At 51.0% G+C, this 70,734-nt stretch overlaps 1 protein-coding gene and 1 pseudogene across 4 annotated transcripts; both read right to left on the minus strand.

The window, feature by feature from the left end:
* Positions 1–1,040: 1,040 nt before the first annotated feature.
* On the minus strand, positions 1,041–15,215 carry FCGR2A (Fc gamma receptor IIa). 3 transcript variants are annotated; one of them, XM_082406811.1, is made up of 5 exons: positions 12,983–15,215; positions 11,719–11,739; positions 10,349–10,606; positions 5,242–5,496; positions 1,041–4,028 (listed from the first exon to the last, which is right to left on the minus strand). In XM_082406811.1, the coding sequence occupies exons 1-5, from the start codon at positions 13,236–13,238 to the stop codon at positions 3,958–3,960; spliced, it is 861 nt and encodes a 286-aa protein (XP_082262937.1). In that variant the 5' UTR covers positions 13,239–15,215; the 3' UTR covers positions 1,041–3,957. The 3 variants fall into 3 exon arrangements, with proteins under 3 accessions (XP_082262937.1, XP_082262935.1, XP_082262936.1); XM_082406809.1 differs by having other exon boundaries at positions 1,041–4,132; XM_082406810.1 differs by lacking the exon at positions 11,719–11,739 and having other exon boundaries at positions 1,041–4,132.
* LOC309606842 (polyhomeotic-like protein 1 pseudogene) lies at positions 6,587–10,242 on the minus strand (annotated as a pseudogene). Its single transcript has 2 exons — positions 10,237–10,242; positions 6,587–9,168 (listed from the first exon to the last, which is right to left on the minus strand). The product of its transcript is annotated as a polyhomeotic-like protein 1 pseudogene (transcript).
* Positions 15,216–70,734: the final 55,519 nt, after the last annotated feature.

The following is a 70,734-nucleotide window of genomic DNA, read 5'->3' on the forward strand; positions in this document are numbered from 1 at the left end:
CTGAGGCCTGGATGGGTTCCCAGCTGGAGCCCAGGACACAGGTGGGGAGTAAATTCCTGGAGGCTGCAGTCCATCCTATGCCCTGAAGGCCAGGGGAGGAGATGAGTTCACTGGTCAGTAAAGCCACATTTGTTCCCCTCAGTGCTATGGCCTTGCAAAGTGAGTCTTTGCCATGTCTCACTTTCCTTAATCCAGAATATCCCATTTGAATTTTTTGGTGTTTCTATTTGGCGTGGACTCCCAAAAAGCCAACAGAAGGAGACTTTTTGGAGACGTGAGGATGGAAATGGAGGAAAGAGAAGCAAATGTTCTCTATAATCTCCCCATGGGGGAAGGAACTCTGATTTCCTGCATGACAGACAGGGATAGTCACCGCTATACTAAGAGCACAGTACCCAGGGGAACATGATACATTCTAATGTTAAACTCTAGTAGCTTCAACTATTACATAATATATTATTATTCACCCGATTCAAAGGCAACTCCTAATTTTTAAAAAGAGGAATGAAAAACCTTCGCTCTGTAAGTGGGTCTTTTCTCCTCAGATGGCTCAGAACCCTTTGGAATGCTTCAGGGCCTTTGAAGACGGAGGAGGGAGTCAGGATGCAGCTGTCAGTCCCACTTCTGCACTGGAAAAAAGGGAATGTTTGAAGACGTATGCAATGGGTGACTTCCATGGTGGAAAATCAAATCATCCTCAAAAGGAAGGAACCTGTTTTATAACCCAGGAGGGAGAGAAGCTGTCGGCTTTAAATTCATTCACTTTCAGTATTTAGGCTGCCCAGGCCTGTGTGTAAAAGTTAGGACATTTTAGGCAAGGGCCTGCAAGAAAAGGGTGCTCACTTCAGAAAGGAAAAGGTGGCCTGGCCTGGGGTCTGTGCCCTGGACTGTTCAGGGACTGCTTTGTCCAAGCTACTCTGACCTTCTCTCCCAGCGCTCAGCAGCCTCAAAACCCCACCTGCACATCTACCCCCAAGAGTTCCAGGTATAGCCCTAAAGCAAGCACCTCTGTACCTAGACACAGCATCACACAGGCATGCTTCCAATGTCATTCACTTTATTTTTTAATTCATAATAGAGAAGCTTATTATGCAATGCAAATTTTATACATACACTTAAACATATCCACTTATGTTTAGTAACTTAGATTGAGTGTCTTTAAAAGTGGAATAGGGACTTCCTTGGTGGCGCAGTGGTTGAGAATCTGCCTGTAAATGCAAGGGACACGGGTTCGATCCTAAGCCTGTGTGCCATAATTACTGAAGCCTATGCGCCTACAGCCTGATCTCTGCAACAAGAGAAGCCACTGCAGTGAGAAACCCACACACCACAACGAAGACCCAATGCGGACAAAAATAAATAAATAAATAAATTTATTAAAAAAAAAAAGTAGAAGAGACATTCAAGTGATGACTTAAAAGGTCATTGTGGAGGGATGCTCTTGACCCAAAACTGAGCACAAAAAGCAAGTTGTAGAACAAAATGTATAGTGTGATCCAAAACTATATATAAAGACCTGTGATACCAACTATCTGTACATCCTTGAACAAGTCATTTCAACCATCTGGGCTATACCTTTCTCAATTTTAAGATGACAAGATTGAATTTCATCATTTCTGACACTTTCTAGCTTTAAAAATCTCTGATTTCATCCAGGAGCAAAAGAGGATTCCTGTTTCCCCTAAACTATGTACCTGCTCTATACCCAAATAAATCCTGCTTCCGTTAATAAGAAAAAGAGAAGTGATCTGCTATGTCTATCAGATAGTGCCATATATGCTTTATTCATTTTTACCCCTCAGAGTGGTACAGTAAGGAATGTTAGTGTGATAGACATTGATGATGCTCACCAATGTTTGTGATTCTCCTCCTTCTAGCCTCAGAAAGGGATTGCAATTCCATGCCTCTTGAGATCAGGTCATATGACTTGTTTTGATCAATGAAATTTAAGTATGTGTGATATGTTACTTCCGGGCAGAGGGCATTTAATTACCATCCTAATTGCCACTGTTCTCTTTGGCTTCCTTGGCAATGTGTGGTAGCTGGTGTTGAAATGGAAGTGTAAACCTGAGCCATCCCATGAAAGACAGCTTCCTGAGGAGTCTTCCAGGAAGACTGGAAGCAGAAAATGAATGAGAAATAAACCTTTGATGTTTTATGCCACTGAGATTGTATTTTTACAGCATCTGAGCTTAATATACTGGCTACAGCTGGTCAAATGGGATTATCCCCATTTTTTTTTTTTTCTGATGTGACTAGCCACAAAAATGTAACTCACTCAGTTCTACCTTCTAGGCCACCCCTACTCCAACTTAGACCTTCTTACCTTTTTTTTCAGTTACTATAGTAAAAGCAATCTTATCTATTTAAGGAGAAAGTGCCAGCCAAATAGTGTGCTCCAAAGACATCAGATTCCATGAGCATTTATTAAACGCCGATTATGTTCCAAAGACATTATGCTTCCATATATGTTGTTACACTTTAACCTCACATGATATCCCTGGGGAGGGAGATACAGATATTACCATTTTACAGAAGAAGAATCTAATTCATAAAGTAGTTAAATGAATTCTTCAAGACAAACCAGCTAGCAAATGTAGAAATGAAACACAAATCCAGGTTGTTTGGCTCTCTTTTCAGTATGCTTTTCACAATGCTACGCTGCAGGCTTAGGAAGTCAATTCAATTAAAGGGAAGTAGGTCCAACTGATATACTACTTTAAAAGATGTGATGGGTGAAAGTAAATAATACTGAGTTTAGGCAAATATATTCAAAGCTGAAATGCATGTACTAGTGGTATATATTGGGTAGTATCTAATAGGGTGTTCAATAGTATTGAATTGGACCTCTGCTTCTGGGAAGATGGAGTAGATGTACCTAAAAAAAGTCTCTAATTTCAAATGCTAAAGAATTTACTCATTCCACAAATAGGTATTGAGTGCTTTATCAAGTGCCAGACATTGACCTTGACTCTAAGTATATAGTAGTGAACAAAACAGACAAAGGCCCTGCTCTCCTGGAGCATATTCTAATGGGAGAGGGGGTAGTCAGTTGGTGATACATACAATAGGGAAAAAATACAGCAGTAAACAATTAAACAAGTGAACATATGGTACTCCAGTTGGTGATGAGTACAATGGGGAAAATAAAGCAGGAGAGCGGGATTAGGAGATGGTGGAGGAGTGGGGTTATACCAAATGATCAAGGAGACCTCACTGATAAGGTGGTATTTGAGTAAAGACCATGATGAAGCATGATGTAGATATCTGTAAGAATGAACATTTCAGAAACAGTAAATAACATATAAACCTGTAGCAGAAGTATAACTGAAGAGTTCAAGGAAGCAAAGGAGAGCAGTAGATGAGGTTAGAGAGGCACTGAGGAGCAAGATCATGTAGTGCCTTGTAGAACATTACAAAGGCTTTAGCTATTACTTTAAATGCAAGAGGGAAGCGATTGCATGGCTTCAAGAAAAGAAGTGACAGATACAACACACTTCGGCTGTTATGGTGAGAATGGACTGTCGGGTGTCATGGGTGGGTGCAGGGAGAGCAGTCAGGAGGCTGCTGCAGTAATTCAAGTGAGAGGATGGTGGCATGGACCAAGATGCTAGTAGTAGAGTACTGAGAAGTGTTCAGATTGTTGGATTTATTTTGAAAGTAGAAGCAGGATTTCCTGAGGTTTCATACATTTGAGGAACCTCTGTCAAGGATCTGTGAAAACACATTTGCTCTGAGTCCTTGTAGAGCTGGGTGGGCTGTGACTGTGCCTTGGCCTTAGGGAAATCAGTGACGGTAGGGCCTATTAGGATTTTAGCTCTGGAGATCACAGGCCTTTTCTTTCCCTGGAAGCTCCTGAGCCCACGTTGCTGTCAAGGTGGGGCCAGGGGAAGAGGAAAGTTATGGCCTGAAGAGATGCTGCTGCCACTGCTGTTACACCGTGGGATGAGGGGTCATTTATCCTGAGGGCCTTGGCTCCATCTGACTTTGCAGTTCTTCCAGTCTCCCACTGAGCTTTGAAGGTCTCTCTGCACAGAAAAATACAGCTCTGTATCCACTGCAAAAAGGATCCCCATCACCAGGCAGAAAGTGATTTGATACCAAGGTGGAACGATGAATAGAATTGCCGGACCTAATAGGAGAGGCAGAGGGATGGGAAAAATGACAGCTGTTAAGACAGAAATTTGGAATAAACGTTCAGGTCCCCAGTGAGGAGCCTTTGTGAAGTCACCGAAGCCAAAGGCTTAGGCGAAGGCCCAGAGCAGACAGCTAGCCCCGGAAGGCTTCAGAGGATCTATCCTTCATCTCTCTGCCTTTCCAAAGAAAGCACTGGATCAGCATTTCCCAAAGGATGACCTCAGGCACATCTGTTCTGCAGGACATTAATAGAAGTTATAAAGGAAAAATATTTTGTGGTTACTTGGGTTTAGCAAATGCCTTATGAAACTTAGTTTAAAAGTTCCGTTTAAGACAGGACTTCTTGAAGCCTTTAATATGAATTATGAATATAAAAGGAGAGGAACAGAGTATATAGTGTGTTCTGCATTAATTTGATCACAGAACCCTTCGTTCTGAAAGGCCTCTCAAGGAGTTATGTGATTGGGGAACAGCCTTTGGGAAACATTGAACTAAGGAATCCACAGACCACATCAACAGATCTTCACTCACCACCTCCTCTGAGCCCAGGACTGGGTATTCACTAACCAACATTAGTCTGGCATAAATAGCTTGTGATGCTCTCTGAAAGGGTATGATATGGATTCCACAATGTACAATTCCTCAAGAACAGGCAGAAGCCTCTTTCTTTGTACGTAGAGAGAGAGTCTCGTGCCAACGTGGCCACTTTGAGCTAAGATTTGATCCTAGGCTGAGAGGTTCAGTAGGGAGACACAAGCAAGCATTAGACACCTAGAGGGACATATGATAAAGTGGTTTGAATAAGGTGGAAAAGAGGGAGAGCGGCAATGTCTGGTGGATGGATATGGAGGATGAAAAGGTGGCTTCTGTCCCCTAAGAGTTAAAACTCCAAATGAATGACACCCATTTCTATAATCCCTGAGAAATGGGCTGGAACAGAGCTGCAAATTCACACAGCAATTAGGTCAAGGTAGAACTTTCCCGTTGATGTCAAACAGGCATACTCGTGAGAACAAAGGTTCTGAAGTACAAAAAAAGATCAGGAATCCTCTCACTACCTATCTTTCCAAGGTATAAAGCTCCTTGAGCAGCATTGGTTCCCACCTTGGACAGTGATGGTCACAGGCTGTGATGAGACCAGTGCCCGCCCGATAAATCCCGTGCAGTGGTACTCGCCACTGTGACTGAGGTTTGCTTGTGGGATAGAGAAGTTGGAACGCAGATAGGAAAACGTCTTGGATTTTCCATTCTGGAAGAATACGACCTTATTCAGAGGGCTGTTTTTCCAGCTGTGGCACCTCAGCACGATGGGCTCCCCTTCCTGGAACACGAGGCTAGGGGTCTGGAGCAGCAGCCAGTCTGAAAGACACAAAGGGACCACAGGACTCAGGCGGTCTTGACTCAAATCCGAGACCCAGACCATCCTTACTGGTGGGCCGCTGTGTGTGGAGGGAAGAGCTTAAGTTTGGAATCAGACACCCCTGGTCTCTAATTCTGGCTCCATCACGTATGAGCTCTGTGATCTTGGGCGAATAATTTAAGTCTTCTGGGCCTCCGTTTCCTCGTATGTGAAAATAGTCACAATAATCCCATTAGCTATCTACAGTAGTTCCTGGCACATAGGAGGTGCTCAGGATATGCCTGTCTTCCCATTCCTGTCCTGCCCAACAGGCCTCTGCAGGAAGGATACAGGAGACCCAATAGTACACTCCCTTCCCTGAGGGAGGGAGGGAGGGAAGGATCCAGTCTGACATAGGAGACAACATGTGAGGGGGACACAACAGAGTCAAGTGTATTTGGGGAAAGTCACGGACATCTAACAAATATTAGCTTATTTGGTGCATGTTAGTAAATGTGGAATTTCACTTCAGCGGGGACTTTGTCTAAAGGCAGCAGTGACATGGGTGGGCCATTAGCCTGCTATGTACTCTTTTCCTCCGATTTTCATCCTTTTACTGAGGAAAGAGATATTTAATTTCTTTGTCGTATAGGGAATAGAGGCTAAGGTGGGTACTTATAATCTGACCTCAGCCCACTCACTCCTTTTTCCTAAAGCCATAGGACACAGTAGAGTTGGAATTGGAAAGAAAGGGTAGAAAACAATAGATACGTTGGAAGGGAGCCGGGACATGAGAAAGAAATGACAACAGCCACACATGTGCTAGTCAACCACGCTTAGCCCCTTCAGCAGATCGTAATGATGCCAAAAAAGTCTCTACACTGGCTGCTGAGCCTGCCACAAATGCAGGTGAAAATGTTCAATACTGAGGGAGGGAGTGACAATGAAGAGAAAACTCTGGGCCACGGCTACAGTGGGACAATCTAGAGGGAAGGTGGGGAGCACCCGATCTTGCGACTTGGGTCACACAAGCTAGAAAACCCCACCTCTCCCACTGGGGAGGCACCCTCTGCGTTCCACCCATTTCCTCCCATGCCATCCTGTGTATTCCTCCTCTTGAGGAACTCAGGCCCTGGCTAGACATTCCACTCCAGGATTAGGTGAGCAGTCCTGGTTCCCTAGACTGCCTCTTTTATAACGGTTGGATTGGGGTAGGTGGGAATGCTGAGAATTGTGAAGATTTTTTTAAATGAAGTAGAACCCAGAGAAAATGTCAAAGCTGCTTCCATGTAGCACCAGCAACCAATTCTTGCACTTCTCCTCCCTGTCTGGGTAATCCCCTCTACTGAAGGTGCACATCATATGAACAGCACTTTCTTCTCGGCAAAGTCTCTACTGGTACCAGGTTGTAACCTGGACAGTGGAAGTGTCAGCCTTAGGCTGCTTTGTGCAAGAGGGCCACCTTAGGTCTCCTCGAGGACAATTTCTTGGTGCCGATCTTGAGGGCAGGGCCCAGCTTCATGTTCACGGCACTCACAAGGTGTTCTTTAAGTCAAAAAAGGGCCCTTCCATCCATCTCCTGGGAACAAAACTCCTCTGCAATCTCCTGGAAGCCTAGTAGAGAAGCAATAAACTCATATACCTCCTCTGCACTCCAGTGGCTAAGATTACTGGACAGGAACACAAGGTTGATGCCATGAATCCTGGTGTAGGCACAGCTGTATGGAGGTTCCCTGGGTCACATTCCCCATGTCCAGCTCTCACCGATAAAGGCCCAGGGACATTGGAGAGAGTCCTTTACCATGACTGGAATTCTCTGAACCCCAGCTAGAGTCCTCTTGACCCCTGTAGCACTTGCCCTGGATCTTAGCATGGGTGATGGCAGAGGAGCTGCAGCTGGGTCCGCACTGGTGAACACAAGCATAGTGGGCTTCCTGAAACTCTTTCATGTTTCTCCTCTTCAACCAGAACTGGCAGCTACAGTTCACACTCTACCTTTTAGTACAAGTCATGGAGCAGAAACTCGTGGAGTCACAGAACTGTTCTCCAGGACTGTACTTCCCACAGTGTTGGAACTTCAGGAGATTTGTCTTCTTGACTACTCAGCAGATGGGCTGTCCCCTCCCCAGGGGCCACCTGACTGATTCTCATTCAGCCCTGTCAGGAGGCCAGTCTGTAGTGGCTTTTCAGTAATGGAGAACACCACACCGGGACAGGTTCTGCTCCGTCCTGGATACCAAAGCCCTCAATCACGTGGGTGAGCATCTGGGGCTTCACAATGGCTTGCGGAGGTTTGTTTGAGTCACCATTTATCTGGACCCCATGGCTAGTGTAGGAGGAGGTGCTGATGGGCAGGGGCCACGGCTGCTAATTCACTGCTTGGTGAATTAGCATTCCCACTGGTCACTAGTTCAGCTTCTTCTCCAAGCCTGCTCTCCTCCTCCGTGGCCTTGGGGCTCTCTGCTACTGGAGAAGCCCTGGCAGGAGCACGGAACCCAATGTGGACACATCATCGCCCTCCTCTTTGCATTTGGCAGCCAACGCCTGGGTTTGCCCGGCAGGTGCACGGACTGCATGCAGAAGACAACAGGGACCTGGACTGTGGTGGCTCAGGGGCAGTGAGACTTGTGGCTGCTGCTGGACCAGCTGGAGAGGTGTAGCTGTGGGGAGGGGTACCGGGGCTGACGGTGCTGGAGCTGTTGCCAGTGGTAGATAACAATCTGCTGCCTCATCACCACCTGTTTCTCCAAGAGCTGGATCTGTTGCTGTTGCTAAATCAGTGAATGGGGCTGGATCTGTGTGTGGTGACTGAGCTAATGAGGGTCTGGCTGGGAGCAGGTGCAGCTGTCCCGTCTTGCTGACCACTCCCACCTGCTTCTGTCTTCTTGGCCACTGCACTAGCTGCCCTGGATCAGTCACTGTTTGGGATGCAGGCAAGGGCTCCACCACTGCTGTGCCTTTCCTGGGATAGCTCCAAGCACCACCTATTCCTGAGGAGGGCTACTGACCCAAAGGCCCAGGTGGGTGGCCACTTCCGCCTGGACCCATGTACCTTAGAATGCTATTCCCACTGCCCCCACCAGCTGCACTAAGGCTAAAGAACTGGCCTGAGGCCCTAGAGGGAGCCTGAGCCACAGCTAGGGCCTGGCTAGAGGCCTAGGGGAGGCTAGAGAAACAGGGGAATAGCGTTCTGGGTGGAGCTTCGGGCTGAGCCTGTTGTCCCTCAGTGCCAAGTTCTTTACCTGAACTGCATCTACGTGGACTCCAGCAGCCTGAGCAGACAGCCCCTCCTGCTGGATGACTGCCACTGCCCTAATAGGCATCAGGATGCGTTGAGAAGCTAGAGGCACATGCTGGGCCAAGGTCTGGTTTACCTGGAATAGGTTTCCCAGCTGTGGTCTTAGATGCATCTGGGCCCGGGACAGGTTGAGGGGGAGGAGGTGGCGTTCCCCAGTAGCACAGATTGGGTCACAGTGGTAACACTGGGAGAGCTCACTCGGGATTGGCTGGTGAGCTGGGAGGCTGATGCAGTGGCCAGATTGACTGAGGCCGGGGTGGCGCTCAGCTGCTGCGTTGTGCTGGTGTCTGGGGGAGCTGGCCTGCTGACTAGCAGCAGTTGCGGCCACTAGATGGCAGCCAGGCTGTGCAGCTGGGCCTGCTGAGCTGCTGCTGGACACGAACTGGTGGAGATACTGAGGCCCACGGAGCTGCCCCGCAGTGCCTGCTCTGCCTGCTGTTCAGACCGTGGCCCTGAGCTGTCTGGGAACGAGCGCCACCACCTGAGTGGGGACTCCCATCGGTGCAGTCGGCGTTCTGTTGACTCTAGTCTCCATGACAGTGGCTCAGGGCCCCCATGGCTGGTGCTCTGGCTCCAGGCCTTCACATCTAGCTCTTCACCTAGGTCCTTCAGGGCGGTGTCCACCTCATGGGCCAGGGCTCCTTGTCAACGCACCTGCTCAGTCTCGGGGGAGGGATCCCTCACCTCCACCCCTTCCTAGAGAGGCAGGAGCACTGAGGTTGAGGCCCTGCCAGGCCTCTGGGGCTTCCCTCCAGGACTGTCTTTTCCTGCTGAGCACAGAGGGTAGAGATTGCAGGCCTGGAGCTGCAGGCCCACCGGGCCTAGATACCTTTGAGGAGAATTTGAGAATTGGGTGAGGGAAGGGGACTAAGTGAAGAATAGCAATGACAATATTCATCATAATCACACTGCAGCTTTTCTCTGTGGAGAACGTATTTCTTGCCAGGAGCTTTGCAGGATCATTGATCGGTTCAGCAAACATTTATTAAGCCCTGTCCTGTGCCTGGGGCTGGACATAAAAGGTGGTTAAGACACAACTTTCACCTCAAGTTGCACAGAGGGCAGGGGGCCAGGGAAATGCTGATTCTCACCGGAACCTGATGGGGGAGGCAGTAGTATCTCCACTGAGCAGATGAGGAAACTGAAGCTCAAAGGTAAATGAAATCATCATGTTTACATGGCTAGCAATTTCCAGGGCTAGGATTCAGTTGTGGTCTGTCTGTGCATTCGACTCTGCCATAAAAATGGAAGGATTTCTGTGAATTAGGGATTTCCTTCTGCTTCTCTCATACCCAGCTGCCTGTCAGTGGCCTTGTCACCTTCTTGCTCAATCAGCCCCGAGACAAAAGAGCCCAACATATTCTGAGAAATCTCTTAGGAACTTCCACCTCACCATAAATACTAAGCAATGGGGTGCGTGAAAAGGGAAATGAGTGGACAAAAGCCCCTTCAAACAACTCACAGCCATGCTTCCCAGTAAGCAGGCAATTCCCCTTTCTGAAAAACCTCTGCCATATAAGCAGATTCCTTCTATCCTTGTTGTCCCAAACTCTCCCAGGCCTTCCTCCACTGACCGGAAATCACATCCAGATGCACAGGGTCGCTGAGGCTGGTCTGCTCTCTCTGACACCTGTAGTCTCCGCTGTCATTGCTGCTGGCCTTAAAGCTATAGCTGGGCTGGTTCTGGCTCTGGATGGAGCTCCCATTATGGAACCACAGGGTGAGGTTGCCTTCATACAAGTTGGTCCCCTGACACATCAGCGTCACGTCATCCTCCTTGAGCACATTGATCCACGCAGGCTGAATGTTCACCACAGCCTTCGGGAGACCTGCTGAGGGGCAGAGAGAGAAGGCAGCATGAGGAAAGGGACCCCAAGGGCCTAAGCAGACCCCAAATCGCAGATGATGGAAAACTGTGGCCACGCTGGAGACATCAAGAGAGGAACCCAACGCAGAACTGTTCTGCAACTAAAGGCAATTCCTGCAACTCATGCAGCCCACACAGGGGCCCCCAGGAACCCAGGTTCTCTCAGGGAGCTTGGCTCCTACTCAGGGGAGAGGACAAGAGGTAGGGGAATGGGAGAGGGGGCAAACACACATACACACACGCACACACATACATCGTTTGGGGAATCACTTTCCTCCCCTGTAAGCTGAGGCATTTGGACACTAGTGGATAAACTCTCTCCACAGCTGGAAGAAGACAAATGGGGACATCTGATGGAAGTGCCAGGCTGAGAGTCAGACATCACGTTTCTGTTCTAACTTCTTCCATTCTGTTTTTTTTTAAGATGTATTTATTTCTAAATAAAAAGAAATAAATACATTAAAAAAAAAAAGGAATGGAAGAAGTCAGAACAACAAAAAAGTTGTATTTATTTGTTTATTTTTTGGCTGTGTCGGGTCTTAGTTGCGGCATGAGGGATCTTCATTGCGGTGTCCAGGGAACAGGCCCTGAAGCCTTCAGATACATGAAAAGTAAAAGATTTATCAATGCAGACATAAAGTGAGGAAAATACAATAGCAGCAGAGCAAATTAACTAACGTGTCAGATATGTTATGGGGATAACATAAGCAGATCATGTGATTTTGTATGCAACTGAAACTAAAATGGCCTGGGCTTGTGATTTAGTTTGGAAAGAGGAAGGCGACTGTGACAGAGGACAGTTATATTCTGTGACAGAATCTGTGAGGCCTCACCATAACAGAAGCATAAGGGCTGAGGCACCTGTGCCCCATGGCTATCCATCCCTGGCTTCCCTGGGAGGAAGGAAAGGGGAGGACACAGCAGGGGGTGGGGCAGGGCATCTTGTGGGAACAATTACTCTTTCCTGGCTCTACCTCGGTCCTGGGTTGCTGGTGCACCCAGAGCACCTCCAGACAGGGTGCAGGGAGCAGAGACAGAGGGTAGCTGGGGGAGGGAGAGGATGTGGTGAGCAGTTACCAGGTTTCCCAACAACAGGAGCTGTAAAAGAGAAAGCAAAGATCAGGCTGGCGTTTAGATATGATGATTCATCATTATAAATAATCACCTCCTTGCAAATCCCCTTAACTCTCTTGACGGTCTCTGTCTGCATTATGTTCACCTGGGTTTCCATGTCTTTACTTGTTCAGCTGTGTGTTAACGAAATTACCACACAGGGGCCAGATCGGTATCTCTATAAATTTACTGTCTCCATATTCAGAAAGACTAAATTGCCATTCTGACACTTTAGTAAATTTGCTCTGCTGCGCTTGGTCTTTTCTTCACTTCTGTCTGCAGTGCAAGGAGGCATGCATGATTCCTCTGGTCCCACAACTGATTCTAGAATTGCCTGGCTTATATATTCTCTGATCCCCTTTCCCTGGATAACCCAGATCCTCCTGTGCTTTTTCCCAGGGGAATCTCCTTTCACATAAAGAGAATACGCTTCTGCTGCCTGAAGTGGTTTCAGGGGCACAGAGAACAGCCACTGCCCCCAACCATGTGTTTTATTGCTTCCCCCCACCTCCTATTGGCCTAAGACAGCATTAGCCCTCCCACCTAAGATATGGTCCCAGTGAAACACACATTTCTAAGGAAGGTAAGCACCTTGGCCACTCATTAGTCCTTCAAGTCTAGGTCACTGGACTTTCCTCACAGCTGGCTCCACTCTGGGGGGTGGCAGAGCACCAGGGACCTCGGTGCCCAGTGAAATTGGGCAAAAGACTTTAAAAAAATGAATTCTTCTGGGCTTCCCTGGTGGCGTAGCGGATAAGGATCCACCTGCCAATGCAGGGGACACGGGTTCGAGCCCTGGTCCGGGAAGATCCCACATGTCGCGGAGCAACTAAGCCCGTGCGCCACAACTACTGAGCCCGCGCGCCTAGAGCCCATGCTCTGCAACAAGAGAAGCCACCGCAATGAGAAGCCTATGTACCACAACGAAGAGTAGCCCCCACTCTCCACAACTAGAGAAAGCCCGCGTGCAGCAAGAAAGATCCAACTCAGCCAAAAAAAAAAAAAAAAAAACCTCTGCCAATTTCATAATTTGCCAAGACCAGCAAGGTTGTCAGAATCTGATTTTCATCAGCCTGCCTTCACCCTCCTGACTTTCCTGACGTGCTTCCCGTGCCAGCCCTCATCCTTGCCCAAAGCTCAGCCCCAACCGAGGTGACAGCAGCTGAGTTAGAAAAGCATGCCTGCTTCTGTCCCTGCTCCACTGTCCCTCCTGGGGACCCTGTCTCACCCAGGAATAGCAGAGCCGTCCACAGTAGCATGTGGCCCAAAGGATGGCAGGATGTGCAGTCAGCTCGGTCACTCCTGGCAGCAGGGAGGGCTAGGAATGAGGGGATCCCCATCACCTCCTGGAGAGAGCAGGTTGGCTCTGACAGCCCAGCACGGCAGACACAGACTTCTCTCGAGGCTTGACAGATTCCACCCCAGAGAACAGACAAATTCTGGAGTCCAAAAGAGGAAGTGAAAAGAAGTGTTGTTTTTGTCATTGGCCCCTTTGCTGGGGCCTCTCTCCCAAAAGCTCTCTCAGGAAGCAAGCTGTAATATTCAAGGGAATGACATTGTGAAACCTGTTCTTACACTTTGTGGTCTTCAGAAACCTCAACAGCCCCACTCCTTTGGCCAAGGCTTTTCTATTGGCCCCGTTCTACCCCACCTCCCACCCCCAACCTACCTCCAGCCCTTATCTGATTTTTAGGTGAAAAAATTTCTTTAACCACTAAAAAGACTTCAGTGAGCTGACATCAACACTTTAAAGGTTAATTTATATAATGGGACCCACACATTGCAGCCACCCCAGTGGACCAGACCACGTCACAAATCCAAACCTAAGTCAACCTGCACTTAACAGGAAAAACCTGTCCAGGGATGTAACATACACCAATCACAGTCCTCCAACTCAGCTCTACCTAGCTTACTTTACTCTAGAAATCAGGACCTGTTAGTCTTATAAGGAAATTCCCAACCTCCTAGCCAGTCATGCCCTGTCTCCACATTGCCTCTTCTAAAGCTCTATAAAACTTGGTCTTGCCCAAATCCCTTGGGAAGAGTTCTCCACTGCTTATGAGGAACTGTGCTACCTCAATCCATGGCTTGTTTTCCCTTGAATAAAGGATATCAATCTTGTAACTAAATTGTTTTAGTTTTGTCATTGGACAGGTCAGGCATATCTTATTTTATTGTGCTAACTTAACTGCGCTTTGCAGATACTGCATTTTTCACAAATTGAAGGTTTGTGGCAACCCTTGTTGAATAAGTCTATTGGTACCATTTTTCCCAACTGCTTTTGGCTCACTGTGTCTCTGTGTCACAAAGTGACACATTGGTAATTCTCATAATATTTTGAACTTTTTCATTATTATTATATCTGTTATAGTGATCTGTGATCAGTGATCTTTGATGTTACTATTTAAATTGTTTTGGTATTTTCAGCAATAAGATCATCGTAAATTAAGGTGTGTATATTGTTTTATAGACATGGTGCTGTTGCACCCTTCATAGACTGTGGTATAGTGTAAACATAGCTTTTCATACGTGCTGGGAAACCGAAAAATTTGTGTGACTCGTTTTATTGCAATATTGGCTTTATTGCAGTGGTCTGGAAGCAAACCTGCAATCTCTCCAAGGTATAGCCTGTATTGCCAATGAGGTGTGATGTGAAAACAGCCACTGAAGATTCCCGGGTTGGCTCCTAGATGAAGGTAAAGGTTCCTACAGAGCCACTTTAGTTTGCTACCTCTCCAGCTGCTCTCCAGTATCTCTGGTAATTTCTCTTAGATCAAGCTCCACCTAGTTCCCATTTGGAGTTCAAGTTTGTTTGTTCTAATCCTTTTGGGTGGAAATTTGGGGTGTGAGAGACTTCAGATATTTCATGGTGAGATCTAGTAGGCCACAACATTTGAGTTTATGCCCAATCTCAGCTACAGTGTAAACACCTTCAGGAGGTACTGACAGATCTCAGGAACAGTGCTCAAGCTGTCAGAAACAGTAAGTCTGGTTGAACTAGGGAGAATTATTTAAGCGAGGGAAAATAATAGGTGCCCCTGAAGCAAAAGAAAGCATGATGGCAGCCATTAGGAAACTCACAAAGCTTGAGGTAAATCCACAGCATAAACTGCTGGGGGACTTGGGAAATTGAATTAAGACAATAAATTTGGACTATTTTGACCAAAAGCACATCAAAATCTATGTAAGCATATCAAACTATTGAAAGACATTACAGCATCTGCCACTATAAAGAGATATTCTCGTTAAAGGAATAAAGATCTACTACTGTGGGAATCTTGAAAACCAAAGCAGCAAAATTGGTGGCCACAGATCAAACACTTAAATGCTGTCAGAGGGCTCACCACCTCACTCTCTCAGACTCCTGGGGTAGGATAAGTTGGTCAAGGAATGGTTTAGATCAACAGTAGGTCACATGCCAACCTCATGAAAATTTCCATGTAACAAGGTACACTTTTTGTTTTTAATTAATTAATTAATTTGTTGGCTGCGTCGTGTCTTAGTTGTGGCACACAGGATCTTTCGTTGCAGTGACCAGGCTCTTCATTGCGGCACGCAGACTTCTTTGTAGCTGTGGTGAGGGGGCTCCGGAGTGCACGGGCTCAGTAGTTGGAGTACGTGTGCTTAGTTGCCCCACGGCACGTGGGCTCTTAGTTCCCCGAACAGGGATCGAACCCAAGTCCTCTGCATTGGAAGGCAGATTCTTTATCACCGGACCAACAGGGAAGTCCCCAAGGTACACTCTTAAACACCACATTCCCTGGGACTTCCCTGGTGGTGCAATGGTTAAGAATCTGCCTGCCAATGCAGGGGACATGGGTTCGAGCCCTGGTCGGGAAAGATCCCACAGGCTGTGGAGCAACTAAGCCCTCAAGCCACAACTACTGAAGGCCATGCGCCTAGAGCCTGTGCTCCGCAACAAGAGAAGCCACCACAATGAGAAGCCCATGCACCACAATGAAGAGGAGCCCCCGCTCGCTGCAGCTAGAGAAAGCACACATGCTGCAACGAAGACCCAACACAGCCAAAAAAAATAAACAAAAAAACAAACGAAAGAAAACACCACATAATCCCCAACCTGGTGGCACATCCCTATTAAGCATTAATTTGGCTCTAAGAGATCCAAGGCTTAGCTACAGAAGTGGGACACTCAAATATCAAAGAATTAAGCTTGCCACCTTCTGGCACACCTGCCTATTTTATGTCTGATAAATGCGGTCCAAGAAGCTATAGATATCTACAAAAATGGCAACATCTTACTAAGACAACCTAGAATGACAACGGCCATTATAGGGAATCTTCCAGTTAGACAAGATGGCTCATTTAAGAGTGCACTTGAAAGTAAGAGCCCTCAAATCAAACAAACAGAATGGGATACCTATTTTAATTGGTATGCCTCCAAAAGGCTTCAAGAGTCCCAGAGAGCTTCATTGAAAGATTCATTGCAAAAGGGGAATGAAAAAGTAAAGACACAAGAGGTACCTAAAACAAAAGACTACAAGCCTGATGTGACTCCTACTACTCCCCTCTGTCCTCCTTTACCTGAGTACCCACACTCTGCTAATCCTCTATCTGAATTGCCTTTCCACTCTGAAGAGACTATAGAACTGTAAACAAAAGTCTGCCAAGTTAGTGGCCTTACAGATATCCCGTATCTACCCTCAAAGGAAGGTCACCAAATGGCCCCTCTCAGGGTTGGTGAGACTCTGAGGGCGTCTCTGGTAAACTGCTACCAATTATTCCCTTAAACAGCCAAGGGGACACTAAAACTAAGATTAATGGAAACCCTTGTTAAATTCTGAGAGATACCAGAGCTACACTCTAAATACCTCATGCTCCAGAGCCTCCAGAAGGGATCCTGGAAAAACTGGCAGAAGCTGGTGAAGGATGAGAATTCTTACCACAGTCAGGTCTCCCAGATCTCTGTAGTGCCTGGTCAAGAGAGGAAAATTAAATTTCATATTGTCCTTTCTTTTCCAAATTCAGGCTTTTTTGATTTTGGTTTTGAGGTACCTATTGGTTGTCAATTCTTCTCTCCCAGGGACAGCTATTTTCTTCTGTTTGTCTCATTTTGTGTTGAGAACTTGACTTGGCAACCATCAGGTTGGGGCCCCCAAAATATGGCCAGGCAGAAATATGGGTTTGTAGTGTAAGCCCTGACAGTTTTCTTCTTTTTTGCAATACAAGTGGCTGACTTAAGCTTTGATTGCCAAGGCATCCATTTCAAGGGGTAGCCCTTTCAAAGAAGGCTATCTCAGCTAAACACAGTACCAACCACACAAGTAGATAAAGAGCCAGGCCACTTCCACTTGCTGAGGCTCCTTTGTTTTAGAGATTTTGGTAGATTTAAATCACTGACCAATTGGTCTACATGGTTTTTGGTTTTTTCCATCCTGTCCTTTAAATTCCTGCTCTTATGTTTTAAATTCACCAATAAAGAGTGAGCCCCCAAAACCCTAGGACCCACCCTCAGCCCCAATAAAAGCAGAACCCCAGGCCCACGTGCACTCTGTCTCCCCATGACCTTGCTGTGTGGCCCCAGGTGTGCTGTGTAATTTCCAGGTGTTATAAGTAATGAGCCTCTGTTTTTTTCAAAGTTTCCTGATGGTTATTGCTGAAGGGCATCTTGCAATCATTATAAGAACCCCAAGAGCTGGTCCAACCACAACACTGGTTGTTGATAGGCTGAGACTAGCACAAAACAAGGGTGCATCCCATTTATAGCTGTGGTCCTACTGACGGTTGCCAGCTCTCAGGAGAATTATCTAAGTCTTTGTTTTGGCGACTTTTTGTGAGTGGCTCTGGATCTTGGGAGAGCTATTATGTTTACATCCTATTTTTTAAGGCCTTCTCCCCTAAGCTAAATAACACTATGTACCCAGGGGGAAGAAAAACGTTCCAAAGAGAAACAGCTATATATATAGAACATAGGATACTTTTTTTTTAAAGTTGAGCAACTCCATCTTCTTTTATATATTTTTATTTATTTTTATTGAAGTATAGTTGATTTACTGACATTTTCTTTTAAGTTCTATTTAGTTGAAGATTTTCTCCTGATATAAAGAAGCAAATTGAAGATAATGCAGTTGGAGGGGTGTGTTGACTGACTTAAAAAAAACTGCACAATATGAGAGCTGCGAGTTAAGTTTTATGGGGGGCAGAATGAGGACTGCAGACTGGGAGACAGCGTTTCAGATAGCTCTGAGAAACTGCTCTGAGGAGGCGAGAGGAGGAGCCAGGATATATAGGAGTTCTGCAACAGAGAGCAGGTAGTCGGAACGTCAAAAGATTATTGTTAATTAAAGAAAACCAGATATCTCAAGTTAAGGAAGTTAGTGCTTTTCTACGTATGGGAAGATGCAAGAGTCTGGGCTCACTGAAATCATTCCTTTGATATGCACCTCAGCTATCTGGGGCCAGTATCCTGTGTTTTCACATCCTGAGTTTTCTCGGGGCTCACCATAGGGAGTGGCTGCAGTCTGATGGCTGCTAGATGGCAGGTATTCTTTTCAGCCCTGAGTTTCCCCAGGGCTCATCGGCTCATTGGCTCACATTGGAGGGCTGCAATCATTGATGACTGTGACATCCTTTGTTTACTGATATGGCAGGAAATATTCCATTTATCTGGTGGGTCAGCCCTTTGAGGTATTCAGGTTGCAGTGCATTTCTTTGAGGAATTAAAAACAACTGTTCTTATAAGAACTGTATGTAGCTCAAGAAACAATTTAAAGCCCGCTCACGCTGTTTACCAATTCCAAAACCTTCCCATTCATCTCAAAAGCTTGTAAGTATTATAGAATTCTGGATTTAGAAAATAAAATTCCTTGTTGGAGGAACTTGCTTTCTTTCCTTGGTCTTTGAGATGTAAATGTATTACCCAGTCTTCTCTAGGAACTCTTATCTAGCCCATAGCTTTGAAATGCAAATGTCAGTGAGGTAATTCTTATCAGAAAAAGGAAAAGCTATTTGGAAACTAGGTAGATGAAAAATCTTCAGAGTCATCACAAATATTAGTAAAAAGTTATGCCATCTGAGCAGGTAACCTTAACTTATTCCATCTGTCAGAAACACTATTTGGATCCAATTGTTCTTTTTTATAAACTAAAAAGGTGAGTTTTTATAAACTAAAAGTGAGTTTTGCATTATCATAACCCAGCAGGACCCAATGGAGCCTTTCCCGGGACAGGCCCTACCCCCATATCCTCTGCTTTAGCTCCTCTCTGAAGTACCTAGATAACAGTATTTGATGCACATTTCCTAAGTTGTTAGGGGAACCACTGACCAAAACTGCCTGCCCTGGCCAGGCCTGATAGTAACCACTCGCATGAGTTATCTTACAACAGGAGGGCCTGGTAAGGAACTCGGAACTAACAAGCTACCACCAACTGGAAGAATTCAGGAAAGGTCAAAAGGAGAGAGGAGACACCGGTCCACATGTCCTACCAACCTCCCAGAATCTTTCTTGCTGGAGTCCATCTTGGCTGAGCTATGCACGTGTCACCAGGAAGGACCCTGGTTCAGAATGATTGGCCAGAGACAACCCAGAAACTAATCCCATCACCATAAAACCCGAGACTGTGAGCCACATGGCATAGCAGTCCTCCTGGGTTCCCTTACACTGCTGCTCTCTGCCCTGGCGCTCCTTTCCAATAGTCTCCTGCATTGTCAGCATGTGTGTCTCCTCAGACAATTCATTTCCAAGTGTTAAATAAGAGCCCACTCTCGGGCCCTGGAAGGGATCCCCCTTCCTGCAACAGTTTGATTAAAACAGGCACATCTTTAGAGGTATCAGCATTAAATATAATACTTTTGTAACTGAGCAGGACCCTATGGGGCCTTCTTGGGACAGACCCCTCCCCCATATCCTCTGCTTTTAGCTCCTTCCTGAAGTGCCTAGATAATAGTATCTGATGCACATTTCCTGAGTTGTTTTACAGGTGCCAAAACCACCCCCAAATGGAAGAAATTAGCTACTTGATGATCATGAGCAGTAGCTTCCAGACCTACTGGCATCTAAAGATTGATAATGTTAACCCCTGTGACACTGTCCTGTTACCTCACCATCGCCAATTAGAGAATTGTGCACAAGCTGATCACATACCCTGCGACTCTACTCCCTCACCTTGCCTTTAAAAATGCTTTGCTGAAACCAATTGAGGACTGTGGGCTTTTTGAGCACTAGCTATCCTGAACTTCTTGCTTGCCGCCCTGCAATAAACGCTGCACTTTGCCACAACCCGGTGTCAGTAGTAGATATGAGGCAGGAGATAGATGGGCTCCAGGCTAGACATTTACAACTGGCCTCCTGTTCACACGTCCTGGGGTGAGAAGAAGATGGGCTCCAGGCCAGACATTCATTACCAGCCTCCTGTTTATATTTCCTGAAGCAAGAGACAGACGAGCTCCAGGACTACATATTTATGGCTCCTGTCTATATTTAGAGATCTGCACCTTGATATAAAAACCAGCAACAGAAACAGGGTAAATAACTGGACATTGGACATCTTTATGGCAGGGACAGAGTGGGACTAAACCCTGTTAAAAGATCAAGAGGTCATACATTTCCTATCCTGGGGGCAAGGGAAACATTGCACATGCGCAGAAAGGCTTCTTGGGGGTCAAAAAGGAGGGGGCACCACCCCATAATATGTGATGCTAAGGCTGTTCCACAGGACTCTGGGCTGAAATCCATCTTGGAAAAAAGTTGCACACGCATGTTGGGGAGGGTCCTAGGGCAGGGCAGGTGTGGAAAAAGAAACCAGATAATTGGCCAGAGGTAAACAAAGACCCGGAAGAACTGCCCTATATAAACGACCTAACTGCCTCTTTACTGCACTCTTTCTCATTAAGGAGGATGCCCACATCCTTTCTCTCCAGGTGTGCATCTCTGCCTTGCTTCTATCATAACTAAACAAACTGTTTCTCTGTGTGCTCTCCCACTTGTTGTTGTGCTATGTCTCTAATAATAAACTTTGTACCTGTTTTTACAGTTTTGCCTCCGTGAGAAATGCATTTTTCACTGGGCGCAAGAGACAGGGGGTGTGGTGGCTAGGATTCCTGGTTTTCATCCAGCCTACCCAGGTTCAATTCCTGGGCAGGGAATTAAGCTCTCACTTCACACCACCACTCACTGCTGCCTCTCCAAGATCAGACTGGCATTACTGCACCTGAGCTAGCAGACCCACGTTTGGTTCAGTAACACTTTTATTCTACCTAGGTTTACTAAAAGTCAAATAAGCTCATGTTATCTCTGTTACAGAATGTGTCAGCAAAGAAGATAACTTAAGGTGATGGTTAGCAATTTAAACGAAATTGTTAAGAACAAATAAATAGATAAAAGATACAAGTTTATAAATGAAGTTTTCAACAATAATTATGTTTTATGATACATCTACTTAAAAATAGTTTCCAAAATCTTTTTGGTAACTTAAAACCTTAATGTTATACTAAGATAACTTAAATGATGGATATTCATTGAATATCTAGATCATTTCCAAATTAGATAAAATACTGAAACATTAATTACTGAACATAGGTTTATCTGCTTTTGGCTTCCTTTTACAGAGGAACTAAAGATATTTGGGTCACTTAGTAAACATGGTTTTTGCCACATTGAAAACTTTTACTATGAGGAGGAATATACTTCTAAAAATTTTGAAATGTTTTTTGTATATTTGCCAGTCCACAAAATGCTAGTGTAACAGACAGTCCACAATTGCTTACTTTTTAGTTTTCACTAGGAATTAAGGGATTCTAAGGGTAAGAATTATAATTAAAAACATGAAACTAAGACTACTAGAAATAATAAAGGAAACATCTTTATGCAAGATATGGAGATGTGTTTTTGTTAGGGAAAAAAGAGTAATTTTGTCCTAAAGTAAAATGATTGTTCCAGAGTGAGAAAGAGAAAAAATTAGGAAAAAATTTGAATGGATGTAAAAAAGTTGTAGAATGTTTGTGGGAAAGGATTCTTGGGAAAGTAATTTTAAGTGTGGTCAAGCTGGAAAGTGTGGCTAAGATAGGGATGGATTTATTTTAGGCTTTTTTAAATGTTAATATCACAAGTAAACTGGTACAAAATTAAAATTTGATTTTCTATCTGTTAAAAAAAAAGAACTTTTATGGCACTATTGGTCTGCTCTTGATAAGAAAGTGGGAAAGTTTTTTCTTTTTTAACACTTTGGGTAAACTACTTGGAAAACAAAGATTTTGAGTCTTACCAAAATAATTTCCTGTGTTTCATGTTGTCTTTATCAGATCTTTAATTACTTAAGAAAACCCAGTCTTCTCAATATTAAAAGATTTGCTCAGAACTATAACCTTCTTCATTGGCATTTAAAATCTTTTTTTTTGGCCGCACCGTGTGGCATCTGGGATCTTAGTTCCCCAACCAGGAATTGAATGTGCATGCACCCCCTGCAGTGGAAGCGTGCAGTCTTAACCACTGGACCACCAGGAAAGTCCCTGGCCTTTAAAATCTTTTACTGTCACTCTAGTTAAATAGATAATTATTATTTCACAATGATCTGTGACCCTATTTAGTCAAATGTTCAAACCTTTTGCCATCTTTACAATTCCAATTCCCAAAATCAAATTCATCTTTTATTTTTTTTAATTTTTATTTATTTTTGGCTGCTTTGGGTCTTCGTTACTACACGTGGGCTTTCTCTATTTGTGGCGAGCGGGAGCTACTCTTCGTTGTGGTACATAGGCTTCTCATTGTGGTGGCTTCTCTTGTTGCAGAGCACAGGCTCTAGGCACATGGGCTTCAGTAGTTGTGGCACATGGGCTTAGTTGCTCCGTGGCAGTGGGATCTTTCCGGACCAGGGCTCGAACCTGTGTCCCCTGCATTGGCAGGCGAAGTCTTAACCACTGCGCCACCAGAGAAGTTCCCCCAAGATCAACTTCTAAATGGAGTCTTTTTGACCTCAAAGTAACTTTGAGATTTCCCAGACATCCCCTGGAATTCTCAAGAGATTTGTCTCTCAGCTTGTAAAGGAGAGATGTTAAACTAATTACGTTTATTTGGTATGTTAGATTATATGAGAAATTGTCAAATAACAAGTGATGATAAATCTTCTTAAGGTATATGTGTATGGATATATGTTACTACTATAGGTATTCCAGAAATTGTTTTATGGTGTTAGAAATTTGTCAATACTCTTATTTGTCCAATTATCCTAAATTATTGTATGCCACAGAATTAACTATATTTCCTTATCAAATGAATTCTCATCAGATTTTTATCCATGGGCATTTTTAAGTCTTTTGTCATTAACAGACAGTTATTGTTTTACTTTGATGCTTTTGCAAAATGAGACTCATGGAAAGGCCCTACCAAGAATTCTTGACCACTGACACTGCTGCCAAATTACCACGTGTCAAACCTTGCATGTACATTTCACAGCTGAAAAAGGCTCCACCTGACATCTGGTTCTGTACAAGTGCTGGAGACCTCACAATCAGGCTTACTAGAATGGGAAGCTGCCTGATGTCGTGTAGACTGCTTACACCCGAGACATTGGAACAAACAAGAATCCTGGTCCGTTCCACTCTCAACATGAAACACCTCCATTTTGTACCTGCTTCACCATTCTTTCTATTTTCACTTGTAAAGATAATGTTATCATCTGTATTTCTGGGGCTCTTGCAAAGGGGGAGACCTATCTGATTATTAAGTTTCCCACTGAAGACCCCAATTGGTCTGTGATGCTGGTGATCCTGTAGTTGTGCCTGTTACAAACTTCTCCCTGATTTCTAATGCCTCAGTTTCTCTGGACCAAATGAAGCACCCTCTCTAACCTGTTAGACTCCTAACCCTGACCCTGCAAGTCAATTTCTCTGGTCCAGTTAACAACTAATACAAAGAGAAATCAGAACAATACTCTCTGTGCAGTCTACAGACCCTTAACTCTTAAATCATAAATCATCTGACCTCCAGGGCTTGGCTGATCGCTCTGCATTCCTATTCCAATATTCTCCATCGTGGGAATACCTCTTTTGGTGGTGCCACCCGTGCTTCTCCCAGGTTTATCTATATCTGTGGATGATAGTACCCCATCGTGCATGGGAAGCTCAATGTTCAAATAATTGGGAAGTGGTGAGAAGCTGCAGTCTAACTCTACGTCTCCGACTGCCCACAATCAAACCAAGGCTTCATTATGGGCTCCACCTATCTACCTACATTACAGATCAAATGGGAATTACCAGGAGGCATTCATGACTCAAAATTTTCTTCCTTTGGCAGATCCCTATTTCCCAGACTAGGAGTCAGTGTGATCACAGAATCCACTGCTAAAACAGTAGCTGCCCAACCAAAATTCCTAGATTCTCTGACCAAAGTTGTTCTTGTAATAGGAAAGCCCTTGATTGTCTTTTAGCTAAGCAAGGAGTGTCTGTGCCATAGCCAACCCCACTTGCTGCACTTGGATTAACACTTCTGGGGAGGCTGGAACTCAGTTACCTAAGATAACTAAAAAAGCCACTTTGCTTATGAAAATGTCTCCTTCAATGTGGTCTTTCTTTGATCTATTTGATCTATGTTGTTTTGGGTCATGGGGACTGTGGTTTTTGAGTGCCCTCCAAATGTTGGTAATTATTCTGCTTATAGTCGTTTTAATAGTCTCCCTGGTGGTCTACATTCTCTCAAAAACTTTAAATGCATGTGTCAGCTGCGGGAGACCAGACAAATGATCTCCGACACAAATGTCCTCCCTTCATCTAGAATGCCAAAAATGGGATTAAGGAAACAGCTAACTACTCGACGGAGACCTCAATATCCTAACCTATGGGTTCAGTCAGAGAGCCAACCTGATTCCAATATCAAACAGAAGCGGTAGCTCAGAGTCATGCCAATATTTTAAGTTTGATCAATACTCTTAGTACAACTGAAAGTGTGATCAAAGTGGGGTGGAATTAATAAAGTTAATTTATGTATCAGGACCCTTAATATGGAGGCTGTCCCAGTGGCCCAGCCCACACCTCACATCTAAACCTAAGGCAGCCTGCACTTACAGAAAACACCTGTCAAGGTAACCTAACATACGCCAATCACAATCCTCCAACTCAGTTTTAGCCAGCTTACCTTACCCTAGGAATAGGATACACTGGGTTGTCCAGTTTCAATTTGGGGGGAAAAGTTTTTATAAGCAAAATTTGGGGTGAAGGCTGCATGCTGTGTGACTTTCTTCTGATTGGTGGATGGTGAGGCCATAGGGTAGTCTTCCGGGAATCTTGCGCTCAGCATGAAGTTACCGTCTTCCACCTGGATGGGGGACCTTAGTTTTTTTTTGTTTTTTGGCTGCCTTGGGTCTTTGTTGCTGTGTGTGGGCTTTCTCTACTGTGGCAAGCAGGGCCTACTCTTCATTGTGGTGCGCAGGCTTCTCATTGCGGCGGCTTCTCTTGTTGCGGGGCACCGGCTCTAGGCGTGCAGGCTTCAGTAGTTGTGGCTCGTGGGCTCTAGCGCACAGGCTCAGTAGTTGTGGTGCACGGGCTTAGTTGATGTAGCGGCATGTGGGATCTTCCCGGACCAGGGATTGAACCTAAGTGCCCTGCACTGGTAGGCGGATTCTTAACCACTGCGCCACCAGGGAAGTCCTGGGACCTTAGTTTTGAAACTAACCAGAACCTTGTGGGGCTCATGGGCAAAGAAGCCTTTCTGTGTCCTCTGTTCCTTGTTTGTAGGGAATAGACTCTAGCCTCCATGACCTTCCCTGAGTTCCAAAGAGCAGATTCAAACAGTTGCTAATCAAGGAAGGGAGGGGATGCAGAGACAAGGGAGGAGCAGACAGGAAACAGTAGTGCAGCCTTGGGACAGGGTCCTGGTTCCGCCTCAAGGGATACACATAACAGTATCTTTGAGCTCTTCTACAGAACTAAAACCCCCAACAAATGGAAGATGAACTATTTGATGAAGCAAACCTCATTCCAGAGAGAAATTCATGGTTTGATAGTCTCAAGAACCAGAGAAGCTTATCCAGAGACCACCTGAGGCCAGATTAAAGGAGTGCAGGCCCTGCACACACCCTAATCTTATCAGCAACGCTGCCATTGAAACATTGCTATAAAACTCCTTACCAAATCCTCCTGGGTTGGGACACAGTTTTTGAGGGGCATGAGCCTGCTGTGTCCCCCTTTGCCCAGCAAAGCAATAAAGCTGTTCTTTTCTACTTTACCCAAAACCCTGTCTCCAAAATTTGACTCAGCACCCATGTACAAAGGCTGAGTTTTTGGCATCAGTTTCTGCAGAAGAACTCAAAGATATGTGTCATATTGCTATGTATACCCCTTGAGGAGGAACTAGGATTCTGTTTTTTTTTATCACTGAGCTACTGTTTCTTGACTGCTTTGCTTTATTTCTGCATTCCCTCACTTCCCTTATTAAAAACTGCTTGCATCTGCCCTTTGGAACTAGAGAAGTTCTAGAAGGCTGAAGCCTTTTCCCTACAAACAAAAAACAAGGGACATGGAAAAGCTTTTATACCCAGGAGGGCCCAGCAGGGTCGGTTTCAATTGCCTTTAGCCTAAAATAATTCTCACACAAAAGGGCACATTTTGGGGAGGCTCATTCTGAACCCCTGTACCTTCATTTGCACACACAAAAACTGTTAAAAGATACACTGAGGCATATTAAAATTTTTTAAAAGTTCATTTGAGCAAAAATCAATTCCAGTTGGGCCACACCAAACTGGAAGTGATTAGGAGTGGTCCACAAATAGGAACTTGGCGAAAGACTTTTTAGAGAAAAGATGGAAGCAAAGCAAGGAAATTATTTGATTGGCTATAGGTTAAGTATTTGCATTATTTTAGAAAAGCCTAGGTGGCTCTTTGTAATTGGTTGGGAAGGGAGCAGAATATGCCACCCCAAAATATGCCTCTCTGGCTTAAGGATTATCTTGAGCTGCTTATTTTTTAGAAACAGCAGATACTGGAAAAGCTCTGAAAACTAAGCAGAATTTTCTCTCGGAAAGGGAAATTTACATTTAGAAGGGAAATTCCCATTTATATGGGTATCTAGCTATATATACCAGGAAGAGAAGGATCACTCTAAATCACAAGAAATTCTTATCAATGGAGAAGGCACAGACTTAAATCTGCATAACAACCTGACCCTTTAATGTGCTTTTCCTGAGAACCTGCCATAACTGGCTCCTCCACTTCCAAAATCTTTCTTCTGTCTTTAGCAGAATATAGTGTTTAAGGTGATGCATCGTTTCAGGGAGCCACTCAGTGTTCCTGGGTATTTCCTGCGTATACAGGAGGTATATATGTTATCAAAATTCTGTTTGTTTTTCTCCTGTTAATCTGTCTTTTATTATGGGGCCGGGTGGGGGGGGGGGCGGGGGGCAGGTGTCTCAACCAAGACCCTAGAAGGGTAGAGGGAAAACTATTTTTCCTCCCATACAAAACCAAAACCTAAGTAGGAGTCTCTCCTTCCCATCACAGCTGAGAAAAGAGTAAAGAAAGAACAAACTACAAGGAGATGTTTCTAAAAGAAAAGTGAAATGAACAGGACCCTGGGGGGCCCTCCCAGGTGCACATCCTTTCTGTGTCCCTTTCTTGTTTGCAGAAAAAAGGCTTCAGCCTCCTAGACCTTCACTGAGTTCCAAAGAGCAGATTCAAACACTTACTAATCAGGGAAGTGAGGGAATGCAGAAACAAAGGAGGAGCAGTCAGGAAACTATAGTGCAGGAATCGGGCAAGGTCCTGGTTCCTCCTGAAGGAATATACATAACAGTATCTTTGAGTTTTGCAGGGACTAAGGCCCCCATCCAGGTGGAGGATGGTAACTTCAGACTGAGCCCAAGATTCCTGGAACACTGTCCTGTTGCTGAAACTGTGCAACTCAGATTGGGACTTGAACCTATGTTTTTTTCAATTGAGATCACACACTTGGTCTCAGGACTTAATAAAGCTCAGGTTCTTGATGTCTCATGGCAGAAAGAATTCAGTGAGAGACAAAGTGTTAGGTAAGAAGTGGATTTATTTAGAGAGAAACACACTCCACAGAGTGTGGGCCATCTCAGAAGGCCAGAGGCCCCAAATATGGTGTGGTTAGTTTTTATGGGCTTGGTTATTTCATAGGGTAATGAGTGGGAGGATTATTCCAACTATTTCAGGGCGGAAAGGGCAGGGATTTCCAGGAATTGGGCCACTGCCCACTTTTGGCTTTATTTATTTATTTATTTATTTATTTATTTATCCTGAAAATTGCTCCTTTGTTGGATATTGATTGTTTTATAGTTGTTAATTGAGGTACAATTCACATCACATAAAATTAACCATTTTAAAGTATACAATTCAGTGGCACTTAGTACATTCACAGTGTTGTGCCACCACCCCCTCTATCTAGTTACAGATCATTTCCATCAGTCCAAAGTAAAGCCGTGTACCATTAAGCAGTTTCTCCCCATTGTCTCTTCCCCCCAGCCCTGGCAACCACCAGTCTGTTCTCTGAATTGATCTAAGCTGGTCCACTTTTGGCTTTTTATGGTTAGCTCTGAACTGTCATGACCCTGGTGGGTGTGTCATTTATCTTATGCATTACAGTGAGCATATAATGAGGCTCAAGGTCTACTGGAAGTCGAATCTTCCGCCATCTTTGATCTAGTTAGTTCTAAGCAGTTTTGTCATGTCCTATGGCTATGTCGTTCTTTTAAATGTTGTGCCCTGCCCCCTTCCCTCCTGTTTCATTACCTCACCAGCAACCAATCAGAAGTAAGTCATACACCTTGCAGCCCTCACCCAAAATTTTGCCTATAAAAATTCTCCCCAAAAACCATCAGAGTTCCTCTTTTTTTTTTTTTTAGCATGAGCCATACATTCTCCTTGCTTGGCCCTGCAATAAACTTTCTCTGCTCCAAACTCGGATGTTTTAATTTGTTTGGCCTCACTGTTAGGCACATGAACTTGCGTTTGGTAGCAATTTTGGTGAGCCAGCCCAGGAGTCTGTGCCCATGGCAGGCTGACTCCAGCCAGAGGCAGCCCCTTGAGCCCCCAGCAGCTGCCGGAGCTCAGTTTGCTCTGGGGAACTCAAAGGCACTCTTCCTGGCAGTGCTGGCCACCCAGCATGAGGCTTTTTGGAGCTGAGAAACGTCCTGAGCTACCGTCCACGTTCTGCATCACTGGGGGTGAGTTGCTCCAGCTTGTGCAGGCTGGGACTTTCTCTCCACTCCATCTGGGCTCATTCCCTTGTAGGAACTGAGCCACTCTGGGCTCATTGTGAGCCACTGTGGGTCCGTTCTCTTTCAAGAGCTGGGCCAATCTGTTTGGAGGCCTCCGTCTGGGAGTGGGAGTAGAATTTTGTACTACACCTCCTCTGATTTTCTATCTGTGTGACCATACCTTATTTGTTGTTTGTGTTTTTGTGTGTATTGTTTTGGGGAGAGCCACTCTGGCTTGCTCGGGTTGGGAAAATTCTACCCACACCATCTCGGCTCATTTCCCTTTTAGGGAGTCAGCCATTCTGGGCTCATTGCAAGACACGCTGGGTCCATTCTCTTTCAGGAGCCAGGCCACTCCGGAAGCCTGCATCTGGGAGTGGAAGTGGAATTTTTGGGCTACACCTTGTCTGATCTTTTGTTTGTGGGACAATATTTGTTATTTGTGTGTGTGTGTATCAGTACTGCCATTGGCTGGTCGAGACATCTACAGTCTTTGAGCTCTGTTAAGGTATTCTTCTTTATTGCATTGGCTTTACCTACAGTGGAGCACTGGTTGGGAATTTCCCTTTCTGGGCCTAGGGAACTGCGACCCTGAGAGACCGTTCTGCATTGCATTGGTTTGCTGTTTGGCTGTGAATAATTAAGTATGGGTGACCAGAGCTCTGTTCATCTTGTAGTCCCCTAGGGGGTATTTTTGCTCCCATGAATGAAAGGAATTGGTATTTCTCTTCCTGTGCCTTTGAGATGTAGATGATCTACCTCAGCTCTCAGGAATTTTAATCTAATCATGGTTTAACTTAAATTTTACTGACCAGACTGGCCTGTTTTGTGGCTTACTAAACATACATTGTACATCTGCTTTGGTGATTGAGGACGGGAATGCATTTAAGACTCAAAATGGGGGTAGCTATGGTTCAGACATCCAACATAAAACTAGGTGGATGTGATTTCAAGCACTTTCATGTATTGCTGAGAACTTGAATTTTCCAAACTGTATCAGATTTAAGAACACCACCAGCCATCCGCAAAACAATATCTGCTAGCAGCTGCCAACTGCAACCTTATTTTCTGAAGGTCTCCTCTTGCAACTATGAAACCTTTCTCTTACTTTAGTGACAGAGTGACTAAATAGCAGTGACAAACAAATAGTAGTGACAAACAACACAGCTCAAGCTATAGTTTCCCAACAGAAGGCACTAGATTCTTTAGATATATATTAATATCCCAGGAGAGCCTGATACCCAGAAAAATAGAATAATTCAAAAGTCTGCTTGATTACAAGAGATTCATAGAGAGGACCCACTCCATAACTTATCGTTCTGGTTGCCATCTGAACTAGGAACACTCCTTTGGGAAATGCTACAAGGAAGTATTTTGATCATTATTCTAATTGCAATATCTCTATTAGTTTTCAAATGTCTGTCCAGCTGCTATGACAAAGCCATCAAAAACAGAGGTAATGTATTTTCGTAATACAAAATGTTGATGCTAAGCTTGGGACTCAAGAATTCTTTGAAATGAAAGTCAATGACTTTCTCTCCTCTAATCCTGAAAAACTGACTTTGCCCCCATTCAGCAAGAAGTAAAAGAGCAGTTGTCACCCTGTTTTCCTCATGATTGAGGAGTATCAAAGAAAAGGGGGGAATTGTAACGAGCAGGACTCTAGGGGACTTCCTGGGACAGACCCCTCCCCATATCCTCTGCTTTACCTCCTCTCTGAAGTACCTAGATAACAGTATCTGACGCACATTTCCTGAGTTGTTTTACAGATGCTAAAAAACCCACCAAGGAAGATGTTAACTACTTGATGACCATGGACACATAGCCCCCAGGCCTACTGGAGCCTAAGGACTGATAATGTTAACCCCGTGACACTGCCCTGTTACCTCATTTTATCTACCAATCAGAGAATTGTGCATGAGCTGATCCCATACCCTGCAACTCTCCTCCCTCACTTGGTCTTTAAAAACGCTTTCCTGGGGCTTCCCTGGTGGCGCAGTGGTTGAGAATCTGCCTGCCAATGCAGGGGACACGGGTTCGAGCCCTGGTCTGGGAAGATCCCACATTCCACGGAGCAACTGGGCCCGTGAGCCACAACTACTGAGCCTGCGTGTCTGGAGCCTGTGCTCCGCAACAAGAGAGGCCGCGATACTGAGAGGCCCGCGCACCGCGATGAAGAGTGGCCCCCGCTTGCCGCAACTAGAGAAAGCCCTCGCACAGAAACGAAGACCGAACACAGCCAAAAATAAATAAATTAAAAAAAAAAAAAACAAAACGTTTTCCTGAAACCCATCAGGGAGTCCAGGCTTTTTGAACGCTAGCTGTCCCAGACTCCTTGCTTGGTGCCTACAACGAACGCTACACTTTCCTTTACCACAACAGGATGTCAGTAGATTGACTTTACTGCATGTGGGTGAGAGGACCCTTTTGGTTCAGTAACAAAATGATTACAAATACAAGGGCACACTGTTTATTCAAAACTGAAATATGCCAGTGAGAAAGAAGAATTTCTGGCACGCGGGATCTTAGTTCCCCGACCAGGGATTGAACCCACGCCCCCTGCATTGGAAGTGTGGAGTTCTTAACCACTGGAATGGCAGGTAAGTCCAGAAAGAAGAATTCTTTAAAAGGGACAGCTTGATTTAAAATGTATATGTCTGGGGGACTTCCCTGGTGTCCAGTGGTAAAGAATCCGCCTTACAATGCAGGGGACGCGGGTTTGATCCCTGGTCAGGGAACTAAGATCGCACATGCCATGGGGCAACTAAGCCTGCGCGCCACAACTAGTGAGCTCGTGCGCCTCAGCAAGAGAGCCCACGTGCCGCAAAATACAGAGCCCACGCGCACTGGAACCTGCACACCACAACTACAGAGCCCACGCACCCTGGGGCCTGCACGCCACAACTAGAGAAGAGAAGACCTGCACGCCAAAACTAGAGAGAAGCCCAAGCGCCGCAATGAAGATCCTGTGAGCCGCAACTAAGACCCGATGCAGCCAAAAATAATAATAATAAAAAATAAATAATAAATCTTTAAAAAAATATATATGTCTGGAAATAGGAAAGGTATGAGTAATTCAAAGATCAGAAAAGTCCAGTGATTAAGAGTATGGCCTTTGAAGATAGATAGATAGATTCAGATCAAAATCCCCATCCCTTACCAGCTGTGTAATCTTAGATATATTATTCATTCTTTCTAGGCTTTGTTGCCTCATCTGTAAATTGCAGACTACATTGGTATTTACCTTATAATGTTGTTATGAAGATTAAATGAGAAAACTCATGAATCACGCTGTTAAAAAACAAAATTCAACTCAGTAAATTTTAAATGTCTTATTGGCTTTATTCAGTGATTCATGAATCAGGATGCATCCAATCTAGCAGATAGAAAGGAGTTCTGAGGAGCTGTACAAAATGAAGGACTTTTATAGGCAGAAGGGAGCAGGAAGAAGGAAGTTGTATTAGCCCAAAAAGCAGATTGCTTATGGCAGGGTTACTTTCCTTAGGGGATGGCAGGGGTCTGTCAGGCAGATTACCTAACTAGTGCTGATCAGGTGATTCCTGATTCCATTTCTGGGAGAGCCAAAACTGCAATTAGTTTTGGTTTCATGACATGGGGCTTAGCAAAAGTGACTCCATTTTGGGCCTATTGTCTTGTTTTTAACAATGCTTAACAGAGAACCTGGCATAATTTTAGTTTTTATCATTATTATTATTGAAAGACTGGGAGAGTCTAGTTCACTGCTTCTGTATAAGCAGAAAGGGTAGGGGACCCCCAGAGAAAGAGAATCAGGTATGGTTTTTGTCACATAAGCCATTTTTGGCCTAAGCCATTTTGTGATCTAAGCCTAGCCATAGTGCTTGCCTTTGAACAGGTCTCAGTAATTAATGGTCTTAAGAGAACAAAAGAATGCAGGAACAAACCACTGTTAGGCAAGAGAAGTAACAATAGCAAAGATAATAGATCAGCTGTAAAGACTCCTAGTTCTGTTTCAGAGGTAAAGATTTAGCTTGAAGTGCTCAATCACCAGATCAACTGGAACCTAAGAGACGTTGACCTTTTCTGACCCTCTTGACTTCAATCAACTAAAGCCTGGACTCTGTCAACCTTTGACTCAATTCTATGCTGAATTCTCTTCTGCTCAAGCCCCTTCATGAATATGCATGTACCCTGAGCTTAAAACTTACCCAATATGGGGCTTCCCTGGTGGAGCAGTGGTTAAGAATCCACCTGCCAATGGAGGGGACACGGGTTTGAGCCCTGGTCCAGGAAGATCCCACATGCCGAGGAGCAACTAAGCCCGTGCGCCACATCTACTGAACCTGCGTTCTAGAGCTCACAAGCCACAACTACTGAGCCGCGTGCCACAACTACTGAAGCCCGCATGCCTAGATCCTATGGTCTGCAACAAGAGAAGCCACCGCAATGAGAAGCCCGCGCACCACAATGAAGAGTAGCCCCCACTCACAACTAGAGAAAGCCCACGCGCAGCAATGAAGACCCAATGCAGCCAAAAATAAATAAATCAATTATTAAAAAAATGTGGCTGTTCAGGGAGACATTGCTTTGGGAAGGACTCCTTATTTGCTGTAAGTAATGAATCCTTCCTTCTCCTGCTCTTTGGCTTGGCTGTGTCTTGGCTTGACACCCACCAAGAGGTGAACCCAGTTTTTGGGTAGCACTTCCAGTGGGTACTGGTGTTTATGGACCCACTTTGGGGAGGACAGATAAATGCTATAAACTCAAGTGACTCCAGCTCTAGACACTCTCAGATTCTAGCCACTTGATTCAGAAGGTGCTCTTTTCTCTGCTTGGTTGGGTTCTGTTTCTCTTCTTCTTAATATACTGACCACCCTTTCAGCAGATCCTTTATCAGTCCTTTCTAGGGTTTCCTTGTTACAGCCACTTCCTCAACAGCTGAGACACCCTAGGCAACACTACAATCAACTGCTGACCCCAAAGGAGGAGGAAGTCTGGAAGGAAAGGCAACCACAAAAGGGAAGAGGGAAAAAAAAAAAAAGGGAAGAGGGGAGAAAGAATGATGAAGTTATAGAAGCCCTGGTTTGAAGGGGCTCAGCCAGGTCCACACACTAGCATCAACAGTCCAGCCTGAAAACTTCCTTTGGGAATTCATGTCTTTGTATTAAAGCACTGTCATCTTTAACAATCTTTAGTTAGGCAAATACCCTAAGTTAGGTGGATCATTAACTTCAGAGTGTGAATCTGTTCACCATTCACTGTTTTTCAGAACAGCAGAGTGCTTAAGAATTTTGATGAGAGGAGAGAGAAACAATATGAGAGAAGGAAGGGCTATTTCTCAGGAAGCAAAGACCCATTGATCTTGGAGAGACAGCAGTGAGCAGCAGCAAGCAGCAGCTGGAAGCAAGACTGGGATCAAACCCTGTTCGCGGTGGTGAGAGCACCAAGTCTTAACCACTAGACCATGAAGGCCACTGGCTAAGGTCTGGGCCCACGTTCTTGTCTGCCTTGAAAAAAATTATTTGACAAGGAGACAGAAGGTAGAGAGGAAGTAAGGCATTTATTAGGAAAGCAGAGTACATGCTGACAGATGCATGGGTGAGCTCAGAGAAGAGTTGCGCCTTTGGGAAGTTTAAATCATTTATTTATTTATTTTTGGCTGTGTTGGGTATTCGTTGCTGCGCGAGGGCTTTTCTCTAGCTGTGGCGAGCAGGGGCTACTCTTCGTTGCGGTTCGCAGCCTTCTCATTGCAGTGGCTTCTCTTGTTGCGGAGCACAGGCTCTAGGCGCGTGGGCTTCAGTAGTTGTGGCTCACTGGCTCTAGAGCTCTGGCTCAGTAGTTGTGGCACACGGGCTGAGTTGCTCCACGGCACGTGGGATCTTCCCGGACCAGGGCTCGAACCCATGTCCCCTGCATTGGCAGGTGGATTCTCAACCACTGTGCCACCAGGGAAGCCTGGAATTAGATCATTTTTAAGGGGGCAGTCTTCCGGGTCTTTGTTTTGCTCTGGCTGATAGTCTTGTTTTGACCTCATGGCTGATTTGCCTCAGGGCCCTCCCTAATGTGCATGTGTATCCTTAAGCCAAGGTGGATTTCAATGCAAGGGCCTTTGGGAGAGCTAGCATAACTTATTATGGTCTGGTGTCCCATCCCTTTTGACGCCCAAGGAGCCTTTCTGCACATGTGCAGTTGAGGTCTCCCTGAACACAAGGATGAGAAATATGTGACCTCTTGATCTTTTACCCAAGCAGGGCTTAGCCCCTCTCTGCTCCTCCCATTACTGTTATCTTAAAGTGTCTATAGGAGACAAAGTCCAGCTATTTACCCTGTCCCTGTTGTTATTTCTATCTTGAAGTATGATTAGGAGGCTGGCTGTAAATGTCTAACCTGGAATCCATCTATCTCCTGCCTCACCAAGACAAAGTGAGGGGCTTAGACAGCAGAGGGTTATTTATCTCTGAGGACCTAGGTTAGGAAGGGAGAGATGAGAGCTGGTTTTAGACCCAGCTTTGCCACTGTGTGGTATTGGGCAAGGAAGGCTCTTTGCTTCTCCGGACCTCAGTAAAGTAAGGGGGCTCTTTATCAGATATGACTTGCAAATATTTTCTTCCAGTGTGTGGCTTGTCTTATTCTCTTGACAGTGCCTTTGCAGAGCAAAAGTTTTTAATTTTAATAAGGTCAAGCTTATCAATTCTTTCTTTCATGGATCATACTTTTGGTGTTGTATTTAAACAGCCATTGTCATACTAAAGGTCATCTAAATTTTCCTCCTTTGTTACCTTCTAGGAGTTTTATAATTTTGCATTTTACATTTAAGTCTATGATCCATTTAGAGTTAATTTATGTGAAGGGTGTAAGATCTGTGTCTAGAATCTTTTTTTTTTTTTGCATGTGGATGTTCAGTTGTTCCAGCATTATTTGTTGAAGAGATTATTTTTTCTCTATTGTATTCCCTTTGCTTCTTTGTCAAAGATCAGTTGACTATATTACATGGGTCTATTTCTGGGATCTCTGTTCTGTTCCATTGATTTATTTGTCTCTTCTATTTTTTTTTAATTAATTTATTTATTTGGTGGCGCGGGGTCTTAGTTGTGGCACGCAGGAGCTTCGTTGCCACGTGCAGGATCTTCCTTGCGGCATGCGGGATCTTTAGTTGCGGCATGCGGGATCTAGTTCACTAACCAGGGATCGAACCTGGGCCCCTGCACTGGGAGCGCAGAGTCTTAACCAATGGACCACGAGGGAAGTCCCTGTCTATTCTATTCTTAAGAGTTCTTCCTGTCCTAACCAGATCTTCCTGTTCATTAGCCTATATGTTAATGAAGATGAGCATTGACTCTTTTCCAGTTTTACCCAAATCAGGCTCCAGAGTCTGCTTTCTCTTCAATGTGATTCCCAGGCTGAGGACAAGAATGCTCACATTCATTTAGCATCAGATTTTATTACCCTAAATCAACAGAATGGCCTCAATTAGTAATTATCTAATAATTGTCAGAAAGAATGCTCAGTGTCAACTGCTCTAAAATGATATTGGGAAGGGAAATCCCTGGCGGCCCAGTGGTTAGGGCTCTGTGCTTCCACTGCAGTGGGCCTGGGATCGATCCTTGGTCAGGGAACTAAGATCCCTGCAAGCTATGTGGTGTGGCCAAAAAAAATTTTTTTTTAATAAAACAAAATGATGTTGGCGGTTGGGGAGAATATTCCCCCAAAGTTTAGGTGTCTTATATTTTCTTTCATTAGGAGATGGAATGAGGAAGTCTTGCAGGCAGAAATTTACTTAAAGAGGATTACTGCATTTGCACCAATTCATAAATGAATAATTTAATCCTGAAGTTTAACACCATTGAGTACAGTCAAGATGATATTTACCTACAAAACCACCAGAGTAATTGGTACTAAGATGCTCCCTACACTCATAGAACAATGTCAGTGTTTCCACTGATCGACTGATTTTTTAATAATATAGCATCTGTTTAGTTCACCTCTCATAGTAGTAAAATCAAGCAAGTTAGCTCAATAGATATGGATCCTTTGGGATCAGGGTGGATGGATGGCTGTGGGTATGTTGACAGCAAAAACATCTATGGCTGGAGGTTCATAGATTAAAGAGCAAATTAGAAATTGTGTTGAGGAGAGAGTATCAAGTGTCAAAATCAGAGAATTCTTCCAAACAGATCATCAAAAGAACCTGAGAGTTTGCGAGCTGAATTACAGATAAATGGGAGAGAGTTCTAGGTGAATACCAAAGGCAATACCAATTGCTGTTTGCTAATTAGAGATTGTCATTCCATATTAACTAGGGACATGGAATAGATAGGCATCACCAGATAAAGGGCTTGGAGAAGAAGAAACAGTTTCCCGATAAACCTGACAAGACAAATTTGTTGTTAAATATACCTCTATTGCAGTGCTGTTCAGTAGAAATGTAATGTGAGCCACATATATAAATTCAAATTGTCTAGAAGTCACATTTAAAAAAGTAAAAAGTGAAAAATCATCCCATCCTTGATGGAGATGATCCCTCTAGCATTTATGAAATAACAAATATATAAATTTTACATTAATTTTTAATACATTCAGATACACTAGCCATAACATAGGGAAAAAATAGGTAATGTAATATCTATTATAAGATAATGAGATAATGTCAATACATACCTGATACACGCTCTACTTCCCTTGCCTTGCTCGCAGCTAGAAGAGGCAGCCCTAGGTCTTTCAGGTTGACAAAATCCTTTCCTAATTTCTCCCCCAGCCCTCTCAATTCAGGCTAGGTCCCATCATCGCCCAAGGAGGAGCGAGTTCAATGAGTGACCAATGACTAATCAGACTGTCTTTAGAAATTAACTGAGGGTCAGAGACCTTAGTTAGATGATGGCAGGTACTTAATTGTAAGATCATATGGAGTCAGACCATGCTAGGTCATGTTAAAGTAAAGCAAGCCATCTAAGAGAAGGAGAGAGGATAGAAGGGAGGAAGGAAAGGGGAGAGAGTGAAAAAGCAAAAGAGAATCGGAATTGATTAATTTTGAAATTGGAGAGAAGTAGAGAGAAAAGCAGATGAGAGTGGTCATGTCTTCAGATTCTGGCTTCCCAAAAACACATCCAGTTTTGCTTTCAGTTAGCTCACATCATACTTTGATCTCTGTCTTTGAGTGTCCTTTTTATTTAATCTAGTATGTGTGGGTTTTGTTTGCTTTAAATCAACATTTTTTTCTAGTTGAGGACAGTCTAATGACACACCTTAGAGAGAATCAGCTTCTCAAGCTAGTAGTTTCATCAGAGGGGACATAGACCCAGAGTGCTGGGAACTCAAGGCAATTAAGGAGGGAGCCAGTGAGAAGGGAGAAGGGAGCTCGGGGAAGGGTTGGAAGGATGGAAATAAAAAGCTTTTAACTTACAGTTTTACTGAGGGCTCGCCTCATTCCTTTGGATATTTGCCTAAACAAAATAGGATTAGAAAAGTTATTTTCTTCTTCAAACCAAAAACAAAACAAAAAATTCAGAGAAAAAGTCAAATAAATGATTTACTCTCCCAGATTTTTGTGCTACTGTCCACCTCCACTGTAATTCTTGACTGTGATGTTCTCCTCACATTTCTTCATGTTGCAACAGTTTGTAACAGGGAAGAGCCAGATCTGACTATATGTGGTATCTGTTTCTTTCACTTTAACCTTTGCTTCCTGTTGCTTTTGTTCACTAAAAGGATACTGTCAGTACATAATGGCCTGCCTTGGGGAACCCTGCCCCTCTGCCTGAATGTTAAACCAAAGTGCCTTTGTTCAGGGCAACATCTGGACCCTGTCCACCTGTGATGGCTGCAAGAAAGAAGAAATTAACACATCCCCTCCCCTATGCTGGCCATTCTAGGGGATATTTGCAAAACTTATGGCCTTTTTACTTACTTCCTCATCTCCTCCCCCTCTCTGTGCTATAAAAGAAACTGGCATCCAAACCCTGATAACATGGTTATTTTGAGCCTTTAGTCTGCCATCTTTTTGGTCTGCTGGCTTTCCGAATAAAGTCGTATTCCTTGCCTCAACACCTCGTCTCTGATTTATTGGCCTATCCTGCAGCGAGCAGTGAGCTTGGACTTGGTAACAATTACACCCTCCGGAGTTAAGAGTGCAGGAAAAAGTGTCCCTTCCATCACAGGTATGTGGAGCCAGACTCCATTCTCATTGCCTTAACTGTGGAAGGTTTCCCCCGTGGGCCCCTACCACCTTAGGCGCCATATTACACGATAAAGGAGTATGTTTACTTTCATTTTAAATGCGATTGCATAATTTTTCAGAAACCCATACATTAGTTCCATAGGGTATTTGAAGAGGGAAGAGAGAGGGCATTCTTCAAGAAGGAGTATTAAAAAAAAAGTAAAAAGGAACAGGTAAAATTATAATTTTATTTAACCCAGTGTATTAGTTTTTTAGGGCTGCCATGAAAAAAGTACCACAAACTGAGTAACTTAAACAACAGAAATTTATTATTTCCATTTCAGAGGCTGGGAGTCAGATCAAAGTATCAAGTAGGGCCATGCTCCCTCTGAAGGCCCTAGGGAAAGATCTGTTCTAGGCCTCTTTCCTAGGTTCTCATAGTTCCTTGGCTTGTGGCTGCATAACTCCAAACTTCACCTGTGTTCTCCCTCTGTTTGTGTGTGGGTTTGTATCTGACTTTCCCTTTTTAATATGGATGCTAGGACCTACCTGGCGGTCCAGTGGTCAAGACTCCACGCTTCCAATGCAGGGGGCCGGGTTGGATCCCTAGTCGGGGAACTAAGATCCCACATGCCGTGTGGTGTGGCCCAAAAAAAAAAAAAAAAAGGGATATTAGGCCTATTGCATTAGGGGTCCACTCTACCTCATCTTAACTAATTACATAGGAAATAGATATCCTATTTCCAAATAAATTCACATTCTGAAGTACTGGGAGTTAGGACCTCTCCATATGAATTTGGGGGGGGGACACAATTCAATACATAAACACAATATATCCAATATAGAATCATTTCAGTATATAATCAGTATAAAATGTTAATGAGATATTTTATATTCTTGTCTTCATATTAAGTTTTTGAGATCCAGTGTGTATTACACTTACAGGATTTCTCAGTTTAGATAAGCCTCTTTTCAAGAGCTCAATAGCCACATGTGAATAGTGGCTCCATATTGGACAATGCAGATATAAGACATTTTCATTATCACAGAAATATTATTGGACAGTTATGTCCTATAAAATGAAAACTAATCAATGGTGACAGAAAGCAAATTAATTGTTGCCTGGGGAGGGATGCGATTATAAAGGGCAAGGAGAAAATTTTGGGGGTGACAATGTGTTCATTATCTTGATCGTAGTGATGGATCTGTATGGCAAAACTTATACTGTACACTTTAAATGTGTACATTTTACTGTATATCAATTATATACCAATAAAGCTCAATTACACATCAATTATAAGAGTTAATTATAAAAATTTAAATAATATAATAGGACAAATGACATAAGATCTACTCACCACATTACTATCTACTCACCATAATATTATATGTTATGGATTTCAAGAATTTATATGAAAAAATGTATATGTATATATAAGATTTATCATTATATGATTACACTATGGTATAATTTACTTTTTTAACATACTATTTGTATTAGTTATCTATGGCTGCATAACATATTACTCCAAAACTTAGCAAGTTGAAACAACATTTATTATGTCACAGTTTCTAGTGTCAGGAATCCAGGAGCAACTTAGCTTCATAGTTCTGCCTCAAGGTCCTCATGTAGTTGCCATGAAGCTGTTGGCTGGGTCTGCAGTCATCTGAAGCTTCAGCTGGACTGGAGGATCCAGTTCTGAGCTCATTCAGGTGGCTGCTTACCTGCTTAGCCTTGCTTCCTCACCATGCAGGTCTCTCCGTAGGCTGCCCGTGTATCCTCACAAAATGTCAACTGGCTTCTCCCAAAGAAGGTTATGCGAGAGAGAATGAGAGAGAGAGAAAGAGAGAGCACCCAAGATAAAAGCCATAGTATTTTCTAACCTTATGTTGGAAGTGACATACCTTCATTTTGGCTATATTCTGTTTGTTGACATAGACAAACCCTGACATAGTGTGGGAGGGGACTGCAGAGGGTTTGGAAGCCAGGAGGTGATGATCATTAGAAGCTGTCTTGGAAGCTGACTACCACAAAAGTATAATTGACATATATACTTATCTACTCACTCTTTCAAACAGCTACATTGTGTTATGTATTTCATAAACAGGCTCTTAACTATGAACATGTGAGATATTTCCTAGTTTTCTATAATAAAGCAAGGAACATACAACCTTGTCCACTAGTGCAAATATTTGGGTAAGATAAATTCCTATAGTGGAATTGTTTGATTAAAAAATATAAACATTTAAAATTTAGATAGATCCAAATTTTTCTCTAAAAACTTTGTAGAATAATTTTACTTCCAACAAAGTGCATAATATTGATCATTCCCTCAGACCCTCAGGAACATTGCAATGTCAAATATTGAAAATATTGATAATATCTGATAAGTCTAAAAATATCACAAACTAGAAGTTTGGATAAATAGACAAATATGTGATAAAGTAGAATGTTAATTGTAAAACCTAGATGGTAGGTATGCAAATTGCATTAGTTTCCCAGGGGTGCCATAACAAACTACCATACCGAGTGGCTTAAAACAACAGAAATTTATTATCTCACAGCCCTGGAGCCTAGAAGTCTGAAATCAAGGTATCAGCAGGGTCATGCTCCCTCTGAAGGTTCTAGGGAAGAATCCTTCCTTGCCTCCTCCTAGCTTTTGGTGACTCCCAGAATTCCTTTGCTTGTGGCAATGTAACTCTAATCTCTGCCTTCATCTCCATCTTATACAGCCTTCTCTGTGTGTCTCTATGTGTCCTCTCCTCTTTTTATAAGGACACCAGTTACTAGATTTAGGGCCCACCCTAAATCCAGAATGATTTTATCTCAAGAACCTTAACTAATTACATCTGCAAAGACCCTATACCAAATAAGCTCACATTCTGAGGTTCCAAGTGGGTATTAATTTAAGGGGGATACTATTCAAGCCACTACACAAGTGTTTGTGGTAAAATTCTTTCACTTTTGCTATTTCTATGAAGTGCTCATATGAAATGGGAAAAGATATTTAAAATATCACAAGCTTTTTTTAATCAACATTTCATAGATTTTTAGTGAAACTGAACATGTTCACATAGGGATTGTCTATTTGAAATTCTTCTATGAATATGTAACCTCAGAACCAGCCAAAAACCAGTCCTTTCCTGTTTGCAACAAGATACTGAGTTGGTTTTCAGAGACAAAAAAACAAACTGCAAGTCATGCATCCAAGGCATGAGCAAAGAAGAAAACTTTGACCTCAAACAACACCTGGAACAAAAGGTTATCCCCCCTCCCCCACCATGGAACCAAAGGAGCTGGACATGAAGGTAACCTGAATGCCGGAACTCTTTCAGAGCAAAGGGTCCCTTGTCCAGGAAAATCCAGTGCTGAAGACCCATTTACTGTATCTTACCATAAATGGCCAAGTTTCAAATTCCTCCATTAAAAACTTGCGCCATCAGCATATACCAACTAACCTTCCCCTAATTCATAAAAGTTGGCTGAATCTCAACTATGTACAATAGCCAAGACATGAAAGCACCTAAGTGTCCATTGACAGATGAATGGATACAGAATGTGGTATATATACACAATGGAATATTACTCAGCCGTAAAAAAGAATGAAATAATGCCATTTGTGGCAACAGGGATGAACCTAAAGATTATCATATTAAGGGAAGTAACTCAGAAGACAAAGACAAATACCATATGATATCACTGATATGTGTAATCTAAAATGTGTGGAATCTAAAATGAACTTACAAGACGGAAACAGACTGACAGACATACAAAACAAACTTACGGTTGCCAAGGGGGAAAGGGGGGAGGGATAAATTGAGAGTTTGAGACTGATACCGAGCAGGGCCCTGTGAGGCTCCTGGGCACAAAGCCTTTCTGTGTCCCCCATTTCTTTGATTACAGGAAAAAGCCTTCATTCAGCCTCCAGGACCTTCCCTGAGTTCCAAATGGCAGATTCAAGTGTCGTTAATTAGGAAAGGGAGGGGATGCAAGACCAGGGAGAAACAAACTGTCAAGAGAAACAATATTGCAGCCTTGAGGCAAGGGTCTGGTTCCCCATCAACTGACACATACAACAATATCTTTGAGCTACTTTGCAGATACTGAAACCTCCACCAGATGGGAGAAATTAACGATGGTATGCTGCCCACAAGCATGTAGACCCTGGACCAGTTGAAGGTTGATGATGCTAACTTCTACTTACCTTGCCACCAAGCCATCAGAAGAATCTCCACGAACTGATAATACCCTATTTGAACATTACTATAAAACTTCTCACTATCCTCTCCAAGTGGGTACACATAGCTTTTTGACGGAGGAGCCCGCTGTGTCCCCCGTTGCCTGGCAAAGTAATAAACCTCTTTTTCTACTTCACCCGAAACTCTGTCTCCGAGATTCGATTTGGCACTGGTGTACAGAGAAGCTGTGCTTTTGGCATCAAGATCAGCATGTACGCACTACTGTCTATAAAAAGGGTAAACAACAAGGACCTACTGTATAGCATAGGGAACTAGTTTCAATATTTTGTAATGAACTATAATGTAAAACAATCTGAAAAAGAATACATATATATTCTTTTAATTATATATTCAATTATACTTCAATTAAAAAATCAACTATACTTCAATAAAAATTTTTTTTCTAAAGGTTTGGATTAATTGCAAAATGAAGAGACAGATTAAAGTTATCTCCTTACCATGAACCTCCCAGTAAAGATTTTCCTTTTATAAAAAGCCGGTGATCTACTGGTTAGGATTCTGGGCTTTCACTTCCTTGGCCAGGATTCAACCCATGGTGGGACACTGAGATCACACAAGCCCTGCAGCATGGCCAAAAAATAAGTAAATAAATGAAATAAAAATAAAAAGCCAGTGATATAATAGTGGCTTCATGCTAGATGGGCAACAGGCCTTTTGTTAAGTACAAAGATTGTCACAATTCTGAAAATGGACATATCAGATTTGTCGTTTCATCCCATATAATTTAGAAAAAGAAAACTAGTAAAATATATATATATATATATTATATATATATCTTATATATATATATGTTAAATGAATGGCACTAATTCATAAGTGTTAGGGCAATAAATTAAGCGAGAAAGTCCCAAGAATGTGCTAAAATGTGGAACCTAGTAAGGGACTACCAGCTACCTAAAAAACACGACCATGATGTGTAGATGCCTCTCAACTGCCTACCAATTTCCTCCCCGAAGCAGCGGCAATCGACGACCATCACAAACTAAATCATTATCACCACGAGAACCACTAGACTGGGAACCACCAGGACCACACGAGCACCACAACTTGTAGATCTTGTTGTTGATGTAGATCACACTCCCGAACCTTCTGCAGTCGCCTCCAGCGATGAGGCTGCCGGAACTCAACACAAACACCACCAGCCTCACCTCTAACACCCACCTCACCACACTCCTGCCCGCCACCACCCCCTTTACAACAGACAGCAGAATCAGCGCCCGCACAACACCAGAACCAAAGGCCCCCACCAGCAGCACCAGCACCAAGAAACACCAAAAGCACCAGCAGCACCAGCACCTCATGAGGAAAGAAGGGGTGGGTGGTCAGATGTGAGGGGGAGGGGCGTCGCGGGGAAAGCAGTGCTGCTGGAGAGTCCAAACACAGGCGGGGGCGTTTGCTCGTGGCCACAGGCACGACGGGGAGAGGCGCTGCCCCGGCCAGCCACGTTTGGGACTGAGGCAAACATCCGAAAAGGAAGAGACTGAACGTCGAAGGCCTCGAGTGGGCGCTCCCAACAATGCGGCTAGCAGTTCTGTCCGGAAGGAGGGAGAAGGTTGCCTACCAGGGCTTGGACTGGAGGTGCAGGGAGTGCGTTAGGTGTTATCGGGTCCACAACGCCGCAGAGCTAGCGTGGGCTAAAAGGGGGATGGGGACGGTGGTAGGCTGGGAGGAAGAAGAGAAAAAGCACGACTGGAAGGCACTAAAAGGCTCCGATAAGTCTGGGGGCATTTGTTAAGAAAAGGATTCGAACCCACGCCTCCAGGGGAGACTGCGACCTGAACGCAGCGCCTTAGACCGCTCGGCCATCCTGACGGCGGGCCTGGGCGTGCGCGTGGCCGCTCGGCTGGCTGGGACCCGACGCGACGCGAACCCCGGTGCCCTTGGCGGGACGCGGTGCTCCGCGCCAGGCGCGCGGCCGTCTGGGTGAGCGACGGAGCGGGCGCGCGGCGGCCGACGGGGAGCACGGCCAGACGACGCGCCTGGCTGCGCCGCGGTGGCGCCCTCGCCCAGCCCTGGCCCCGGACGCAGCCGGGCCGCGTCGGGCCAGCCCCCTGCCGCCGGCCCCCACCCGCGCGTCTCCTCGCCGGCCATGGCCCGGCGCGCGCCCACCCCCTCCTCGCAGCCTTGCTTTGCGTCTCGGGCCCCCTCCACCCGGCGCGATCCCCGCGTCGGAGGCAACAGGCAGCGCGCACTCGGAGTTTGCAGGGCCACGCGGGTCCGGGTCCCTGTCGGGGTCGGGGGCTGCCGCTTTGGAGGACGCGGTTGGTGTGGCGTTGGGTCGGGTCGGGCACGTGCCGGGCGCCCGTGGTGGGCAGGGGGCCGGAGGGCAGGGGGAGGCGTCGGCAGGCAGCCCGAGAGCGGCCGGGCGCGGGGGCGGTGGCCGCCGTCCTCGTTAGTATAGTGGTGAGTATCCCCGCCTGTCACGCGGGAGACCGGGGTTCGATTCCCCGACGGGGAGGCAACACGCCCTCTTTTGGCGGCTGGCGCCGCTCTCTGTCCTGCCGCCTGGCTCCCAAGGGCCCTTCTTCTCCTCCCTCCGCCCTCCGCCCTCCAGCGAGGCGCAGGGCGCCAGCGCGTGCCCAGCCTGCCCACCCTCGCCCCCCTCCAGCCGCCCAGCCCTTCCTCCTCGCCGGGCGCTCAGTCGCCAGGGCCGAGCGAGGGCCTCCTCTGGACCCTACAAGGGCCCGATGACGTTGCGGCCCGCCCAAAGTGGCTGTCTCAGTGGGCTCCTTGCGTCGCGACGCACAGCTGCGCAGCTGTGCACAGCGGCATAGGTGCACAGCTGCCGGGACGGGTGGGAGGCGGATGAGTGGCGTGCCCTGTCGGTGCGGGAAGTGGCCTGGCCCAGCGCCCGGTGGAGAAGGGCTCTGGCGAGCCGGGGTCTGGAAGACGCGTGCCCCGGGGGCGGGGGCGGGGGCGGGCCGCGGCGTGGAGCGGAGGGGCCCTGGAGCAGCAAGGCAGCGAGAGCGCCCCCCTGAGGCGGTCGGGCCGGTGGCCTAGGGCAGCTTCGTAGGGCTGGCGCGGGTGGGGCGCGGGGGGGCCTTGGTGGCGCCTGTGACGTCACAGAGCTGCCGGCCGGCGGGGCGTCGGGGCAGGGCTGTTCCAAGCGGCGGCGGCGGCGGCGGCGGCGGCTGAGGAGGAGGAGGAGGAGGACGGGGAAGAGAAAGGGGAGGAGGAGGAGTCGGAAGAGAAGGAGGAGGAGGAGGAGGAGAAGGCGGCGGCGACGAGAGTGCGCTCGGGCGAGCCCGGTGCCGGCGTCTCGGGGCGGCCCGGGCTGTGCAGCGTTGGTGGTATAGTGGTGAGCATAGCTGCCTTCCAAGCAGTTGACCCGGGTTCGATTCCCGGCCAACGCAGCGGGCTGCCCTTTTACCGAGCTCCACGGGCGGCCGGCCGGCCGGGGGCCTGTGAGGGAGAGCTGGGAGCAGGGAGCCAGCTGGCCCCAGCGGCTTTTCTTGTGTGTGCGAGAAGCAGGCGCGCAGTGTTCTGAGGGCGCTGCAAGCAGGAAGGACGGTAGGACACGTGGATTGCCAGGGGCGGCGCGTGGCTGGACTTGGAAAGGCCGGGTCTTGGCGCCAAGGTGGCGCCGAGCGGGTGCTATGGGTCCAGCAGGAGCAGGGGTAGAGCCCGACGCTCCCTGGTGGTCTAGTGGTTAGGATTCGGCGCTCTCACCGCCGCGGCCCGGGTTCGATTCCCGGTCAGGGAAGCCTTTCTTCTTCCTCTCTACCTCCCACCGTCCACATCCCACTTTTAGGCCACGCTTGCTCCGCGGCCTCGGCGCCCCGACAAGAGCCGCCCGGTGCCCTGCACCTCCAGCCCAAGCCCTGCCAGGCGACCTCCACCCTCCCTCCCCGGCCAAACCTTTTGGCCGCACTGGCGCGCGCCCACTCGAGGCCTTCGACGTCCCGTGTCTTCCTTTTCGGACGCTTGCCTCAGCCCCAAACACGAGTGGCCGGGGCCGCGCCTCTCCCCGCCGTGGCCGTGGCCGCGAGCAAACGCCCCCGCCTGTGTTTGCACTCTCCATCAGCACTGCTTTTCCCCCACGGCGACAGCGGTGGCAGCGCCGACGGCGACGGCGGTGTCACACGCGGTGCCTTCTAACAAAGCCGGATCCCCTGTGGAAAGGAGCACCGGTGGGCAGACGGGTGCTTCGCACCACCGCAGCAGGTTTCCTGAACGCCCTTGCCGGTGCCGTGGGGGTGGCTGACAGTGTGGGATGAAGGTGTTTGTGGCCGTGGTCGGTGGCCAGCCCACGCGGGTTAGGGAACGGAGCAGAACGACCCCATGGAGAGAGGGCGGCGGTGGGCCCGCGTGCTGGGAGGTGCGAGGAAGGGCCTGGGGTGTCTGGGTGGAGCGCGGGCAGGAGCGGGAGGTGTTGGGCTGGCGGGGACCTGGCCCGGGAGAGCGGCTGGCCACTCAGGCAGGGGCTCAGCAGAAGCTTGGGGTGGTGGCAGCACCTGGCCCGGCACGTGTGTACGGGTGGGTCAGATCAGGGGGCGGGGTGGGCCTGGAGTAGGAGTGCGTCTGAGGAGCACTGGCGGAAGTGAGACTTCCGGGCAGGACATGTGACAGTCGGGCCTGGGATACAAGGGGAAGGTGGCGGGGAGAGGGGTCCGAGCCTGCAGGCTGGGGGGAAGGGCGGGGTGTGTGAGTGGGCTGTGGGGCGAGGAAGATGGTGGGAGAGGACCCCTTCGCGGTGGGGTGGCGGGTGAGCGCGCCAGACTGGTGTGCTGTGCGGCAAGGTGGTCAGGCTAACCAGTGGGTTGGGACTGGGGGCGGTGGGTAGGAGGCAGGCAAGAGAACAACAGAAACGGAGCGCGCCACAGGGGCTAGGCGGGGTCCGAATGGGGTGGGGGCATTCTACTGCCCCAGAGACATACATCGCCTCTCATCGGGAGAAACCATCCGGTCTCAGGTGTGTGTGGCGGCGGGGGTGGGGGGAGGAGGGGTTGAGGTTGAAAGAGGCCAAAGGAGAGGTCCCCTATGATCCAGCAATCCCACTCCCGGGTACGTACCCGGAAATGACGAAACAAGAGTGCAAAAAGGCACAAGCACCTCCATGTTCACAGCGGCACTATTTGCAGTAGCCAAGACACGGGAAAAAACCCAAGTGCCCATCAGCGGGTCGCTAGTACAAGAAGAGGGCGGTATATAGGTACTATGGGATATTACTCAGCCATTAATAAGAAAGAATGGAATATCGCCATTTGCCGCAACAAGAATGCTCCCAGGGAATATTACACTTAGTGAAGTAGGTCCGACAGAGAAGCACAAAGATATGTGGAATCTAAAAAGTACTACCAATGAATCTATGTGCAAAACAGAAACAGACTCACAGACCTAGAAAACACAGTGATGGTTACCCGAGTTAAAAAGGAGGGGTGGAGGGATAAATTAGGAGCTCGATGAACAGATACACAGTAGTTCATATAAAGGAGATAAGCAACAAGGATTTCCAGAATAACACAGGGAGTGATAGTCAATATCCTGCAATAACCTGGAATGGAAATCACTCTGAAACGATATTAGACATGGAAAACAGTATCCCCTTTGCTGTACACCTGAAACTAACTCAATATTGTTAATCAACTCTTCTTCTTCAACCACGAGTACTAGTACTTATAAGTAAGTAAGTAAATAAATAAAAACAACGAACAAAATAAACAGGAGGAACATGAGCCATCAGATGATCCAGCAATCCCCGTCGTGGGTACACATCCGCCAAAGAGAAAAACTGTTGTTTGAGGAGATCCACGCACCCCCGTGTTCGTAGCAGCACTGTGTGCCGCAGCCAAGACATAGAAAAAACCCACGTGCCCATCAACAGTTGGCTGACAGAAAAAGATGCGGTATATATGTACTGTGGAATATTACTCAGCCATTTCAGAAAATGAAATATTGCCATTTGCCACAATAAGGATGGTCCTAGAGAATATTACACTTAGTGAAGTTAAGTCTGACAGAGAAGCACAAAGATACGTGGAATCTAAAACGTAATAGAAAAGAATGCGTGTGCAAAAGCGAAACAGACTCACAGACATAGAAAACACACTGATGGTTCCCCGAGGAGAAAGGGAGGGGTGGAGACATAAATTAGGAGCTGCGATGAACAGATACACCGTACTTCATATAAAAGACATAATAAGCAGCAAGGATTTCCAGAATAACACAGGGAATGATGTTCAATATCCTGTAGTAAACTGTAATGGAAAGCAATCTGAAACAATATTAGACATGGAAGACAGTATCCGCTTTGCTGTGCACCTGAAACTAACTCAATATTGTTAATCAACTTTTCTTCCAAAATTACAGCTACTAGTTCTTATAAGTAAATGAATAAATAAATATTAAATGCATAAATAAAAACAACACACTAAATAAATAGGTGAAATATGAGCTCTCAAATGATCCAGCCATCCCCATCGTGGGTACACATCGGCAAAGGAGAGAAACTGTCATTTGAAGAGATCCATGCACCCCCATGTTCACAGCAGCACTACGGGCCACAGCCAAGACATGGACAAAACCCAAGTGCCCACCAACCGATGGCTGGCACAGGAAGACGTGGTACGTATGTACTGTGGAATATTACTCAGCCATACAAAAGAGTGAGATAGTGCCATTTGCACCAGTAAGGATGGACCTAGAGTATATCACACTTCACGACGTAAGTCAGGCAGAGAAGCACAAAGATATGTGGAATCTAAACCGTACTACAAACGAATGTATGTGCCAAAGAGAAACAGACCCACAGACATAGAAAACACACTGTTCGTTACCCAAGGGGAAAGTGTAGGGCAGGGAAAAATCCGGAGCTGCGATTAACAGAGAGGAAATACTATACCTAAAGCACAGAAGCAACAAGGATTTACTGTACAGCACACGGAACTGTATTCATATGTCGTGATAACGTATAATGGAAAATAACCTGGAAAAGGACATATAACTGAATCACTTGGCTGTACACCTGAAAGTCACACAGTATTGTAAATCAACCGTACTGCTACGAAAAGGAGAAGACGACGAAGGGGAAAAAAAGGAGGGCAACGGGACAGAGGCAAGGGCAGGATCCTTGACAACGTAGGATTTGGAAAGGATCGGGGAAAAAGTGGGGAGATAGGGGGTGGGACGGGGGTGTCTGTGGGAGTAGGGTGGAGGCCGAGGTGGTGGTGCCGGTGGTGCTGTCCCGAGGGCTGACGCTGTTGGTGGGAGCAGAGGTTCAGGGGAGGGGGTGGTGTTTGTCGTGCCGATGGTGGTGGTGGCAGTAGTGGTGGAGGAGCGGGCCGGTGTTGGAAACGTATTTCTGTCGAGGGTCAGAACATGAATCTAGAGTGCAGTCTGCGATGATAGTGTGGACTTCTTTTGAACTCCTCGTGCAAGTGAACGCTCTGGGGACTCTCCAGGAAAGTGGGATGTATCACTCCCAGAGGTGGCAACTTCCTTGCTCCTGGTTGTGCAAACATAGTATAACTTTCGAAGTGCGGGCAGAGTGAGGCAGAGAGCTTGGAAACGTGGCGAAAGGTGAAGAGGTTGGGCTGTGCGGGTGCCAGTGTGGGGTGTTCCTTACAGTGAAAAGCGTGACACAAGCGGGGTCGGGGTAAGGACGAGAACAAGGACAAGGAAGGGGTCTGGGCGTAAGAGTGGCTGAGCCCGCAAGGTGTCAGGTCGCGGAGGCCTGGCTCCCGGGTGTGTGTGGGGTGGGGGCGTCTGCGTGGGAAGGACAGGGGCCGGAAGGTGCGGTGGTGAGCGAGCTGTTGCAGGACCGGTGCCTTGAGTGTGGCAGCGGGGAAGCCCAGCTCCGCTGTGGGGCTGCGGGAACCAAAAGGGGACGCTGGGGCTGCATGGGCCGGGAATCGAACCCGGGCCTCCCGCGTGGCAGGCGAGAATTCTACCACTGAACCACCCATGCACCGATGGCCGCCGGCCCCCGGCGCTGCCCCAGCGGCGCTCGCCGCCAACCGCCGGACCCTGGTCACTGCTCGCCCCGTGGGCACGTGCTCCATTTGAGCAGGAGGCCGACGGGCCACCTGAATGAGAGGCTCCGGGCACGCTGGCGACCCCAGGGCGCGAGGCGGTCGGAAGCACCGAGGGACGGAGGGACGCAGGCGTGCTCGGCCCGTCCTGCGCTTTCTCTGCCGTCCACGGCCGCCGCGAGACTGTCGGTGTCGCCAGAGGAAGCCAGGAGCCGAAGCGGCCTGGCCCGCGCCCGAATCCCAGTCAGGGCAGGCGAGGCGTGGCCGCTGCGGCTGAGCGCCGACGTTCCTCTCAGCAGCCGCCCCCCCCCCCACCCCGCCCCGACGCACAGTCCCTCTGGCGGCTGGCTTTCTTGCTGGTGCGGGGCGTGCGAGGGCGGGCGGGGGCAGGGATCGGAGCTCGGGGCTGTGCAGGGACCGCGAGCGTGGGAGATGGACACCGGGCGCCGCCGCCGCCGTCGCCGAGCGGCGCTCAGGCCACAAGACCAAAGGTGTCTGAGCCTCGCTTCTGCGCTCTGGCCCACCCCTCTCCCGCGGGGTCCCGCTCTGCTGCGTTGGTTGTGAGGAGAAGCACTTTGGCAGACTGGCTGCTGGCTCGCGGACAGCCCGGTGAGGGAGGGAGCGCGCCAGGGTGTGGTTGGGTCCGGCCGGAGCAGCGGCTTCCCCGAGGGACTTGCGCTGTGGCGCCGAGGTGGGTGGCCCGGGCTGGGGGCCGGACGTCTGTGGTGGGTGACAGGGCAGCCAGGGCTTCCGCTCACTACTCACTGGAGCACCGTTCCCGGGAGCGACTCCTGCGCCAGGCCCCGTGCAGGGAGGGCCCCCTGTTGGCTGGCCAGCAGGAGGCTGGGCTGCACGCGGCCCGGCAGGCAGGCAGGCAGGCAGGTGTGGTCCGGCCAAGGTCCCAAGGCGAAAAAGCACCGAGGGCACGCACCACAGGCCGGCAAGACGGTGTGGCTGTGGAGGGAATGGAATGGGCAGGCGGGCCTTTGGGGCTGGCGGGAAGGACAGGATGTTGGAAAGAGGGAGAGCTGCTGGTGGCGGAAGTGGAAGAAAGGCTGTGAGAGCGAGCCCGCTGTTCACCAGGCCGAAGTCGGAGGGCGGGCCAGGCGTGGAGGGCTTTCCACACGCGGCCGTTCTGCGTGGGGCGGTGGGGGCGGGGTGGAGCGTGGGAGTGGGAGTGGGAGGGAGGGACGAAGGCAGGCAGGCAGGCAGGCAGGCAGGCAGGCAGGCAGGAAAACCACCAGCAGCAGCAGCCGCAAGCAGGTGAGGAAAGATGGGCTGCGAAGGACCGAAGGTTTTTCTGGCGTGGGTGCAGGTAGGAGGGGGCTTAGGAGCTGGCGGGGAGGGCGTTTGTCCGGAAAGCCAGTCGCCGGAGGGTTCCTAGTGCGCCGTTTCTGCCAGGCCCGCGGCCGTGGCTGAGAAGGTCCCGCGTCTGAGAGGCGTGGATGTCCGGGCCGGAGTTTGGAGAGGCCGCAAGAGTGCAAGGCGCGAACGGACTGGAAGGCAGTAAAGCGCTGCCATAGGGCCGGGTGCGTTTGTCGGGCGGGCCAAAAGGCTGGCTTGTCAGGAGTGGGATTCGAACCCACGCCTCCAGGGGAGACTGCGACCTGAACGCAGCGCCTTAGACCGCTCGGCCATCCTGACGGCGGGCCTGGGCGTGCGCGTGGCCGCTCGGCTGGCTGGGACCCGACGCGACGCGAACCCCGGTGCCCTTGGCGGGACGCGGTGCTCCGCGCCAGGCGCGCGGCCGTCTGGGTGAGCGACGGAGCGGGCGCGCGGCGGCCGACGGGGAGCACGGCCAGACGACGCGCCTGGCTGCGCCGCGGTGGCGCCCTCGCCCAGCCCTGGCCCCGGACGCAGCCGGGCCGCGTCGGGCCAGCCCCCTGCCGCCGGCCCCCACCCGCGCGTCTCCTCGCCGGCCATGGCCCGGCGCGCGCCCACCCCCTCCTCGCAGCCTTGCTTTGCGTCTCGGGCCCCCTCCACCCGGCGCGATCCCCGCGTCGGAGGCAACAGGCAGCGCGCACTCGGAGTTTGCAGGGCCACGCGGGTCCGGGTCCCTGTCGGGGTCGGGGGCTGCCGCTTTGGAGGACGCGGTTGGTGTGGCGTTGGGTCGGGTCGGGCACGTGCCGGGCGCCCGTGGTGGGCAGGGGGCCGGAGGGCAGGGGGAGGCGTCGGCAGGCAGCCCGAGAGCGGCCGGGCGCGGGGGCGGTGGCCGCCGTCCTCGTTAGTATAGTGGTGAGTATCCCCGCCTGTCACGCGGGAGACCGGGGTTCGATTCCCCGACGGGGAGGCAACACGCCCTCTTTTGGCGGCTGGCGCCGCTCTCTGTCCTGCCGCCTGGCTCCCAAGGGCCCTTCTCCTCCCTCCGCCCTCCGCCCTCCAGCGAGGCGCAGGGCGCCAGCGCGTGCCCAGCCTGCCCACCCTCGCCCCCCTCCAGCCGCCCAGCCCTTCCTCCTCGCCGGGCGCTCAGTCGCCAGGGCCGAGCGAGGGCCTCCTCTGGACCCTACAAGGGCCCGATGACGTTGCGGCCCGCCCAAAGTGGCTGTCTCAGTGGGCTCCTTGCGTCGCGACGCACAGCTGCGCAGCTGTGCACAGCGGCATAGGTGCACAGCTGCCGGGACGGGTGGGAGGCGGATGAGTGGCGTGCCCTGTCGGTGCGGGAAGTGGCCTGGCCCAGGGCCCGGTGGAGAAGGGCTCTGGCGAGCCGGGGTCTGGAAGACGCGTGCCCCGGGGGCGGGGGCGGGGGCGGGCCGCGGCGTGGAGCGGAGGGGCCCTGGAGCAGCAAGGCAGCGAGAGCGCCCCCCTGAGGCGGTCGGGCCGGTGGCCTAGGGCAGCTTCGTAGGGCTGGCGCGGGTGGGGCGCGGGGGGGCCTTGGTGGCGCCTGTGACGTCACAGAGCTGCCGGCCGGCGGGGCGTCGGGGCAGGGCTGTTCCAAGCGGCGGCGGCGGCGGCGGCGGCGGCTGAGGAGGAGGAGGAGGAGGACGGGGAAGAGAAAGGGGAGGAGGAGGAGTCGGAAGAGAAGGAGGAGGAGGAGGAGGAGAAGGCGGCGGCGACGAGAGTGCGCTCGGGCGAGCCCGGTGCCGGCGTCTCGGGGCGGCCCGGGCTGTGCAGCGTTGGTGGTATAGTGGTGAGCATAGCTGCCTTCCAAGCAGTTGACCCGGGTTCGATTCCCGGCCAACGCAGCGGGCTGCCCTTTTACCGAGCTCCACGGGCGGCCGGCCGGCCGGGGGCCTGTGAGGGAGAGCTGGGAGCAGGGAGCCAGCTGGCCCCAGCGGCTTTTCTTGTGTGTGCGAGAAGCAGGCGCGCAGTGTTCTGAGGGCGCTGCAAGCAGGAAGGACGGTAGGACACGTGGATTGCCAGGGGCGGCGCGTGGCTGGACTTGGAAAGGCCGGGTCTTGGCGCCAAGGTGGCGCCGAGCGGGTGCTATGGGTCCAGCAGGAGCAGGGGTAGAGCCCGACGCTCCCTGGTGGTCTAGTGGTTAGGATTCGGCGCTCTCACCGCCGCGGCCCGGGTTCGATTCCCGGTCAGGGAAGCCTTTCTTCTTCCTCTCTACCTCCCACCGTCCACATCCCACTTTTAGGCCACGCTTGCTCCGCGGCCTCGGCGCCCCGACAAGAGCCGCCCGGTGCCCTGCACCTCCAGCCCAAGCCCTGCCAGGCGACCTCCACCCTCCCTCCCCGGCCAAACCTTTTGGCCGCACTGGTGCGCGCCCACTCGAGGCCTTCGACGTCCCGTGTCTTCCTTTTCGGACGCTTGCCTCAGCCCCAAACACGAGTGGCCGGGGCCGCGCCTCTCCCCGCCGTGGCCGTGGCCGCGAGCAAACGCCCCCGCCTGTGTTTGCACTCTCCATCAGCACTGCTTTTCCCCCACGGCGACAGCGGTGGCAGCGCCGACGGCGACGGCGGTGTCACACGCGGTGCCTTCTAACAAAGCCGGATCCCCTGTGGAAAGGAGTACCGGTGGGCAGACGGGTGCTTCGCACCACCGCAGCAGGTTTCCTGAACGCCCTTGCCGGTGCCGTGGGGGTGGCTGACAGTGTGGGATGAAGGTGTTTGTGGCCGTGGTCGGTGGCCAGCCCACGCGGGTTAGGGAACGGAGCAGAACGACCCCATGGAGAGAGGGCGGCGGTGGGCCCGCGTGCTGGGAGGTGCGAGGAAGGGCCTGGGGTGTCTGGGTGGAGCGCGGGCAGGAGCGGGAGGTGTTGGGCTGGCGGGGACCTGGCCCGGGAGAGCGGCTGGCCACTCAGGCAGGGGCTCAGCAGAAGCTTGGGGTGGTGGCAGCACCTGGCCCGGCACGTGTGTACGGGTGGGTCAGATCAGGGGGCGGGGTGGGCCTGGAGTAGGAGTGCGTCTGAGGAGCACTGGCGGAAGTGAGACTTCCGGGCAGGACATGTGACAGTCGGGCCTGGGATACAAGGGGAAGGTGGCGGGGAGAGGGGTCCGAGCCTGCAGGCTGGGGGGAAGGGCGGGGTGTGTGAGTGGGCTGTGGGGCGAGGAAGATGGTGGGAGAGGACCCCTTCGCGGTGGGGTGGCGGGTGAGCGCGCCAGACTGGTGTGCTGTGCGGCAAGGTGGTCAGGCTAACCAGTGGGTTGGGACTGGGGGCGGTGGGTAGGAGGCAGGCAAGAGAACAACAGAAACGGAGCGCGCCACAGGGGCTAGGCGGGGTCCGAATGGGGTGGGGGCATTCTACTGCCCCAGAGACATACATCGCCTCTCATCGGGAGAAACCATCCGGTCTCAGGTGTGTGTGGCGGCGGGGGTGGGGGGAGGAGGGGTTGAGGTTGAAAGAGGCCAAAGGAGAGGTCCCCTATGATCCAGCAATCCCACTCCCGGGTACGTACCCGGAAATGACGAAACAAGAGTGCAAAAAGGCACAAGCACCTCCATGTTCACAGCGGCACTATTTGCAGTAGCCAAGACACGGGAAAAAACCCAAGTGCCCATCAGCGGGTCGCTAGTACAAGAAGAGGGCGGTATATAGGTACTATGGGATATTACTCAGCCATTAATAAGAAAGAATGGAATATCGCCATTTGCCGCAACAAGAATGCTCCCAGGGAATATTACACTTAGTGAAGTAGGTCCGACAGAGAAGCACAAAGATATGTGGAATCTAAAAAGTACTACCAATGAATCTATGTGCAAAACAGAAACAGACTCACAGACCTAGAAAACACAGTGATGGTTACCCGAGTTAAAAAGGAGGGGTGGAGGGATAAATTAGGAGCTCGATGAACAGATACACAGTAGTTCATATAAAGGAGATAAGCAACAAGGATTTCCAGAATAACACAGGGAGTGATAGTCAATATCCTGCAATAACCTGGAATGGAAATCACTCTGAAACGATATTAGACATGGAAAACAGTATCCCCTTTGCTGTACACCTGAAACTAACTCAATATTGTTAATCAACTCTTCTTCTTCAACCACGAGTACTAGTACTTATAAGTAAGTAAGTAAATAAATAAAAACAACGAACAAAATAAACAGGAGGAACATGAGCCATCAGATGATCCAGCAATCCCCGTCGTGGGTACACATCCGCCAAAGAGAAAAACTGTTGTTTGAGGAGATCCACGCACCCCCGTGTTCGTAGCAGCACTGTGTGCCGCAGCCAAGACATAGAAAAAACCCACGTGCCCATCAACAGTTGGCTGACAGAAAAAGATGCGGTATATATGTACTGTGGAATATTACTCAGCCATTTCAGAAAATGAAATATTGCCATTTGCCACAATAAGGATGGTCCTAGAGAATATTACACTTAGTGAAGTTAAGTCTGACAGAGAAGCACAAAGATACGTGGAATCTAAAACGTAATAGAAAAGAATGCGTGTGCAAAAGCGAAACAGACTCACAGACATAGAAAACACACTGATGGTTCCCCGAGGAGAAAGGGAGGGGTGGAGACATAAATTAGGAGCTGCGATGAACAGATACACCGTACTTCATATAAAAGACATAATAAGCAGCAAGGATTTCCAGAATAACACAGGGAATGATGTTCAATATCCTGTAGTAAACTGTAATGGAAAGCAATCTGAAACAATATTAGACATGGAAGACAGTATCCGCTTTGCTGTGCACCTGAAACTAACTCAATATTGTTAATCAACTTTTCTTCCAAAATTACAGCTACTAGTTCTTATAAGTAAATGAATAAATAAATATTAAATGCATAAATAAAAACAACACACTAAATAAATAGGTGAAATATGAGCTCTCAAATGATCCAGCCATCCCCATCGTGGGTACACATCGGCAAAGGAGAGAAACTGTCATTTGAAGAGATCCATGCACCCCCATGTTCACAGCAGCACTACGGGCCACAGCCAAGACATGGACAAAACCCAAGTGCCCACCAACCGATGGCTGGCACAGGAAGACGTGGTACGTATGTACTGTGGAATATTACTCAGCCATACAAAAGAGTGAGATAGTGCCATTTGCACCAGTAAGGATGGACCTAGAGTATATCACACTTCACGACGTAAGTCAGGCAGAGAAGCACAAAGATATGTGGAATCTAAACCGTACTACAAACGAATGTATGTGCCAAAGAGAAACAGACCCACAGACATAGAAAACACACTGTTCGTTACCCAAGGGGAAAGTGTAGGGCAGGGAAAAATCCGGAGCTGCGATTAACAGAGAGGAAATACTATACCTAAAGCACAGAAGCAACAAGGATTTACTGTACAGCACACGGAACTGTATTCATATGTCGTGATAACGTATAATGGAAAATAACCTGGAAAAGGACATATAACTGAATCACTTGGCTGTACACCTGAAAGTCACACAGTATTGTAAATCAACCGTACTGCTACGAAAAGGAGAAGACGACGAAGGGGAAAAAAAGGAGGGCAACGGGACAGAGGCAAGGGCAGGATCCTTGACAACGTAGGATTTGGAAAGGATCGGGGAAAAAGTGGGGAGATAGGGGGTGGGACGGGGGTGTCTGTGGGAGTAGGGTGGAGGCCGAGGTGGTGGTGCCGGTGGTGCTGTCCCGAGGGCTGACGCTGTTGGTGGGAGCAGAGGTTCAGGGGAGGGGGTGGTGTTTGTCGTGCCGATGGTGGTGGTGGCAGTAGTGGTGGAGGAGCGGGCCGGTGTTGGAAACGTATTTCTGTCGAGGGTCAGAACATGAATCTAGAGTGCAGTCTGCGATGATAGTGTGGACTTCTTTTGAACTCCTCGTGCAAGTGAACGCTCTGGGGACTCTCCAGGAAAGTGGGATGTATCACTCCCAGAGGTGGCAACTTCCTTGCTCCTGGTTGTGCAAACATAGTATAACTTTCGAAGTGCGGGCAGAGTGAGGCAGAGAGCTTGGAAACGTGGCGAAAGGTGAAGAGGTTGGGCTGTGCGGGTGCCAGTGTGGGGTGTTCCTTACAGTGAAAAGCGTGACACAAGCGGGGTCGGGGTAAGGACGAGAACAAGGACAAGGAAGGGGTCTGGGCGTAAGAGTGGCTGAGCCCGCAAGGTGTCAGGTCGCGGAGGCCTGGCTCCCGGGTGTGTGTGGGGTGGGGGCGTCTGCGTGGGAAGGACAGGGGCCGGAAGGTGCGGTGGTGAGCGAGCTGTTGCAGGACCGGTGCCTTGAGTGTGGCAGCGGGGAAGCCCAGCTCCGCTGTGGGGCTGCGGGAACCAAAAGGGGACGCTGGGGCTGCATGGGCCGGGAATCGAACCCGGGCCTCCCGCGTGGCAGGCGAGAATTCTACCACTGAACCACCCATGCACCGATGGCCGCCGGCCCCCGGCGCTGCCCCAGCGGCGCTCGCCGCCAACCGCCGGACCCTGGTCACTGCTCGCCCCGTGGGCACGTGCTCCATTTGAGCAGGAGGCCGACGGGCCACCTGAATGAGAGGCTCCGGGCACGCTGGCGACCCCAGGGCGCGAGGCGGTCGGAAGCACCGAGGGACGGAGGGACGCAGGCGTGCTCGGCCCGTCCTGCGCTTTCTCTGCCGTCCACGGCCGCCGCGAGACTGTCGGTGTCGCCAGAGGAAGCCAGGAGCCGAAGCGGCCTGGCCCGCGCCCGAATCCCAGTCAGGGCAGGCGAGGCGTGGCCGCTGCGGCTGAGCGCCGACGTTCCTCTCAGCAGCCGCCCCCCCACCCCCCACCCCGCCCCGACGCACAGTCCCTCTGGCGGCTGGCTTTCTTGCTGGTGCGGGGCGTGCGAGGGCGGACGGGGGCAGGGATCGGAGCTCGGGGCTGTGCAGGGACCGCGAGCGTGGGAGATGGACACCGGGCGCCGCCGCCGCCGTCGCCGAGCGGCGCTCAGGCCACAAGACCAAAGGTGTCTGAGCCTCGCTTCTGCGCTCTGGCCCACCCCTCTCCCGCGGGGTCCCGCTCTGCTGCGTTGGTTGTGAGGAGAAGCACTTTGGCAGACTGGCTGCTGGCTCGCGGACAGCCCGGTGAGGGAGGGAGCGCGCCAGGGTGTGGTTGGGTCCGGCCGGAGCAGCGGCTTCCCCGAGGGACTTGCGCTGTGGCGCCGAGGTGGGTGGCCCGGGCTGGGGGCCGGACGTCTGTGGTGGGTGACAGGGCAGCCAGGGCTTCCGCTCACTACTCACTGGAGCACCGTTCCCGGGAGCGACTCCTGCGCCAGGCCCCGTGCAGGGAGGGCCCCCTGTTGGCTGGCCAGCAGGAGGCTGGGCTGCACGCGGCCCGGCAGGCAGGCAGGCAGGCAGGTGTGGTCCGGCCAAGGTCCCAAGGCGAAAAAGCACCGAGGGCACGCACCACAGGCCGGCAAGACGGTGTGGCTGTGGAGGGAATGGAATGGGCAGGCGGGCCTTTGGGGCTGGCGGGAAGGACAGGATGTTGGAAAGAGGGAGAGCTGCTGGTGGCGGAAGTGGAAGAAAGGCTGTGAGAGCGAGCCCGCTGTTCACCAGGCCGAAGTCGGAGGGCGGGCCAGGCGTGGAGGGCTTTCCACACGCGGCCGTTCTGCGTGGGGCGGTGGGGGCGGGGTGGAGCGTGGGAGTGGGAGTGGGAGGGAGGGACGAAGGCAGGCAGGCAGGCAGGCAGGCAGGCAGGCAGGCAGGCAGGAAAACCACCAGCAGCAGCAGCCGCAAGCAGGTGAGGAAAGATGGGCTGCGAAGGACCGAAGGTTTTTCTGGCGTGGGTGCAGGTAGGAGGGGGCTTAGGAGCTGGCGGGGAGGGCGTTTGTCCGGAAAGCCAGTCGCCGGAGGGTTCCTAGTGCGCCGTTTCTGCCAGGCCCGCGGCCGTGGCTGAGAAGGTCCCGCGTCTGAGAGGCGTGGATGTCCGGGCCGGAGTTTGGAGAGGCCGCAAGAGTGCAAGGCGCGAACGGACTGGAAGGCAGTAAAGCGCTGCCATAGGGCCGGGTGCGTTTGTCGGGCGGGCCAAAAGGCTGGCTTGTCAGGAGTGGGATTCGAACCCACGCCTCCAGGGGAGACTGCGACCTGAACGCAGCGCCTTAGACCGCTCGGCCATCCTGACGGCGGGCCTGGGCGTGCGCGTGGCCGCTCGGCTGGCTGGGACCCGACGCGACGCGAACCCCGGTGCCCTTGGCGGGACGCGGTGCTCCGCGCCAGGCGCGCGGCCGTCTGGGTGAGCGACGGAGCGGGCGCGCGGCGGCCGACGGGGAGCACGGCCAGACGACGCGCCTGGCTGCGCCGCGGTGGCGCCCTCGCCCAGCCCTGGCCCCGGACGCAGCCGGGCCGCGTCGGGCCAGCCCCCTGCCGCCGGCCCCCACCCGCGCGTCTCCTCGCCGGCCATGGCCCGGCGCGCGCCCACCCCCTCCTCGCAGCCTTGCTTTGCGTCTCGGGCCCCCTCCACCCGGCGCGATCCCCGCGTCGGAGGCAACAGGCAGCGCGCACTCGGAGTTTGCAGGGCCACGCGGGTCCGGGTCCCTGTCGGGGTCGGGGGCTGCCGCTTTGGAGGACGCGGTTGGTGTGGCGTTGGGTCGGGTCGGGCACGTGCCGGGCGCCCGTGGTGGGCAGGGGGCCGGAGGGCAGGGGGAGGCGTCGGCAGGCAGCCCGAGAGCGGCCGGGTGCGGGGGCGGTGGCCGCCGTCCTCGTTAGTATAGTGGTGAGTATCCCCGCCTGTCACGCGGGAGACCGGGGTTCGATTCCCCGACGGGGAGGCAACACGCCCTCTTTTGGCGGCTGGCGCCGCTCTCTGTCCTGCCGCCTGGCTCCCAAGGGCCCTTCTTCTCCTCCCTCCGCCCTCCGCCCTCCAGCGAGGCGCAGGGCGCCAGCGCGTGCCCAGCCTGCCCACCCTCGCCCCCCTCCAGCCGCCCAGCCCTTCCTCCTCGCCGGGCGCTCAGTCGCCAGGGCCGAGCGAGGGCCTCCTCTGGACCCTACAAGGGCCCGATGACGTTGCGGCCCGCCCAAAGTGGCTGTCTCAGTGGGCTCCTTGCGTCGCGACGCACAGCTGCGCAGCTGTGCACAGCGGCATAGGTGCACAGCTGCCGGGACGGGTGGGAGGCGGATGAGTGGCGTGCCCTGTCGGTGCGGGAAGTGGCCTGGCCCAGCGCCCGGTGGAGAAGGGCTCTGGCGAGCCGGGGTCTGGAAGACGCGTGCCCCGGGGGCGGGGGCGGGGGCGGGCCGCGGCGTGGAGCGGAGGGGCCCTGGAGCAGCAAGGCAGCGAGAGCGCCCCCCTGAGGCGGTCGGGCCGGTGGCCTAGGGCAGCTTCGTAGGGCTGGCGCGGGTGGGGCGCGGGGGGGCCTTGGTGGCGCCTGTGACGTCACAGAGCTGCCGGCCGGCGGGGCGTCGGGGCAGGGCTGTTCCAAGCGGCGGCGGCGGCGGCGGCGGCGGCTGAGGAGGAGGAGGAGGAGGACGGGGAAGAGAAAGGGGAGGAGGAGGAGTCGGAAGAGAAGGAGGAGGAGGAGGAGGAGAAGGCGGCGGCGACGAGAGTGCGCTCGGGCGAGCCCGGTGCCGGCGTCTCGGGGCGGCCCGGGCTGTGCAGCGTTGGTGGTATAGTGGTGAGCATAGCTGCCTTCCAAGCAGTTGACCCGGGTTCGATTCCCGGCCAACGCAGCGGGCTGCCCTTTTACCGAGCTCCACGGGCGGCCGGCCGGCCGGGGGCCTGTGAGGGAGAGCTGGGAGCAGGGAGCCAGCTGGCCCCAGCGGCTTTTCTTGTGTGTGCGAGAAGCAGGCGCGCAGTGTTCTGAGGGCGCTGCAAGCAGGAAGGACGGTAGGACACGTGGATTGCCAGGGGCGGCGCGTGGCTGGACTTGGAAAGGCCGGGTCTTGGCGCCAAGGTGGCGCCGAGCGGGTGCTATGGGTCCAGCAGGAGCAGGGGTAGAGCCCGACGCTCCCTGGTGGTCTAGTGGTTAGGATTCGGCGCTCTCACCGCCGCGGCCCGGGTTCGATTCCCGGTCAGGGAAGCCTTTCTTCTTCCTCTCTACCTCCCACCGTCCACATCCCACTTTTAGGCCACGCTTGCTCCGCGGCCTCGGCGCCCCGACAAGAGCCGCCCGGTGCCCTGCACCTCCAGCCCAAGCCCTGCCAGGCGACCTCCACCCTCCCTCCCCGGCCAAACCTTTTGGCCGCACTGGCGCGCGCCCACTCGAGGCCTTCGACGTCCCGTGTCTTCCTTTTCGGACGCTTGCCTCAGCCCCAAACACGAGTGGCCGGGGCCGCGCCTCTCCCCGCCGTGGCCGTGGCCGCGAGCAAACGCCCCCGCCTGTGTTTGCACTCTCCATCAGCACTGCTTTTCCCCCACGGCGACAGCGGTGGCAGCGCCGACGGCGACGGCGGTGTCACACGCGGTGCCTTCTAACAAAGCCGGATCCCCTGTGGAAAGGAGCACCGGTGGGCAGACGGGTGCTTCGCACCACCGCAGCAGGTTTCCTGAACGCCCTTGCCGGTGCCGTGGGGGTGGCTGACAGTGTGGGATGAAGGTGTTTGTGGCCGTGGTCGGTGGCCAGCCCACGCGGGTTAGGGAACGGAGCAGAACGACCCCATGGAGAGAGGGCGGCGGTGGGCCCGCGTGCTGGGAGGTGCGAGGAAGGGCCTGGGGTGTCTGGGTGGAGCGCGGGCAGGAGCGGGAGGTGTTGGGCTGGCGGGGACCTGGCCCGGGAGAGCGGCTGGCCACTCAGGCAGGGGCTCAGCAGAAGCTTGGGGTGGTGGCAGCACCTGGCCCGGCACGTGTGTACGGGTGGGTCAGATCAGGGGGCGGGGTGGGCCTGGAGTAGGAGTGCGTCTGAGGAGCACTGGCGGAAGTGAGACTTCCGGGCAGGACATGTGACAGTCGGGCCTGGGATACAAGGGGAAGGTGGCGGGGAGAGGGGTCCGAGCCTGCAGGCTGGGGGGAAGGGCGGGGTGTGTGAGTGGGCTGTGGGGCGAGGAAGATGGTGGGAGAGGACCCCTTCGCGGTGGGGTGGCGGGTGAGCGCGCCAGACTGGTGTGCTGTGCGGCAAGGTGGTCAGGCTAACCAGTGGGTTGGGACTGGGGGCGGTGGGTAGGAGGCAGGCAAGAGAACAACAGAAACGGAGCGCGCCACAGGGGCTAGGCGGGGTCCGAATGGGGTGGGGGCATTCTACTGCCCCAGAGACATACATCGCCTCTCATCGGGAGAAACCATCCGGTCTCAGGTGTGTGTGGCGGCGGGGGTGGGGGGAGGAGGGGTTGAGGTTGAAAGAGGCCAAAGGAGAGGTCCCCTATGATCCAGCAATCCCACTCCCGGGTACGTACCCGGAAATGACGAAACAAGAGTGCAAAAAGGCACAAGCACCTCCATGTTCACAGCGGCACTATTTGCAGTAGCCAAGACACGGGAAAAAACCCAAGTGCCCATCAGCGGGTCGCTAGTACAAGAAGAGGGCGGTATATAGGTACTATGGGATATTACTCAGCCATTAATAAGAAAGAATGGAATATCGCCATTTGCCGCAACAAGAATGCTCCCAGGGAATATTACACTTAGTGAAGTAGGTCCGACAGAGAAGCACAAAGATATGTGGAATCTAAAAAGTACTACCAATGAATCTATGTGCAAAACAGAAACAGACTCACAGACCTAGAAAACACAGTGATGGTTACCCGAGTTAAAAAGGAGGGGTGGAGGGATAAATTAGGAGCTCGATGAACAGATACACAGTAGTTCATATAAAGGAGATAAGCAACAAGGATTTCCAGAATAACACAGGGAGTGATAGTCAATATCCTGCAATAACCTGGAATGGAAATCACTCTGAAACGATATTAGACATGGAAAACAGTATCCCCTTTGCTGTACACCTGAAACTAACTCAATATTGTTAATCAACTCTTCTTCTTCAACCACGAGTACTAGTACTTATAAGTAAGTAAGTAAATAAATAAAAACAACGAACAAAATAAACAGGAGGAACATGAGCCATCAGATGATCCAGCAATCCCCGTCGTGGGTACACATCCGCCAAAGAGAAAAACTGTTGTTTGAGGAGATCCACGCACCCCCGTGTTCGTAGCAGCACTGTGTGCCGCAGCCAAGACATAGAAAAAACCCACGTGCCCATCAACAGTTGGCTGACAGAAAAAGATGCGGTATATATGTACTGTGGAATATTACTCAGCCATTTCAGAAAATGAAATATTGCCATTTGCCACAATAAGGATGGTCCTAGAGAATATTACACTTAGTGAAGTTAAGTCTGACAGAGAAGCACAAAGATACGTGGAATCTAAAACGTAATAGAAAAGAATGTGTGTGCAAAAGCGAAACAGACTCACAGACATAGAAAACACACTGATGGTTCCCCGAGGAGAAAGGGAGGGGTGGAGACATAAATTAGGAGCTGCGATGAACAGATACACCGTACTTCATATAAAAGACATAATAAGCAGCAAGGATTTCCAGAATAACACAGGGAATGATGTTCAATATCCTGTAGTAAACTGTAATGGAAAGCAATCTGAAACAATATTAGACATGGAAGACAGTATCCGCTTTGCTGTGCACCTGAAACTAACTCAATATTGTTAATCAACTTTTCTTCCAAAATTACAGCTACTAGTTCTTATAAGTAAATGAATAAATAAATATTAAATGCATAAATAAAAACAACACACTAAATAAATAGGTGAAATATGAGCTCTCAAATGATCCAGCCATCCCCATCGTGGGTACACATCGGCAAAGGAGAGAAACTGTCATTTGAAGAGATCCATGCACCCCCATGTTCACAGCAGCACTACGGGCCACAGCCAAGACATGGACAAAACCCAAGTGCCCACCAACCGATGGCTGGCACAGGAAGACGTGGTACGTATGTACTGTGGAATATTACTCAGCCATACAAAAGAGTGAGATAGTGCCATTTGCACCAGTAAGGATGGACCTAGAGTATATCACACTTCACGACGTAAGTCAGGCAGAGAAGCACAAAGATATGTGGAATCTAAACCGTACTACAAACGAATGTATGTGCCAAAGAGAAACAGACCCACAGACATAGAAAACACACTGTTCGTTACCCAAGGGGAAAGTGTAGGGCAGGGAAAAATCCGGAGCTGCGATTAACAGAGAGGAAATACTATACCTAAAGCACAGAAGCAACAAGGATTTACTGTACAGCACACGGAACTGTATTCATATGTCGTGATAACGTATAATGGAAAATAACCTGGAAAAGGACATATAACTGAATCACTTGGCTGTACACCTGAAAGTCACACAGTATTGTAAATCAACCGTACTGCTACGAAAAGGAGAAGACGACGAAGGGGAAAAAAAGGAGGGCAACGGGACAGAGGCAAGGGCAGGATCCTTGACAACGTAGGATTTGGAAAGGATCGGGGAAAAAGTGGGGAGATAGGGGGTGGGACGGGGGTGTCTGTGGGAGTAGGGTGGAGGCCGAGGTGGTGGTGCCGGTGGTGCTGTCCCGAGGGCTGACGCTGTTGGTGGGAGCAGAGGTTCAGGGGAGGGGGTGGTGTTTGTCGTGCCGATGGTGGTGGTGGCAGTAGTGGTGGAGGAGCGGGCCGGTGTTGGAAACGTATTTCTGTCGAGGGTCAGAACATGAATCTAGAGTGCAGTCTGCGATGATAGTGTGGACTTCTTTTGAACTCCTCGTGCAAGTGAACGCTCTGGGGACTCTCCAGGAAAGTGGGATGTATCACTCCCAGAGGTGGCAACTTCCTTGCTCCTGGTTGTGCAAACATAGTATAACTTTCGAAGTGCGGGCAGAGTGAGGCAGAGAGCTTGGAAACGTGGCGAAAGGTGAAGAGGTTGGGCTGTGCGGGTGCCAGTGTGGGGTGTTCCTTACAGTGAAAAGCGTGACACAAGCGGGGTCGGGGTAAGGACGAGAACAAGGACAAGGAAGGGGTCTGGGCGTAAGAGTGGCTGAGCCCGCAAGGTGTCAGGTCGCGGAGGCCTGGCTCCCGGGTGTGTGTGGGGTGGGGGCGTCTGCGTGGGAAGGACAGGGGCCGGAAGGTGCGGTGGTGAGCGAGCTGTTGCAGGACCGGTGCCTTGAGTGTGGCAGCGGGGAAGCCCAGCTCCGCTGTGGGGCTGCGGGAACCAAAAGGGGACGCTGGGGCTGCATGGGCCGGGAATCGAACCCGGGCCTCCCGCGTGGCAGGCGAGAATTCTACCACTGAACCACCCATGCACCGATGGCCGCCGGCCCCCGGCGCTGCCCCAGCGGCGCTCGCCGCCAACCGCCGGACCCTGGTCACTGCTCGCCCCGTGGGCACGTGCTCCATTTGAGCAGGAGGCCGACGGGCCACCTGAATGAGAGGCTCCGGGCACGCTGGCGACCCCAGGGCGCGAGGCGGTCGGAAGCACCGAGGGACGGAGGGACGCAGGCGTGCTCGGCCCGTCCTGCGCTTTCTCTGCCGTCCACGGCCGCCGCGAGACTGTCGGTGTCGCCAGAGGAAGCCAGGAGCCGAAGCGGCCTGGCCCGCGCCCGAATCCCAGTCAGGGCAGGCGAGGCGTGGCCGCTGCGGCTGAGCGCCGACGTTCCTCTCAGCAGCCGCCCCCCCCCCACCCCGCCCCGACGCACAGTCCCTCTGGCGGCTGGCTTTCTTGCTGGTGCGGGGCGTGCGAGGGCGGGCGGGGGCAGGGATCGGAGCTCGGGGCTGTGCAGGGACCGCGAGCGTGGGAGATGGACACCGGGCGCCGCCGCCGCCGTCGCCGAGCGGCGCTCAGGCCACAAGACCAAAGGTGTCTGAGCCTCGCTTCTGCGCTCTGGCCCACCCCTCTCCCGCGGGGTCCCGCTCTGCTGCGTTGGTTGTGAGGAGAAGCACTTTGGCAGACTGGCTGCTGGCTCGCGGACAGCCCGGTGAGGGAGGGAGCGCGCCAGGGTGTGGTTGGGTCCGGCCGGAGCAGCGGCTTCCCCGAGGGACTTGCGCTGTGGCGCCGAGGTGGGTGGCCCGGGCTGGGGGCCGGACGTCTGTGGTGGGTGACAGGGCAGCCAGGGCTTCCGCTCACTACTCACTGGAGCACCGTTCCCGGGAGCGACTCCTGCGCCAGGCCCCGTGCAGGGAGGGCCCCCTGTTGGCTGGCCAGCAGGAGGCTGGGCTGCACGCGGCCCGGCAGGCAGGCAGGCAGGCAGGTGTGGTCCGGCCAAGGTCCCAAGGCGAAAAAGCACCGAGGGCACGCACCACAGGCCGGCAAGACGGTGTGGCTGTGGAGGGAATGGAATGGGCAGGCGGGCCTTTGGGGCTGGCGGGAAGGACAGGATGTTGGAAAGAGGGAGAGCTGCTGGTGGCGGAAGTGGAAGAAAGGCTGTGAGAGCGAGCCCGCTGTTCACCAGGCCGAAGTCGGAGGGCGGGCCAGGCGTGGAGGGCTTTCCACACGCGGCCGTTCTGCGTGGGGCGGTGGGGGCGGGGTGGAGCGTGGGAGTGGGAGTGGGAGGGAGGGACGAAGGCAGGCAGGCAGGCAGGCAGGCAGGCAGGCAGGCAGGCAGGCAGGAAAACCACCAGCAGCAGCAGCCGCAAGCAGGTGAGGAAAGATGGGCTGCGAAGGACCGAAGGTTTTTCTGGCGTGGGTGCAGGTAGGAGGGGGCTTAGGAGCTGGCGGGGAGGGCGTTTGTCCGGAAAGCCAGTCGCCGGAGGGTTCCTAGTGCGCCGTTTCTGCCAGGCCCGCGGCCGTGGCTGAGAAGGTCCCGCGTCTGAGAGGCGTGGATGTCCGGGCCGGAGTTTGGAGAGGCCGCAAGAGTGCAAGGCGCGAACGGACTGGAAGGCAGTAAAGCGCTGCCATAGGGCCGGGTGCGTTTGTCGGGCGGGCCAAAAGGCTGGCTTGTCAGGAGTGGGATTCGAACCCACGCCTCCAGGGGAGACTGCGACCTGAACGCAGCGCCTTAGACCGCTCGGCCATCCTGACGGCGGGCCTGGGCGTGCGCGTGGCCGCTCGGCTGGCTGGGACCCGACGCGACGCGAACCCCGGTGCCCTTGGCGGGACGCGGTGCTCCGCGCCAGGCGCGCGGCCGTCTGGGTGAGCGACGGAGCGGGCGCGCGGCGGCCGACGGGGAGCACGGCCAGACGACGCGCCTGGCTGCGCCGCGGTGGCGCCCTCGCCCAGCCCTGGCCCCGGACGCAGCCGGGCCGCGTCGGGCCAGCCCCCTGCCGCCGGCCCCCACCCGCGCGTCTCCTCGCCGGCCATGGCCCGGCGCGCGCCCACCCCCTCCTCGCAGCCTTGCTTTGCGTCTCGGGCCCCCTCCACCCGGCGCGATCCCCGCGTCGGAGGCAACAGGCAGCGCGCACTCGGAGTTTGCAGGGCCACGCGGGTCCGGGTCCCTGTCGGGGTCGGGGGCTGCCGCTTTGGAGGACGCGGTTGGTGTGGCGTTGGGTCGGGTCGGGCACGTGCCGGGCGCCCGTGGTGGGCAGGGGGCCGGAGGGCAGGGGGAGGCGTCGGCAGGCAGCCCGAGAGCGGCCGGGCGCGGGGGCGGTGGCCGCCGTCCTCGTTAGTATAGTGGTGAGTATCCCCGCCTGTCACGCGGGAGACCGGGGTTCGATTCCCCGACGGGGAGGCAACACGCCCTCTTTTGGCGGCTGGCGCCGCTCTCTGTCCTGCCGCCTGGCTCCCAAGGGCCCTTCTTCTCCTCCCTCCGCCCTCCGCCCTCCAGCGAGGCGCAGGGCGCCAGCGCGTGCCCAGCCTGCCCACCCTCGCCCCCCTCCAGCCGCCCAGCCCTTCCTCCTCGCCGGGCGCTCAGTCGCCAGGGCCGAGCGAGGGCCTCCTCTGGACCCTACAAGGGCCCGATGACGTTGCGGCCCGCCCAAAGTGGCTGTCTCAGTGGGCTCCTTGCGTCGCGACGCACAGCTGCGCAGCTGTGCACAGCGGCATAGGTGCACAGCTGCCGGGACGGGTGGGAGGCGGATGAGTGGCGTGCCCTGTCGGTGCGGGAAGTGGCCTGGCCCAGCGCCCGGTGGAGAAGGGCTCTGGCGAGCCGGGGTCTGGAAGACGCGTGCCCCGGGGGCGGGGGCGGGGGCGGGCCGCGGCGTGGAGCGGAGGGGCCCTGGAGCAGCAAGGCAGCGAGAGCGCCCCCCTGAGGCGGTCGGGCCGGTGGCCTAGGGCAGCTTCGTAGGGCTGGCGCGGGTGGGGCGCGGGGGGGCCTTGGTGGCGCCTGTGACGTCACAGAGCTGCCGGCCGGCGGGGCGTCGGGGCAGGGCTGTTCCAAGCGGCGGCGGCGGCGGCGGCGGCGGCTGAGGAGGAGGAGGAGGAGGACGGGGAAGAGAAAGGGGAGGAGGAGGAGTCGGAAGAGAAGGAGGAGGAGGAGGAGGAGAAGGCGGCGGCGACGAGAGTGCGCTCGGGCGAGCCCGGTGCCGGCGTCTCGGGGCGGCCCGGGCTGTGCAGCGTTGGTGGTATAGTGGTGAGCATAGCTGCCTTCCAAGCAGTTGACCCGGGTTCGATTCCCGGCCAACGCAGCGGGCTGCCCTTTTACCGAGCTCCACGGGCGGCCGGCCGGCCGGGGGCCTGTGAGGGAGAGCTGGGAGCAGGGAGCCAGCTGGCCCCAGCGGCTTTTCTTGTGTGTGCGAGAAGCAGGCGCGCAGTGTTCTGAGGGCGCTGCAAGCAGGAAGGACGGTAGGACACGTGGATTGCCAGGGGCGGCGCGTGGCTGGACTTGGAAAGGCCGGGTCTTGGCGCCAAGGTGGCGCCGAGCGGGTGCTATGGGTCCAGCAGGAGCAGGGGTAGAGCCTGACGCTCCCTGGTGGTCTAGTGGTTAGGATTCGGCGCTCTCACCGCCGCGGCCCGGGTTCGATTCCCGGTCAGGGAAGCCTTTCTTCTTCCTCTCTACCTCCCACCGTCCACATCCCACTTTTAGGCCACGCTTGCTCCGCGGCCTCGGCGCCCCGACAAGAGCCGCCCGGTGCCCTGCACCTCCAGCCCAAGCCCTGCCAGGCGACCTCCACCCTCCCTCCCCGGCCAAACCTTTTGGCCGCACTGGCGCGCGCCCACTCGAGGCCTTCGACGTCCCGTGTCTTCCTTTTCGGACGCTTGCCTCAGCCCCAAACACGAGTGGCCGGGGCCGCGCCTCTCCCCGCCGTGGCCGTGGCCGCGAGCAAACGCCCCCGCCTGTGTT

The sequence above is a fragment of the Balaenoptera borealis genome (genome assembly GCF_965194805.1).
Source record: "Balaenoptera borealis genome assembly, chromosome: 1".
Lineage (NCBI taxonomy): Eukaryota > Metazoa > Chordata > Mammalia > Artiodactyla > Balaenopteridae > Balaenoptera > Balaenoptera borealis.

What these genes read in the sequence shown, in the direction of transcription:
- FCGR2A (XM_082406809.1), bottom strand. Translation starts at nt 13,238, where the DNA reads ATGACAAAAACAACACTTCTTTTCACTTCCTCTTTTGGACTCCAGAAT. An exon ending in GACGGCTCTGCTATTCCTGG is followed by an intron (nt 11,740 to 12,982) that starts GTGAGACAGGGT and finishes TCTCTTTTACAG; the next exon opens with CTCCTGTTGTTGGGAAACCT. An exon ending in TCCTGTTGTTGGGAAACCTG is followed by an intron (nt 10,607 to 11,718) that starts GTAACTGCTCAC and finishes TCTGCCCCTCAG; the next exon opens with CAGGTCTCCCGAAGGCTGTG.